General features: G+C 43.0%; 1 protein-coding gene across 1 annotated transcript; it reads right to left on the reverse strand.

The window, feature by feature from the left end:
• Positions 1-7,068: 7,068 nt before the first annotated feature.
• On the reverse strand, positions 7,069-37,827 carry LOC139155148 (ferredoxin-fold anticodon-binding domain-containing protein 1-like). Its single transcript, XM_070730231.1, has 4 exons — positions 36,471-37,827; positions 35,290-35,446; positions 31,290-31,493; positions 7,069-7,902 (listed from the first exon to the last, which is right to left on the reverse strand). Exons 1-4 carry the CDS (start codon positions 36,646-36,648, stop codon positions 7,851-7,853), a joined length of 591 nt encoding a protein of 196 aa, XP_070586332.1. The 5' UTR covers positions 36,649-37,827; the 3' UTR covers positions 7,069-7,850.
• Positions 37,828-53,914: the final 16,087 nt, after the last annotated feature.

Below are 53,914 nucleotides of genomic sequence, written 5' to 3' on the forward strand. Positions count from 1 at the left end.
TGCAACCATAATAAATGTTGATTTGAATTGAATTGAATTAAATTGAATGGCTCTTTGGACCTGATTCCTTCAGGACCCTTCCCTTAGTCCTGGAAACTCTTGGATGACCAGACTGTCCAACAATGGTTCATCTCTGTACTCTTGTCTGACCCCTTCACAAGTGTGCAGCAGAAGACCCCAAAGCAGTGGGATTGTTGTCATGGTAGGACAGGTCTGCTCCGACACTTTCCCCTCCCCACTCTGGATCCCCCTCCCCAGCCAGGACATCTACAGCAGTGAACAAACGCTCCTGAATTCCATAGAGAAGATACGGTTGGATGTGTCACTCATGTATCCACCTCCCCACTCAGTCTGCCAAATAAAGAAACACACACACAGGAACCTGGGGGACTTTGTAGGTGCCTCCTAAAATGGACATCTGGATAGAGATGTCCCTGTCAGCGTGCATCAAGAAGAGCCAAAGGAAGTGGTCCTTCCTCCCACCACTATCATTGAGAACATGGGCTTCTCCAGCAGAGAGCATCTCCAGCAAGGCCTCTGAAGAGCCAAGTGTATTCTCTTAGATGTCAGGGAGATTGTGGCCAAATGTGAGATTGTGCAGGGAGCTGGGGACTCTTACTGACCAATTGAATGAGGTGAAATACACCATAATATATTAAAGTCACTCATAGAGAAAGTCATTTACAAACATTGCTCATGTTATTAAAACATCATGAATAGAAACAAGAAAACCTTTTTTTCTCAATTTAATCCTCTTGTCTCCACCAGCTGACTGAGTCTCAAGCCAGCCCTGATCCAAAACCAGAGGCAAATGATAGTTACCCATCACCTTGACATTTTAATGAGTTATGAGAAAGTGGGATGAAGATAATTCTCCACTGGAGTTAAGAGTCACTAATGCACCATTATTTGTAAAAAGAGATTTTTTTTATCTGGCTGCTAAAGAGGTTTCAAAATAATTCCATCATAAAAATATAACTATCATAAAAGGAAGAAGATGTTTTTAATGTGAGAAACATTTACCAATTCTTTTTAAAAACCTCATTTGTTTCCATAAGGACCCGGAATTGTGTATCAATCAGCAGTTATAAAAACCTGTGGAACTGGGCTGTGGAGGGGCCACTACAACCTTTTCAACCACTACTTTAAACAAAAGTTAGCATTCAAGTGATGAACTCAAGTTTGGATGGAGAGAGGAAAAGGATCTGGAGTTGTTAAAGATTTTTATTCCATCCCATTTTTGGATTTCAGTGACTTCCACCAAATAAGACAAAGAGAGAGAAGCTTTGTTAATCCAGACCACTCAGGAAATTAGACAATTCTCCCTCAATAAAGAAACAAGTGAAATAAAGAGAAAAGAAGGAAAGTGGGAGGATTGCAAACATTCATTTGAGTTGAAAGGGACCTTGCAGATCATCTAGTCCAACCTGCTACTCAAGCAGGAGACCCTGCACCCCCTGAGCCATATGGCAATCCAATCTCCTCTTGAATGTGTTGAGTGTTAGGGCGTTCACAACGTCCACTGGCAGGCTGTTCCACTGGTTGATCGCTCTGACTGTCATATCCAGGTTGAATTTTTCTGCAAGTTCAAATCCCAGTGAGGGTATGGCTAATTGATGAGGCCACACCAAGGCTGAAATAGAGTTAATCTCCCTTCATTTTCAAATTCAACAAAAATATGTTACACATACAGAATATAGTTATGAAAAAAATAATAACTGCCTTGGAAATGGCCCTGGGTTGGACCAAGAGGGAAAAGGAAAGATTAAGCTCCTTCCCTATTTGGAAATACCAGGGTGATATTTTCGACAGAAAAAAAGATCATATATGTGGGGTGGCATTTGCTTTTTATTTTTCTTCTGTCAAAGTCTAAATATTCTGGTTTTTAAAATATATTTTTAACTGTTCCTTCATTTTTTTTGGATCCTTTTCTCCTCATTCTGGGCTGCATCTGAGTAGGATTTCTTAATAAAAGCAGATTTTGCACTCAAATCCTCCAGCCTGATGAGAAGAGGGTGAAGGAGCCATGTCAAAGGGGGGCGGTATCAAATAAAGGGCAAAATCCAGAGCTTTGGGGGTGATGAGAAAGAGGCAAAACCTCCTAGAATTGCAGAGGGTGTCCAGGGGCTTAAGCCCCTTCCCCAGAAAAGGCTGCAGTGAAGAGGTCTCCTCAGCCGGGGGCTCTGGAGGGGCCACGAGGACCCCCATCTTCCTCAGAGTCACGGAGGGTCCCCTCCAGAGTGAGGCTGGCTGGCCTTTTCCTCCAGGGCAACCTTGGATCCCCCTTGGAAGACCCAGCCCTGCATGGTTTCTCCCCAACAGGAGCCTCTTCTGGAAAGACACGGAGCCCAAAGGAAGCAGGAGAAACCCCAATTTCTGTGTTCCCTTTACACTCAATCCTGGGATCCATAAACCAGGTTAGACTCTTCCCAGGAATGCCCCAGATTCCCTCCTCCTTCCTGGTCCTCCTGGTCCTTCTCTATGGGTCTGGGCTTGGCTTTCCCCTGTCTGCCCCATGCGTGGAAAGAAGGGGCCTTGCAACATAAGATCAGCTTTTCATCTCCACCAAAATGCTCCTGAGCTCCCTTTCTCCCCTCCCTTCCTCACATGGGGGGAGAGGCAGCCAGGATTTCTCCACCTATTTTCATCTGGTGTTATCCCCCCCAACCTTTCTCTGTCTGTGTTTGTCTGTATGTTTCTGTGCAAGAGAGAAAGAAATATTTTTTTTTCTAAACTCTACAAAGTTCTGGTAACTAGTTTTTCACTAAAGTTGGATCAGCCCTTTTGTGTAGAGCCTTTGAGCTTTAACTTTGAAAATAAAGTTAAATACACGTTGGCTTTAAGTCAGCAGGCAACTATTTCAGATCTGTGAGATGCTCTGGCATTAACTGTCCCCTGGGATTTTGTCTTTATGCCAACAGATCTCAGATTTGTTTCTTCAGCCACAGTTTCCATGTATTCTCCCGGGAGTCAGTTCCAAGCATGGAGCTCCCAAACCTCTCAATTCTAGATGACCGATTTAATTCCATCTCTGCCCCTGCCATTATGAGCCATATGGGGATTATTTCCTTTTCATTTCTCTCTGGAAAATTCTGCAAAGTTGAATTATCCAGGGATCTCTCTTGGGAGGGAGAAGTATGATGAAAGTTTCAGCTCTGCTCTTTGGCTGAATCTTCCAGGGGAGACTTTGGGCAGCAGAGAAATATGGAGTTTGGGGACAGGCAGAGTCTGTGTTCTTGCATGTATATATCTCTCCTTTCCACCTGAAGCCGTGTTTCAATCAGGAAGGCAACTGAATCATATCCCACCTTTTGAAAATCCTCTGAATTCTTCTAATTCTTCTTTAGGAACAGGAAGGAGATTGATTGAGTCACCCCATGAATTATGGACCTCCTGCTTCTGCTTCTGATGCTGCTCTTGTCCCATCCAGTCCCTGGGAAGCTGAGAATGAAATGCCTGATGAATTTGGAGCATCAGGATGGAAAACAACCACAGAGCTTTTACAGCCCAGGAGACCATCTCATTGCTATAGTCACCAATGGAGAGGAAAAATTGCATACAAAGTTGCTTTTCAATGTGGCTCCTTCCCTTCAGTTTGTTTTCCATGATCCGTAAGTCATTCAGAGTGATGGAACTGCACTCCCTCTGTTCTAACACTCTCCTTATTTTCCATTCCCCCCCCCCATTTATTCCTATATTGGGGATGGGGAATATGTTTAATTTCCAGAATGATTTTTATTTCCACAGCTTCTCTCTTTTGTCTGATTTTGTGAAAGACTCAAATCCAAAAAGGCTGAAAAAACCTGAAAGGGCTGCAGATTATTTTCTTCTCTCTGTTCAATCTTTAATTTATCACTTGAATAATGAATTTTATTTAAACTAGTGGTGGAATCAGTTGTAGTTGCCGTACCTCAGCCAATTTCCATATTTGTGTAACTGATCATTGCTTTTGGTTCAATGCTGGCTTAAGGCTCAGTAGGCTTGTGGAGGATTATATATTAAAAGAAGTATTTGCTCTTGCTATCGGTTATAATCACACTTTTTTTTACAATAGGGATGGTCATAGTTTTTACGATCCCTTGCTATTAATTTTCAACATTCAACTGATCAACAAGAATTCCCAGTTCCTGCACAACCTCACACTTGGCTACAACTTCCATGACAACTATTGGAGCACTTTCCGCACTTCAGATGCCTTGCTGGACATTCTCTCCACTGGAGAAGTCAATGTCCCCAACTATGGCTGTGGAAGGATGGACAACCTTCTGGCTCTTCTTGATGGAGCTAGAAGGGAAATCTCCACCCAGGCATCAACATTAGGAGGCACCTACAAAGTCCCACAGGTTTGTATGTGTTTTTCTCCATCTAGTAAAGTGAGTGGTTGGTGAGCAATAGATGCAATCATGTTTTCTCCATGAAATTCGGGACCTGGTTTTCTCCATATTAGCCTAAATCTCAATATTTTATCCCATTATGTTCATGTTGAGATTAATCATGAAAGGTCTGAAATGCAAGCCGTACAATCCCAGCAGAAGACATTCTACCAACTATTTAATTCATCAAAATTCATCACTGGTTGTTGGGGCTTCTATTGACATCTTCATATTCACATACAAATAAGATTCGCCCTATCCACTTGGATTGAAGTTGGCAATGGTAGATTTTATCTATCTAAAATGAGGAATAAAAAGAACTCTAGCAATTATAGACCAAATGGACTAGCAGATATTGTTTGTTTGTTTATTAGATTTCTATGCTGCCCTTCTCCTTGGAGTCAGGGCAGTTCACAGCAAATTGTGGCTAAAATTTATGCCATGATCCTCTTTGTTAAACTCAAGAGAAATGCATTTGTTGCAGAAGAACCAGAATGTTACAAGTAGAGTTAAAGCTACATAGATTTTATAATAAATAATGCATGTTATTAATCATATATTGGCTGAAATAGCTGCCGGGTGTGGCCAGGGCTATACCTGAGGCTTTAGTCGTTGTTCCTTGTTTGCTTTTAATAAAGAGAGTTGCCTGTTCCCTTGCATCAGCTTCCTTATTGAGAGGACGAAACAGTTACTGGGAGGGGCAGTTGTATGAGAGGGAAAGTTACTAGCCACAACAAATTCCTTTCTTGGAGTCCAAGGTCATCCTTTCTTCTGCACCGGTGGATGTAAGGAGGAGGTTGGTGGAATCCCTGCAACCAAACTGGTCCTCGTGATGAACTTGGTGGGGGGATGGGGACGAGGGGTGAACCTTAACCTGAATGGGTACTGGAAGGAAGTTAGTGTCATGATGGCTACAATGTAACTAACATGGCTCTGTTAATAAATCGAACCTTGGATGAGAGAACTGGACTGGAATCTGACTTATTTCTCAGATGCTATTTGGGGCACTGACGTCAAGGAGAAAAGCAACTTAGAACTAAGGAGACCTTTAGAACAATTAATTGGTGGAATAACTTGTCTCCAGAAGTTGTGAGTGCTCCAACCCTGGAGCATTTTAAAAAAGACACTGGAGATTTTAAAAAAGAGACTAGACAGCTACTTGTCTGGAATACAATACAGTGGTGCCTCATCTTGCAAACGCCTCTTCAAACCAACTTTTCAAAATACGAACCCAGTGTTTAAGATTTTTTTGCCTCTTCTTCCAAACTATTTTCACCTTACGAACCCAAGCCGCTGCTGCTGGGATGAAGGGGTTTCTTTTTTCCCCCTTTATTGAAGAAAGAAAAGGGAGGGGCGGCTTGGAGGGGGAAAGACTTTGCATTAACAAAAGTAGGAGAACAGCATGCTTGCAAAGGCACTGAAAGGGTGTCTTTTGAAGAAAGAAAAGGGAGGGGCGCCCCCTTGTCTTTCTTCCTTCCCACTCACCCTTTAGCCTAGCCTTGCTTCTTCCACCCGCCCTCTTTAGCTGCTCCTCCCTGCCCTCTGTTCGCTTCCCTTCTAAAGTTTGGGATTTTCCTGAAGGATTTGTATGCATTATTTGCTTTTACATTGATTCCTATGGGAAACATTGTTTCATCTTACGAACTTTTCACCTTACGAACCTCCTCCTGGAACCAATTAAGTTCGTATCATGAGGTACCACTGTATTTATTTATTTATTTATTTAGTTAGTTATTTAGTTAGTTAGTTAATCAATTTTTTTTAATGCCGCCCTTCTCCTTAGACTCAGGGCAGCTTACAACATGTTAGCAATAGTATCGTATCGTATTGTATTGTATACTATAGTATAGTGTCCCCTGATTGAGGAGGTGGTTAGACTGGAAGACCTCCAAGGTCCCTTCCAATTCTTTTATCCGGTTTTAAGTTCTTTTATAGGTACATATTTCAACGATCTAAATACCTATTGGAACACACTAAATTTACACTAACAAAATGGTATTATCATACTTACACATTGGATTGTATATCCTGTGAATAAGACTTGGATTCCTTTGGCATAATTATCTGATAATTAATCAATCAAATGGAAAAGTTATAGTCTTTGGAAAATGACATGGTAGCCGCAGTTGCTCAGCCAATAGAGTGTGTAACACCTTTCCTTACCTGGGGTTGTTTTCTCTGAGACTGAATCTAGGACCCTCATCATCAAAGGAGCTCAGTGAGAGAAAGGGCCTGAGTGAAAGTGGTGCTTAAATGAAAACCTCCCCCTTCCTCAGCCCCAATTATCAAATTTGAAGAGGCCAAGGTTTCCCCCATGTTCTTACATCCATCTGATGTTTGGGGCTTGAGAGAGAAATCACTAGCAGAACCAACCCAATCACAGCCTCTGAGGAGGATCTTGGGGTGAGTAAAATGACTCCAGCTGCTGCCCTGACAGTTGTATTTGGAATTTACACAATTTCTGCTTTCTCTAAATTCAGAAAATATGGATATTGGCATAAAATTTAATCTATGGAAACTGACAGTTTCCGAAAAGAGACAAAAGTTCAACTAAAGAGAAATCTTATATTATATAACTGACAAATTGTATTAGGAACTGAGGTCTGCCTATTCTTGTATAACTGGAGAAGAAACTAAAAAGAATCCTCCAGAAAAAATCTGGGATACAGAAACAGAAAAAGATGCACCAATCCTCAAAAATTATAATAGGCCCTTTATTGGAATATAATGCTTCATTCAGTATTTCAATGCGTTAATCTAATTATGGTAAATTGTAGAGGTGATACGGTAGTATTATTCACATTGTTTACAATTTTTAAATTTATTATTTTTCATTTTTATTATACAATCTTGCTAATATTCTGTCTTTAATATTCTAAACACTGTCTAACTACAAATTGTTCTAATACATTCATGAGAAGCAGGCTGGATTTATTAAAATCTAATATTTTGGATTGGATCAGACCCCAAATATAACATAGCATTTTCATTGCTTTTTCAGATCAATTATTTCAATGCTCCAGAGGCTCTGAGTGATAAAAGCAAATTCCCCTTTTCCCACCAGATGAAGCCCAAAGAAGGGATCCACTACCCAGCCATTGTCCAACTGCTCCTCCATTTCAGATGGACCTTGATTGGCCTCTTTGCTTCAGAAACAGAGCAGGGAGAGAATTTCATGAGGACTTTCCCTCCTGTGCTTGTCAGGAATGGAATTTGTGTGGTTATAACACAACAATTCTCAACAACTGAACCTACAGCTTCCCTCAGGGATGCCCTCTCTAAGTGGAGACAAGTCAATGTCTTTGTTCACTTCATGGAATATGATTCCCTTTGGAGCAGAATTCTTCTTTTCCATTTAACATTCAGGCGATTGTCGAGATTCATTGAAGAGAAAGTCTGGATCCTCACACCTTTTGCAATGTATATAATATACAAGCACAGTCTTCTCAGATACATCCACAGCATTTTGACGTTTTCTTATTTGCTCAAAAGAAGGCCAAATGACGAAGCCTTTGAACCCGATTTCTTTCTGGAAGAAAAGTTTCAAGATGATTATTTTTTCTGTTCTCTTTCAAAGAACATCTTTTCTGTCAAAGGTCGCAGAAGATGCACCCAGACAGCCCCACTGGAGACCAAGGACAAATGGAACAAAACAGGGTTCAGAAATGAATATGACTATTACAGCCTCACGAAGACTCTGGCCCATGTCTTGAATGCTGCCTATTCCCCCAGATTGAGGAGGAGAAGGAAGGAGGGAGAAAAGAGGTTGGGGTCTCCAGGGCTGCAGCCATGGCAGGTAGGGGGTCCTGATCTGGATCCATGAATCTTAGATCCTTTGGAGAAGGAATCCAGAAGAGAAGGGGAACCACCTCAACAGATCTGCCCAATTTAATTACTCAGGGAATAATGGTTCCAAAGCCAGAGGGGGGTTCCTAATTTTTTTAATACCACTCGGTGGGCGTGGCTTATTTTGTGGATGTGGCTTGATGATCATGTGACTGTGTGAGTGGCTTACCAGGCATGTGACTGGATGGGGGTGGCTTGGCAATGGTGACTGGGGGGGAGTGGCTTCATGGTCATGTGATTCAGCAGGTGAAGCTTGGTGGTCATGTGACTGGGTGGATGTGGCCAACTCAATGTCACTCACGTCAAGGAGTGCCTCGCCTGGCCCCTCCCCTCCCAGCCATTCCTTGTCACACTCAGCCTCAATGAATCTATAGTTCTGCAAACATGTCGTTCACCTTTTTTCCAACTTTCCATACTCAAGATGTCCTTTCATGGACCCCCGAAAGGAGGAAATGGCCCCCATGCTTTGCCCAAGAATGTGAGAGGCAACAGGCTCTTAAGGGGCTGCCAGAAAGAAGGGGGGGGGGCAATGTATTTTCCAAAGCACAGAAGGCAAAACAAGAAGCAATGGATGGAAACTGAAGAAAGAGAGAAGCCACTTAAAACCAAGGAAAATATTCCTGACAGTGAGAAGCAATAGAGGTCAATCATCATTTCACATATAAAATTGCCATTTGTGGAATCCAACCTGCATATTGTTCAAAGCAGTTTTTACTGTTATGGCTGATGTGGCTGAACATGGAATGGAATAACGTATTAAGCTGGACTTATGCAACCTGATGTACAGAATAAAGAAACCCATATTTATGCTCTGGACTATAAACACTGAATGCACGTAAATCCCTGGAAAATATGTGGTAGCCTTGAGAAAAAGAAAGGCAGTAAAACCACTCTCTCTTCTACTTTTTTTCTTTCTTTCTCTTTTCCATCTCTCCCTTCCTTCCTTCCTTTTCCTCCCCCCTCCCTCCCCCCTCTTCTTTTCTTTCTCCCTCCCTCACTCTCTCCCTCCCACCAACCCACCCTTCCTGCCTCTCTCCCTTCCTGCCTGTCTCCCTTCCTTCCTTCCTTTATTTGCTTTGTTTATTTGTTTCTCTCCCTTTTTCTTTTGTTCGCTTTCCTTCTTTATTTCCTTCCTTCCTTCTTTCTTTCTTTCTTCATTTTCCCCTCCTTCCCTCCCCCATTAAACTTTCCTTCCTTCCTTCCTTCCTTAATTCCTTTTCCTCCATCACTGCCTCCCTCCCTCCATTCCCCCTTTCTTTCTTTCTTTCTCCCTCCCTGCCACCCAATCTTCCTCCCTCCCTCCCCCTGCCACCATCTCCCTCTATCCCATCCTTCCTTCCCCTTTTGTTTTTTCTTTCTCCCCCTCTCTTTATTCTTCATATTCCACACACACACACATCCTTCCATCCTGTTCCTGCCTCCCTTTCTTGCTTTGTTTGTTTATTTGTTTGTTTATTCCCTCCCTCCCATCCTTCCTTCTTTCCTTTTCCTCCCTCTTCTTTCTTTCTCTTCCTCTTTCTTTCTTTCTCCCCCTCTTTATTCTTCATATTCCACACACACCCATCCTTCCATCTTATTCCTCCCTCCCTCCCTCCCAACCTACCTTCCTTCCTTTTCCTCCCTTCCTCTTCTTTCTTTCTTTCTTTGTTTCTTACTTTCTTTTTCATTTTTCCTCCCTCCCTCTCTCCCTAACCTCCAATCCAACCTCCCTCCGTTCCTTCCTTCCTTTTCCTTCTACCTCCCACCCTCTCTCCTTCCCTCCCTATTTATTTATTTATTCATTCATTCATTCATTTATTTCCCCCCTCCCTCCTCCTCCCTTCCTCCCTCCCTTTTTTCTTTTTTTTCTTTCTATTTTATTTATTTTATTTTATTTATTTTGTCAAACAATTATAGGGTGGTAATTTGTATAAATTAAACATTAGCTAAGTAATGATAAAAAGTAACAAAAGAAGACAATAGGACAGGGACGGTAGGCACAGTGGTGCACTTATGCACGCCCAGACCTCTTAGAAAGTGGGAGAGGTCAATTGTAGATAGTCTAAGGCTAAAGGTTTTGGGGTTAGGAATAGAAACCACAGAATCTGGTAGTGCATTCCAGGCATTGATTACTCTGTTGCTGAAGTCATATTTTTGCAGTCAAGTTTGGAGTGGTTGACATTTAGTTTAAATCGATTTCGTGCTCGTGTGTTGTTGCACTTGAAGGTGAAGTGGTCGTTAACAGGTAGGATATTTTGCTACATGATTTTATGAACTATAATTAAGTCAGAACGAAGACGGAGTTTTAAGTTGTCTATACCAAGAATTTCAAGTCTGGCAGAGTAAGATATTTTGTTGTGAGAAGAGGAGCGAAGGACACTTCTTGTGAAATATTTCTGGACTCTCTCAATTGTGTTGATGTCAGATATGCAATGTGGGTTCCATACAGGTTAGTTGTATTCTAGGATTGATCTGACAAATGTTTTGTAAGCTCTTATTAGCAGTTCAAAATTACCAAAGAAGTAGCGGCGAAGGATTAGGTTACCAACTCTTAAGACTATAAGATGTACATGTGCATAAGACACATCAAGATTTCAAAAAGGTAAATAAGAAAAAAAAGGTTTTGTCCTCCCTCCGCCCCCAGGATCCCTTTGCAGACCTTCCAAACCCTCTGCACACCCGTTTTCACATGGAGCTGGCCTTAGGGAGGTCAAAAATGGCTGTATTCAGTGTATAAGATGCACCACCATTTCCACCCTCTTTTTGGGGGGAGAGGAAGTGTGTCTTATACTCCAAAAATATGGTATTTAGGAAGTGTAATGGTATCTGAGAATGACTTTAGTGATGGGGAGAAGAGAGGCTGTCTATGGAAGGATCAGATCAGAGGGGAGAATCCTGCAGCTGCTTAATGGGAAAAAACAAAACTCAGAAAGGATCTTTGCTAACTTTTCAGGCTGAGAAAAGAGTTGGTGAGAGATTTATTCTTTCAGATTTGCAAAATTTGGTTAATGTTGCATTACAATCAAGTAGCATTAGCATATCTGGAGGTGTTTTCCATCAGGATGACAAGGGAGATGATGATCCTGACACCTTTCTTCTTGATAAACCCCCATGCTTTCTGGGAATCTACGTGTGGTTTCTAAAGAGTTTATGAATCATCTTTTTTTCCTCTGTTCATTTTATTTCTCATCTGCTCTAGAGTGTTCCCTATAATTGACCAATTGTGTCAATTATATTTTCTCTATATTTTGTCAATATATGATTGACAAATTTTTCTCAAACTTTTTCACTCACTTTTGAAGATAATGGCAGTATTATTTAACCATATCTGGAGATTAGACAATTGTAGAAGAAATACTTAATGTGGGATAAGAAACAATGTTTTCATTCATGGATGTTCCCATTCTAGTTTCATCCCTTTCTAGAGAAGAATGAATATTGTAACATTTCCCAATTCAAACTGTACTTGGACCAAAATGGAGAGATAAAAGCAGATCTTTTCATTAGAAGTGACTTGGCTCTCCCCAAGGAGGATCCCAAGGAAGAGACTCTGGCATTTTTTGAAAGGCAGGGACTTTCTATCGACCAAGATGCTCTTTCACGGCTAGAGTTGCTCAATAAGGTGGGAGAAATTTTGCTGCCTTTTCTGTTTTCCAAAGCCTGAGGTCCCATTTCAAGTGGGGAAAGCATAGAGTCTCCAGGGTGGTTGGCCTTCCATGCCAGTTGGTGTTATCTAATGGACGTTCTTCAACAGACAGGACCTAAGTGGAGCAGCTTTGCCATGTTTTATGGAAATCTTTCAAGATCTTACTGGTCAGAGGTTTCTTTCTTCATCAGAGTTTTATTCTACATTAAAAAAACCTGAATGAAATAAAAGTTCCCTGAAACCTTTTACTTTATTCATATTAAAACCTTATTCTCACTTTTAATATGAATATATCATCACGCTTAAATATTTTTTCTGCAATTCCATCCCTCCAGACTTTATTGAATAAAAAAGTACTTTATTGTAATGTTAAATTCAAGCAAAATGGATGAATTTAAATGAAAAATCTGCCAATAGTTATACCTCCAGTATCTGTTCAGAAGAAGTCAGATTCATATTAACCTCTGTGAAGACCAGAGGCTAATTGTCTCCATCCATTTCTACCTCCATTTTACATGGATGGAGAATCCTAACGTATTTCCTAACAATTTATCTTTTTTCTGCTCAGTCTCTGCCTGAGTCCAAATGTGTGGAAAGTTGTCATCCTGGATTTGTCAAGAGGGCTCGAGAAGGAGAGCCAGTTTGCTGCTACGACTGCGTTCCTTGTCCGGAGGGGACCTTCTCCATTCAGGAAGGTGGGTGACACTGAGGAAAATGGGAGGCTTTGTGGAACTGGATCCATCCAGAACATTTTCGTGAAAGTGCAAGTTAAAAGGCAGATTGGAGCAAACCTGTTTTTTTTTTAACCTGCAGAATTTCTTACCTAAAAGGAAGTATATCAAGAAGACTTTGAAGGAGGGCTGGGAAGATACGGGAGGAGGGGGTGGAAGACTGGGGAAGCTTTACTAACAGGAGAGTAAATATCTCTTCTGCTTTTTAGTTTAGAGAAGTGCTGCTAAGTTTACCTTTCTGGGAACATCTGAGATCTTTGAAACTTGATGAATTCTTTCAGGTCCACCTTCTGAAAGACCTGGCAATTCACTGTATATTGGCCTCCCCTTGAGGATCACTGAGAAGGTCCATCATGTGGTGTTGTGGATAGTTTTGGGGGGAACTCATTACAAATATATACTGCCTTTCATATCAATCCATCAATCAATGAAAATAAAGCTGGAAGGGACCTTGGAGGTCTTCTAGTCCAGTCCCCTGCTCAAATAGGAGAACCTATACCTTTGATGGCAAACCTTTTTGGCACCGAGTGCCCAAATCAGAGCATGCAGATACACATGCTGCAGCATTGGAAACTCAAAGACTAGCTAGCCAGAGTGAACATGCCTGTTTTGGCCATTTTTGGAGCAATTTTCTGGCTATTTCTGGCTGTTTTTCAGGTCATTTTTGGTCCGAAAAATGGTGTCAAAACTGTCTTTATTTTGGCTGTTTTCTGGACCATTTTCCAGGCTGTTTTCAGGCTGTTTCTCGGTGCTCCACTGCCTGCACTGGAAATCAGAAGATCAGCTGGCAATGGCACAGATTCCCAGAGTGAGGGCTCTGCGTGCCACCTCTGACACCCGTGCTGTAGTTTGCCATCATGGATCTATTATCATTTCAGACAAGTGACTCTCCAATATCTTCTTTAAAACCTCCAATATTGAAGGACACAAAACCTCTGGAGGCCAGCTGTTCCACTGGTTAATTGTTCTCACTGTTAGGAAGTTTTTCCTTAACTGCATATTGCTTCCAGATGTTATAGGATACTGTAGGCATTCTCCAAGTCCCTTTAACTTCCATGGGGCAGGACTCAGGATGTTTGTCTAAAAGATTATATGATTCATCATTAACCTCTAATAATGTAGGTTCCTATGAAGATTCTACACACTACACAGAAAATAATTAACATCCGATGACTCCCCTCCACTTCATATACCCAACTTTTTAAAAATATCCTTCTAAGCTCTTTTGAATGGAATTGTTTAAAAATATGTCTTGGAAAATGTTCCTGCAATTAGTGTTGTCCAAAAAAGATATTTCTTCTAATGTAAAAAATATATAAAAGAAATATTGCTTTTTATTTTTTAGATACTGAAAAATGCACCAAGTGTTCAGATGATAAATATCCTAATGAGCACAGAGTCCAATGTATCCCCAAAGTTATAACCTTCCTGTCTTATGAAGACTTTCTGGGCATCATTCTGGTCTCTTTTGCCCTACTGTTGTTCTTAATCACAGACCTTGTTTTAATCATCTTCATTAAATATCGAGAAACCCCCATTGTCAAAGCCAACAACCGGGACCTCTCCTACATCCTCCTCGTCTCTCTCCTGCTTTGCTTCTTGTCTTCTTCTCTCTTCATTGGTCAACCAAGGAAAGCCACCTGCCTTCTCCGACAGACAGTTTTCAGCATAATCTTCTCAATTGCCGTTTCTTCTCTCTTGGCCAAAACCATCACAGTGCTGCTGGCTTTTCTGGCCACAAAGCCAGGAAACCAAATGAAGAGATGGTTGGGGAAGAGCTTGACCAACTCCATCATCCTCTCCTCTTCTGCTGTCCAAATTGTCATTTGCTCCATCTGGCTGGGAGTTTCTCCCCCCTTCCCTGAATCTGACCTCCACTCCCAGCGTGGAGAGATCATCCTGCAATGCAACGAAGGGGCTGTTGTCATGTTCTACGTCACCCTTAGCTACATGGGCTTCCTGGCTGCCATCTGCTTCACGGTGGCTTTCCTGGCCAGGAATCTGCCTGGGGCCTTCAATGAAGCCAAGCTGATCACCTTCAGCATGCTGGTCTTCTGCAGTGTCTGGGTGACTTTTGTGCCCACCTACCTGAGCACCAAAGGGAAATACATGGTGGCTGTGCAGGTCTTCTCCATCCTGGCCTCCAGTGCTGGGCTGCTGGGCTGCATCTTCATCCCCAAGTGCTACATTATCCTTCTGAGGCCAGACCTGAACACAAAGGAGCATCTCACAGCCAGAACAAATGTAAAAACATGATATATTACACTATTGTGATATTGAAAATAATGTTAATGTGACTTTTATTTTATTTCCATTTAGATAGTATGCAAGATTCAAATCAAACCTTGTCTATATGTGTCAAAATGTGAAATTGTTGAACAATGGGAATTCTTGCAGCTCAATAAATCTTGCAAAAGAAATCTTTGAAAAATTCAGAGGAATTCAGCTGTTCAGCAACAGGTACTGAATGTGAATGCTTATAGATAATAATGTGGGCACTAATAACAGCAGCTAAAAGTGTTTGTGAGAGAGAATGAGCAGGAAAAGAGGTCAGGATAAAGCTGTTGGGACCAAGTATCAGTCTGGTTGCCTGATCCTCTCCGTGAGAATGCCAGAATGATGTGAAATGCCAGGTTTGATCAATTCTCAGTTTGGAAGGGAAATCTTCATCCCTCTTATATAATTCTTTCTTTCTTTAGGATTTCAATTTGGGATTATTATTTTTTGTTCCTGTACTTCACACCAAAATTTAAAAAAATAAATTTAAAAAATAAAGTTTCTAATGAAATTTCCACTGTGTTTTTTTCTTTCAAGCAGAGAAATTAAAAAAGCTGTTTTCCGGTGTTTTAATTTTCCACTCTACAATTTCTGCCTAGAGCATTTACTCTGCTCCTCTTCCAAGCCTGTCTTGTCTGTGAAGGGCTGGAGAAGATGTGCAGAGAAAGGAGACCTCCAGACTCTTCCCAGGAGGAGCTTGAAGGGATCCTCTCTAAAGACATGTCACAAAAGTTCAGTCCTGCATAATATTCATCCAAGTCCAAAAAGGGGGTGAATAAGGGTGGGAACCAGCGAGCCAATGGGAGCCCGGGAATTGGTGCTGCCTGGAGGGGGACGTGGGGAGCTGGAAACAGGGGACACCCCAATAGCGTGGAGGAATGAAGGGCCTTCGGAAGATGCAGGGAGCCCCAGAGGATGAAGAAGGGAGGGAAGAAATATCAGTGCCCAGAACGTGAGAAGTCCTCTAGTAGATAATCCAATCTCCACAGGCATCTAAGGATCCACTCAGGAGAGTAATTGAATAAATGCCTGGAGTGTGGAAAGACATTCAGTCACACGGGAAGCCTTTATATACACCAAAGAATCCACATGGGAGGAGCTGCAGCGCAGTTGTGATGGAGTCCAATCCAGTCAAGTTCAGTCCAGTCCACACTGCAGAACACTTATAAAAATGCCTGCAGGATAGGATAGAAGAGAACAGAATGGGATAGGAATATTTAGGAAAGGTAGATAGGTGGGTGGGTGGATAGGATAGGATAGAATAAAATAGAACAGAATGGAATAGGAAAGAAAGGTAAGTAGGTAGATGGATGGATGGATAGAGGATAGGATAGGTATGGCATGGCTTAACATAGTATAGTGAAAAATAGAATGGAATAGGAATAGCATAGCATAGGATATTGGATAGCATAGGATATAGGATATAGGATAGGATAGAATAAACAATGGAATGGAGTAGAAATTGGAAAGGTAGGTAGGTAGGTGGGTGGGTGGGGGATAGAATAGGACTGGCATGCCATGGCATGGTTTGGTATAGGATAGTATAGCATAGAAAGAATGGAATAGCATAGCATGGGATAGGATGTTGGATAAGATGGGATCTGGAGTGTGGAAAGGGCTGCAAGATAGGATAGAATAGAACAGAGCAGAAGAGGAATATTTAGGAAAGTAAGCAGGTAGATGGATGGGTGGGTGGGTGGATAGGATGGGAATGGCATGGCTTGGCATATTATAGCATAGCATAGAAAGAATGGGAATAGCATAGCATAGGATATTGGATAGGGTAGCATATAGGACAGGAAAGAATAAAACAACAGAACACAATATGAAAGAAAGGTAGGAAGGTAGGTAAATGGATGCATGGATGGATAGAGAGATAGATCCAATAGGTGGGTGGGTGGGAGTTGCGGTTGGCTCTGGCCCAGCTCCTGCCCCAAGGAATGTCTAGGTGGATGTGGGGAAAACATCCACATGCCACAGGCCTGTTTTGCTCCCGATAGAATCTGCCAATGAAGTCTCCTCTGACCAAGGAAGCGTGAGTGACAGGGAAGAGGGGAGTTTGGCAGACAGCCCAGGAGGAGATCAATGTTTCTTATCATCCCTGGATTCTGAACAAGAACCTATGACAGACCCACACATGTGGAGAGTGATGCATAGAAGAGAACAACTGAAGGATTATTACAGGAGATAGGTGGGGCCACCTGTGGTTGGGTGGGGCTGCTGTAATTAGTGCTACAGATAAAAAGAGCAGCGTGCTGGTTTAGCCTTGTGGAAGTTTATCTGATTCATAGTTTCATCAAGATTGTGGTTTTGCTGTTTCCCTGTTCAAGACTGTATGTGGACTTTCTGGAGTTTGGAATTGGACTCAATTTCCCAGTTACTGGGTGAGAAATTGGACTGCGTTTAACCTGTACCAGAAAATCCCTTTGACATTGAAAAAGGGATTTTTTTTCTGCTTTTCTGTTGATAAATACTTTTGGTTTTCCTTCTATTGTGTGGTGTGTTTCTTTCTGGACTAACTACCCTGTAATTACGGGCGGTTGGGACACGCTGGCAGAACAGTGGGTAGGTAGGTAGGTAGGTAGGTAGGCATGGCTTAGCAAAGCATTGCATAGAAAGAATAGAATGGAATAGGAATAGCATAGGATAGAATAAAACTGAACAGAACGCAATAGGAAAGAAAGGTAGGTAGATAAATAGATGGATGCATGGATGGGTAGAGAGATGGATAGATTAATAGACGGATAGGTAGACAGACAGAAAGACAGATAGATAGGCATGGCTTAGCATAGCATAGACAGAATAGAATGAAATTGAATAAGAATAGCATAGGATATTGGATAGGATATAGAATAGGATAGGATAGGATAGTAATGGCATAGCAAGGCATAGCATAGCATAGCAAGAATAGAATGGAGTAGAATGGGAACAACATAGCATAGGATATTCCCTTTTTCGTTCCCTTTCCTTTTCCTTTCTTTTTTTCTTTCCTTTCTTTCTTTTTTTGTCTTCTTTATTCCCCCCTTTTCCTCCCCCCCCCTTTCCTCCTTTCTTCAGTACCTTTATTTTATATTTTTGGCCAGGATAATAAAAATACTAAAAGGGAGCCACGGTTGGAATATCCAAATTACCCTGGTTGCACATCCAATTGGAAGAGTGTTTCAAGTGGAATACCACAAGGGTCTGTCCTAGGCCCAGTGCTATTTAGCACATTTATAAATGATCCAGATAAAGGAATTGAAGGAAAACATATCAAATTTGCTGGTGACACAAAGCTAGGCGGTGTTACTAATACTAAACAAGATAGAGATAGGATTCAGAAAGATCTAGACAAGCTTGAACCATGGGCTGAAATTAACAGAATGGTATTTCGCAGAGAGAAATGCAAGATCCCACATCTGGGCAAAAATAATGAAAACAGCACATATAGAATGGGAGGAATAGGTCTGAGCACAGGTGAGAAGGACCTGGGTGTATTGGTAGATCACAGATTAAACCTGAGTCGACAGTGTGAAGCAGCTGCAAAAAAGGCAAAGACAATCCTGGGATGCATCAAGAGGAGCATAGAATCTCGCTCACGTGGAGTAATTATTCCTCTCTACAGGACTTTGGTACGACCACACTTGGAATACTGTGTTCAGTTCTGGGGGCCCCAATTTAAAAAGGACATTGATAAACTAGAGCAAGTTGAAAGGAGAGTTACAAGGATGGTGAGCGGTCTGGAAACAATGTCCTGTGAGGAATGGTTAAAGGCTCTAGAGATGTTTAGTCTGCAAAGGAGAAGACTGAGAGGAGACGATAGCTGTCTACAAATATCTGAAGGGTCATCACAGGGCAGAGGGATCAGCATTGTTCTCATTAGCACATGGAAGGACTAGAAACAATGGAGTGAAACTGCAAGGGAGTAGATTTAGATGACATATCAAAAAAACCTTTCTAACGGTAAGGGTGATAAACCAGTGTAACAGTTTGCCACAGGAGGTGGTGGGCTCGCCTTCACTTGAGGTCTTCAAACAGACTGGACAGTCACGTTTCTGGGATGTTTAATGAATCCTGCATTGAGCAGGGGGTTGGACCCGATGACCCTGGAGGTCCCTTCCAACTCTATGATTCTATGAAACATCTGTGTAATGAAATGTCTCTGTGTGTATGCATGTGTTAGTGAGTGTCCATCCAACCAGATGCTTCCAGCCCCAGAGGAAGAATCCGCGGTTCTGCATGGCGGGAGGGTGGTTCACGAAGAAGTGTTTGTCTCTAATTTGGAGGTGGGAGGGGCCAGAACGAGGGACATCACCAATCACAATTCTCCCTGCTTGAGGGTCACCGGTTTCTGAGCAGAGTCATTTGTGGCTTCACCTGAAGGAAGAGAGAGAGAAGCGGAGAGAGTAGGAGAAGGGATCTTGGCCTGAAGAACCAACTGGGGCTTCTTCTCTGGGCGGAACTCTCCCCTCCAGTGGGTGAACTCAAGGGAGAGTCTGCCCGGAGACCGATGACGCTGCAGAAGGGAGAATTCTCATTGGTCCACTTCTGGATGCTCCCAATTACTTGAGACAGGTCGTTTTCTTGAGGGGGGAGGGCCAGGCAAGGGAGGCCAGAAGGAGGGGCCAGGGCCAGGTAATTCATCCGGTTCAGTTGAATACATCAACAGAGTTGGAAGGGACCTTGCAGGTCATCTAGTCCAAGCAACGGAACCTACATCTGCCTCTACATAGGATGGAAATCCCAAACTCCTAAACCAGGGAGAACTGGCTAAATCCCACCACTCCTCCCTTCCCTGTATTTTCTCTTCCCTTCCCACTTTCCTTCTTCCTCTTCCTCCTCTCTCTCTCCTTCTCTCTTCTTTCCCAAGTCATTTAGCCCAAGATCTTTCCAAGGCCTTTCACTCCGTTTTTTCTTTTCATTTCACACTTTTTTTAAAATAAAAAATAATTTAGATTGAACAGTTTTAAAAACATATAAATACATATGTATACAAAACTAACTTATACAAGACACCACATAACATAACAAGACATAACATAACATGAAATCAGTTTTTTCTCCCCTAAAGTGAAGCTGTGCCTTTCCTGAGAGAGTTGAGTGGAGGAGAGCGTCCAGTTGGGCTAAGAGGTGTTGTGGTTAGCTCCGGCCCAGCTCCTGCCCCAAGGAATGTGGAGGTGGATGTGGAGGAAACATCCACATGCCACAGGCATGTTTTGCTCCCAATGGAATCTGCTAGCGAATTATCCTCTGACGAAAGAAGTGTGGGTGACATGGAAGAGGGGGGTTTGGCAGACAACTCAGGAGGAGATCAATCATCATTATCTTTGCTGGATTCAGATCAGGAATGTATGACAGAGCCACGTGTGCGTAGAGTTATGCATAGGAGAGAACAACTTAAGAAATATTACAGGAGACAAGAGAGGCCACCTGTGTTTGGGTGGGGCTCCAGTAATTAGAGCTGCTGATAAAAATAGTAGCATGCTGGCTTGGCCGTTGTGGAAGATTATCTGATCGTAGTTCGTGAAGGTAAATTGTTGTTTCCTGATTGTATTCAAGACTGTGTTTGGATTCCTGGATTCCTGGACTTTGGATTATACTTCATTGTGAGTGTTTATCACTGTTTGGACGACAGTAGCTGTGACCCAGTTTCATAGTTACTGAGTTAATAATTGAACTTTGTTCTTGTATTGTATTCCAACTGTGCTTTGTTGCTACAAGAAATCCCTTTGAAGTTTAAAAGGGAGTTTTTTCTTCTCTTCTGTTGATAAAGAACATTTATTTGCCTTCTATCATGTGTGTGTGTCTGCTTGGACTAATTAACCTGTAATTAAGGGCAGTTGGCCCACGCTGGCAGAACAGGAGGGATCCCTGCAGATCCTCTCCGCCTCTTCCTGATTTAGCTTCCCTTCAGATTGGGGGCTGTCTGTGACCCACCCACCCCCAACTCCTCACTGGCTGAGGGGCTTCCCCTCCCCACTTGTCAGAGCAGACAATTCTGTCAAATGAAACAGGGTTTTTTTAAATAAAAAGTTCTTTTTTCACCAAACATACATAAATATACATACATATATCATATCATCAAAACACCCAGTGATATATTTCTATCCAAAATATCATAATATAACTTCCTTAATTGCTCCTCTTATCTCTAGTCTGCTTTCCTCCTATTTTTCACTCTATCCCCTCCCTCTATCTCCCTCTCCCTTCTTCCTCCATCTTTCCTCCTTCCCTCCTCCTCCTCTCCCCTTCCTATCCACTTCCTCCCTCTTCTCTTTTCCTGAGTACCTCTAATCATGATCCATTCTATGGTTAACAGACTAGTAATTAAAAAAACGTAACTTCATTCTATGTTCGGAGCTATTTCTTAACCTTGTATCTTTCCCTTTATCTATACTTAGTGTTGTGGTTGGCTCTGGCCCAAGGAATGTGGAGGTGGATACAGGGGAAATGTCAACATGTCATAGGCCTCTTTCATTGCCGACAGAGTCAGGTAGTGCAGTTTCCTTGGATGAAGAAGGTGGGAGTGACTTGAAAGAGGGGGGCTTGGCACACAGCCCAGGAAGCCAATCTCCATTATCTTCGGTCGATTTGGATGAGGAAGTCTTGGACCCACGCAGGCGCAGAGTTATGCGTAGAAGAGACCAATTGAGGACATATTATAGGAGATAAGATAGGCCACCTGTGTTTTGGTGGGGCTCCAGTAATTAGAGCTGCTGATACAAATAGCAGCATGTTTGGTTTGGCCATTGTGGAAGATTATCTGATCACAGTTCTTAAGGACCGTGTCTTGCTGTTTCCGGACTTTGTTTGTTGATTTTTCACGCCTTTGAAACCAAAGCAGAGCAAAGTGTGTGTGTTTCACTTCATTAGAAGAAGGAGGACTGTGACGTTTCTTCACAGCTGCTAGCTAAGTACTTCAGGACTGATTAAGGGGATTGTACAGCCTACAAGGTTGTTTTGGGACGAGTGCTCTTTGCAATACAAAAAGGGTGCTTTGTTTCTTTTGAATTTTGTGATAAAGAACATTGTTTTGAATTTTCAAACATGTGTGTGTGTTTGAAATTTGTACCCATGAATTTTACAGAAACTAAAAATAATAATCCCAAATTGAAATCCCAAACATCTTTTCCACTGAACACTTTCTGCAAAGGAGGTTTTATTGTGAAATCAAGAAAGAATTATATAAAAATTTAAAAAAAATTAAAAAGAAAGAATTCTATAAGAGGGGTGAAGATTTCTCTTCCAGGCTAAGAACTGATCAAACCTGGCATTTCACATCATTCTGGCATTCTCACGGAGAGGACCAGGCAACCAGTCTGGTGCTTGGTCCCAACAGCTTCGTCCTGACCTCTTGCTAAATTATTCTGGGCAAAAAAGGTATAATATATATTATTAATTACTGGACCCACCTAGAAATTAAACAGGGGCATTGAGGTTTTCATTCTGGTTCTAAGAACCATTGCCAGAGCTAAATAATGCCAGGCAAAAAAGGTATAAAATCTAATATCAATTACTAGCCACACCTAGCATTATAAAGGGCCATTGAGTTTTTCATTTTGGTTCTAAGAACCATTGCCAGGGCTATATTATGCCTGGCACAAATTTATCAAATGTATTTAAAAAAATTAATAATAAAATAATAAAATAAAATAAAAATAAATAAAAATAAATAAAAATAAATAAAAATAAATAAAAATAAATAAAAATAAATAAAAATAAATAAAATAAAACAAAATAATAATAATAAAAAAATAAAAAATAAAATAAAATAAAATAAAATAATAAAGTAAAACAAAACAAACAAAACAGCCACACCTAGCATTATAAAGGGCCATTGAGGTTTTATCATTTTAATTAACACCAGACCAACAATCAAGAAATACAGAATTTCCCAACAAGGAACTGCCAAAGAAGCTAACAACACAGAATCTCCAAGACCACAGATCTTCTATGATTTGTGGACTTCAACTCCCAGACTTCCTGTGACAATTATGCTAGCTCAGGAATTCTGGGAGTTAAAGTCCAGATGTCATAGAAGAGCCAACCTTGCCTCCCCCTGTCCAAGACCATTTACACCAACACTGAAAGAAGCCAGTAAAACCATAAATTGAGAGCAAACTGCACTCCCTTCCAGCACTGAAGATATTCCCTAGCTTCCTAACAAAACCTCTACAAGGAAGCCACTGAGCTCAGACACCACCAAGGACGCCTCATTTCAATGGTGAGCCACAAATATTATCCTCTGTCAATATACCTCGTATCCAATTGCATCACTTTCGGTTTTAAGAAGTCTGGCTGGTACTGGCATTATTTCTAAGATGGGAGGGAGGTTATCCCAAAGGATTCACTTCCGCTTTTAGCTGAGCGCTGTTGTCTCTTCCAGTGTGATTCGCCCTCAATGCTTACTCAGGGACTGAAAGGGCATCCCCAGAGGTGGAACGCAAAAAGTGCGTTCATCGCCACAGCTCGTAAGGTTCTTGCGGGACCTGTGCAATTTTGCTGCTGCACCTGTGGAGGTAGGAGCCACAGGTAGAACCAGCTAAAAAATCATGCACGGAGCCATAGGTAAAACCACGCTGAAACCCAGGCGCAATTTTGCTACCTCCAGAGGTTCAACAGCAAAATCGCGCTGGTCCTACAAGAACTTACGAGCTGCAGTGGCAAGTGCAATTTAGCCTTCCGGCTCGCTGCCATTGATACATTTTAATATTGGTTTTTTAATAAACAACTTTGTCAAAGCAAGTAAACTTTAGCGAGGTCTAAACATTTTTTTAGCAACATGTCGCAAACAGTACCTGCCTTCAATACAGCTCAATACAGTTCCTCGCTTTCAATACACTGAAGAGTAAATGAAACCATCTGTCTTACTGTTGATGTCTTCTTCTTCGTCTATTGGATTCATGCCTTTGGGGGGGGGGGGATCAATATCACCAAATAACCAAAAGATGTTCAGAAACTAGAATACTAATCCTGTATATACTAATATACTAAAATACTGTATATACTGTATATACTAAACCAGTGATTTTCAACCTTTTTTGAGCCAGGGCACATTTTTTACATTTATAAAACCATGGGGCACATGGGGGGGGGGGGGGGGGGCTAAAAAAAGTTTGGACAAAAAAGTATCTCTTCCTCCCTTTTGCTCTATTTCTCTCTCCCTCCCTCTTTCTCTCCCTCTTTTTTCTCTCTCTCCATCCCTCTTTCTTCCTTCTTTCCTCTTTTTTTCTCTCTTTCTCCCTCCCTCCCTCCCTCTATGTCTTTCTCTCTCCCACCTTCCCTCCCACCCTCCCTCTCTTTCTCTCTCTCTTTCTTTCTTTCTCTCTTGCTCTCTCTCTTGCTTGCTTTCTCTCTCATTCTTTTTCTCTCTCTTGCTTTCTCTTTCTCTCTCTTGCTTTCTCTCTCTCTTGTTTTCTTTCTCTCTCTCTTGCTTGCTTGCTCTCCCTCTTGCTCTTGCTCTCTCTCTCTTGTTTTCTTTCTCTCTCTGAGCTTCGCGGCACACCTGACCATGTCTCACGGCACACTAGTGTGCCACGGCACACTGGTTGAAAAACACTGTACTAAACTATATACTAATACTAATACTAGACAACACAGTATCAACAGTAGAGACCTTCAAATTTCTAGGTTCTACCATATCTCAAGACCTAAAATGGTCACCTAACATCAAAAACATCATCAAAAAAGCACAACAAAGAATGTTCTTTCTGCGCCAGCTCAGGAAGCTCAAACTGCCCAAGGAGCTGCTGATTCAGTTCTACAGAGGAATCATTGAGTCTGTCATCTGCACCTCTATCACTGTCTGGTTTGGTGCTGCAACCCAACAGGACCGACACAGACTTCAGAGGATAATCAGAATTGCAGAAAAAACAATTGCTGCCAATCTGCCTTCCATTGAGGACCTGTATACTGCACGAGTCAAAAAGAGGGCGGGTAAAATATTTACTGACCCCTCACATCCTGGACACAAATTGTTTCAACTCCTACCCTCAAAACGTTGCTACAGAGCACTGCACACCAAGACAACTAGACACAAGAATAGTTTTTTCCCGAACGCCATCACTCTACTAAACACATAATTCCCTCAACACTCTCAGATTTTCTACTAAATCTGCACTTCTATTCTAATAGTTTTTCTCATCATTCCTATCACCCATTTCCTCCCATGTTGACTGTATGACTGTAACTTGTTGCGTATATCCTAAGATTTTTATTAATATTGCTTCTTCATTGCTTATTTGACCCCTATGACAATCATTAAGTGTTGTACCACATGATTCTTGACAAATGTATATTTTATTTTATGTACGTTGAGAGCATATGCACCAAGACAAATTCCTTGTGTGTCCAATCACACTTGGCCAGTAAAAATTATATTCTATTCTATTCTGTAATTTTATGTGCTTTTAGCCTGCAAGGGCATGGCTATAATTACCTCAGGCTTTACTGGGAAGCAAATTTTAATTCTCATTCACCAGTGGTGGTTTGGTCTTTTTACAAGGAGATGATTGAGATTTCCTCAAGTTCCACCAAAATTGTATTCTAATAAATTGGCCAAACCTCAAGAATTTATTTAATTCCTAGAAAATAAGATCAACTCCTGGACCTGAAGTAATATTACTTAACTTTTGACCAGTTATTTGAAGTAGATACTTTCTGCATATTTTGCTTCTTTAACCTTGGTGTGCTGCTCAATAACACACCCTAATCTGCAAATTGTTCATTTTAGGTATTTACATTTAGTCTTTTTGAAAGCTTTTTTAACTTGGAAACAAGTTTGAACATTTCTGCACGAAATGAAAATTGAAATGAAAGAATTAATGCTTATTGGTGTAGTATTACTTCAGGTCCAGGAGCTGACTTTCCTCACTATATAAAGCTGAGGTAATTTTAGCTAGTTAAAAGCAGGGAAATTACCACAGGTGAACAAGCATTAAAATTAGCTTCAAGGCAAAATACAGAAGCTTCAGTATCTGGAGTTGCCCTTCATTTCTTGAAGAAAGTGATTTGTTGGGACCTGAGGAAATTTTAGTCAAAGCCCAAGCCCAAGCCCAAAGACGCAAAATATATAAGAAAACTAGTTGCCTCAAGGAACTACAGGCAAAAGTTAAGGAAAAATAGTTCAAGTCCAGGGGTTTGACCTTACTTTCTTGAAATAAAGCCAGTTCTTAAGGCAATTCTGAGATTATGTTAGCCAAGGCTCATATTTTTAGTAAAATAGATGGAATATTAGGTAATCTCAGCCATGTCCTGTTAACCAAACCACCACAGGCAGAACAAAATCAGAAACAGAGAAATAGAGATTGATGGCAGAAAAGACCTCACGGTCCATCTACTCTGCCCTAATGCTATTTCCTGTATTTTCAAATTAAAATTAACAGTTTTAATGGTAAAGATAAAATTGCCACAGGAGGTGACCTTGCTCTCAGAAATAAAGTGACATTTTAGTCAAGGCTCAAATCCTTAAATAATCCACCTTTGAGATATTACTTCAGCTGTCCCTGGTATTTTACTCCTTACACCCCAGGGTTAAAATTACTACAGGTGCTATCTAACACTAGGCTATTAAGCGGCTAAAGAACTCATGCTCCCCTCCCCTCCCTATCCGGCAAGTTTAAAAAAGCCTGAGGAAAAAAAGCCTTACCTCAAAAGCTCAAAAGGCCCTGCCCAGCCTCGAGCTCGAGGACTTGGGCTGCGGAGGCGCCGGGGCGACTGTTTTTGGGGCTCTCCGGCACCCCGCAGCATCGAACGAGAGACCCTCCAGCCACAGAGTCTGCTCCTTCGGGCAACGCGCTTGCTAATTTTCCACACAGCTGAGGAAAATCACCGGCTTTTTAAGTGCTCCCCGCCCCTCGAGCGAGAAGAGGCATCCCGACCAATCCAAGGGAAGGGTTTTCAAGAGCAGCCAATAAACGGGCGAGAGGGGCAGGGAGAAAGACCCCCGGGGTGCCTCTGAGAGGGTTTGGGCGGGAAAGGCTCGGATTATTATTGTATACAGTATTGTCTATGATTGCTGTTAGCCGCCCCGAGTTTTCGGAGAGGGGCGGCATATAAATCCAATAAAACTTGAAACTTGCACTCGATTCCTGTGCGGGACCCTCAGCACGGGGTTCGGCACCTGGAGGGATTGCCATGGAGACAGCTCATTGTGGCCAGGTGAGGAAGATTGGAGGCTTGAGACAGGTGAATTCAATGAATCTTAAATGACAACGAACTGTAAATGACTCATACAAACTACTTTTGCAGAATACCCTATGTGTTGTGTTGGACAAATCCAGCTACTGAAACAAATTGGCTCTTTTCTACTTTGGAGTTGTTTAGAGTGAGTGGCATATAAATACAATAAATAAATAACAATGTTTTAAAATAAAGTTGGAATGGAGAAACTGTGGTCTTTTGGATATTGTATTACACCAGTATTACACCAAATATCTTCAAGTTGCCAAGGTTGGGAAACACTGTAATACACAGACACCTGATTAGGGACACCTGGCTTAGGAGATCTAGGTAGAAACATAGAAGATTGACAGCAGAAAAAGACCTCATGGTCCATCTAGTCTGCCCTTATACTATTTCCTGTATTTTATCTTAGGATGGATCTATGTTTATCCCAGGCATGTTTCAATTCAGTTACTGTGGATTTACCAACCACGTCTGCTGGGAGTTTGTTCCAAGCATCTACTACTCTTTGAGTCAAATAATATTTTCTCAGGTTGCTTCTGATCTTTCCCCCCAACTAACCTCAGACTGTGCCCCCTTGTTCTTGGGTTCACTTTCCTATTAAAAACACTTCCCTCCTGAACCTTTCAGATATTGAAATGTTTCAATCAGGTCCCTCCTTTCCCTTCTGTCCTCCAGACTATACAGATGGAGTCCATGAAGTCTTTCATGCTAAGTTTTATGCTTAAGACCAGGGGTCCCCAAACGTTTTTCACAGGGGGCCAGTTCACTGTCCCTCAGACTGTTGGAGGGCCGGGAAGGAGGAGGAGGCGAAGTGGAGCAAATCCCCAATTCCTTACCAAGTTTTCTCTTTCTCTCTCTCTTTCTTCCTCTCCTTTTCTTTCTCCATTTCTTTTACTTTCTCTCTCTCTCTGTTGCTTTCTTTCTCTCCCTCTTTCTATTTCTCCCTCTTCCTGTCTCTCTTCATCTCTCTCTTTCTCTCTGTCCCTCTCTCTTTCTCTCTCTTGCTTTCTTTCTCTCTCGCTCACTCTCTTTTTATCACTCCCTCTTCCTTTCTCTCTCCATCTCTCTCTCCCTCTTTCTTTATCTCTGTTCCTCTTTCTCTCATGCTTTCTTTCTTTCTCTCTCCTTCCTTTTTCCCTCTCTATCTCTCCCTTTCTTTCTCTCTCTTTCTCTCTCGCTCACTCACTCTTTCTATATCTCCCTCTTCCTTTCTCTCTCCATCTCTCTCTCCCTCTTTCTTTCTCTCTGTCCCTGTCTTTTTCTCTTGCTTTCTTTCTTTCTCTTGCTTTCTTTCTCTCTCTCACTCACTCTCTCTCCCTCTTCCTTTCTGTCTCCCTCTCTATCTCTTTCTTTCTCTCTCTTGCTTTTTCTCTGTCCCTCTCTCTTGTTTTCTCTCTCTTTTGCTATCGCTCTTTCTCTCCTTTTCTTTCTCCCTCTTTCTTTCTCTCTCTCTCTCTCGCTTTATTTCTCTCAATCACTGTCTTTCTATCTCTCCCTCTTACCAAGCCTTGGTTTAGTTAATGATACTGAAAGCTTTGCTATGCAAAATAGATGCTTTCCTATTGAGTATGCATTTTCCCCACAAGAAGGAGGGGGTTTAAATAAATACAGACATAATGAAGATAAAAACGGAGAAGGGCAGAGGTATGGATGAAGATCTTCTTCTTCCTACTGTACTCCGGCAGGGTACAAGGTCTGGTTTTCGGATCTGACTCCGTTAGTAGTTGTTCACTAAAAGGGGGCATTTACTCAAGGCTGTTGAGTCAGCATGATGTCATGGAACACTCTTACTTGGTACTTGGTACTTGGTACTCTTGGTACTTCTTTATCTACTCATATTTGCATGCTATCAAACTGCAAGGTTGACAGGAGCTAAGGCAAGAACAGGAGCTCATTCTATTATGTAGCGCTTGGGATTCAAACCTGGGCTGCTGGCATTCAGTTTCAGGTGTCAATTCAAAATGTTGGTTATGACCTATAAAGCCCTTCATGGCATCATATCAGAATATCTCCAGGACCGCCTTCTGCCACATGAATCCCAGCGACCGATTCAGTCACAGAGTTGGCCTTCTAAGTGTCCTGTCGATGAGACAATGTCGTCTGGTGGGACTCGGGGAAGAGTCTTCTCTGTGGTGGCCCTGACCTCTGGAATCAAGTCCCCCCGGAGATTAGGACTGCCTCCACCCTCCTTGCTTTTCGCAAACTCCTCAAAACCCACCTCTGTCGTCAGGCATGGGGAAATTGATTCCCCTGGGCCGTTTCCGTTTTATGTATGGTCTGTATGAGATGTATGATTGTTTTTATATTAAGGGTTTTAAATTGTTATAAGTATTGGATTTGTACTGTTTCTTGTTGTGAGCCACTACGAGTCCTTGGAGAGGGGTGGCATACAAATCTAATTAATAATAATAATAATAATAATAATAATAATAATAATAATAATAATAATAATTCCAGCCAACAAGCCCAGGGCTTTAACCACTGAGCACCATGCCGTTGCATTTAAGAGTTACAATTCCAAAATCCTAGTGAATCTCAGAAATTTGACTCTCGGAACGCATCCCTGAGAAAATCGAGGGAACACTATATTTATTTTTAAATTTATTAATTTATTTCTTTTGCCTACTTTTCCCTGGCTGGGCTGATTCCTATAGCTACCCTGCATAAAGAGCGCCTTCCCTGTCTCTAGCGTTGGCAAATTTTATGCAACGTGGGTTTTTTTTCAGCTGTAGCTTTTTCTACTCTGGGCATGGAGAGGGAGAGAGAGAGAGAGGCGCATTTGTTGGCATCTCTGCCAACTTGGGGAAGGGAAAACCTCGGGTGCTTCCAGGAGGTATTTATTGATTTATTATTTTATTTATAGAATGTACGTAGCCAGCTGACTTCATTATTGCAACTCTGGGTAGCAGTAAATTAAAAGGAAAAGAAAAGAGAAGACAAAGCAGTGTAACAATCCCAGTTCAAATCTAACAAACCTTAAGAGACAATTAAGTAACACCTCCTTCGCTTCCTCTCGATGGAAACTCTGATTATTGATTTACTTATTGGATTTCTATGCTGCCCCTCTCCGAAGACTCGGGGCGGCTTACAACATAGAAGAAAACAGTGGTTACAATAAAATTGAATCCAATTAAATTAAAAATTGCATAGCTATCTAAAATCCCTGGTAATATTAATCAATCACACTCATTCGTACAGCAACCATATAATAATAATAATAATAATAATAATAATAATAATAATAATAATAATAATAATAATAATAAATATTTTATTAGATTTGTATAACACCCCTCTCTGAAGACTCGCGATGGCTCACAACAATAAAACAGTATGACAATGTAAACAAATCTAATATTAAAAAAGCATCTAAAAACCCATCATTTAAAAACCATGCAACACACGCATACCATACATAAAACTATAAAAGCCTAGGGGAGATGTCTAAATTTCCCCATGCCTGGTGATATAGGTGGGTCTTAAGTAATTTGTGAAAGACAAGGACGGTGGGGGCAGTTCTGATCTCTGGGGGGAGTTGATTCCAAAGGGTCGGGGCCACCACAGAGAAGGCCCTTCTTGATCATGGCAAAAATATTATTTGTTAACACAAATTCAGGCAAATTCAGGCTAATGAGCGGAGATAAATAACCTCAGACTGCAAGCCAATAATCATTAATCTCAGCCCTTGAAATGATTTCTGGCAGTTTGACCAAAGTTACAGTTCAATGAAACTCAACAGCATATGAAACTGGCATGAATAAAATGTCAGTGAAAGCAGAAAATTATCTCAGCTTCGATTCACCAACCACCATGATAATAAACATTGTTCACCACTCCCCATTTTCCCCAGACTGTCCCTTATATATTGGCAGGGCGTGGCCAAGTGTCCTATAGATCTACTAACACCAAAAACCCCTTCTTTTCAGATACTCATGTCTAGAACACGGCCTCCTGACCCTTGCATATAACAGAGGGTCCTGCTCCTCTGATTCCCCATCACTCAATCCCATAACTGGGGGTGCTACAGTCTCTGGTGGTTCCTCAGTCCCTAACTCCCCTTCACTCTTATTCTCGGACTCAGAAGAACACTGGCCTGTGATGCCAGTACTCATCCATCTCTTATCCTCAAAATCCACGACCAGAGCTGAGCTAGACATAGACCACTCGCAACAGAAGATCTCCAGCTTTTCATCCTCGTTTATTTCACTGAATAAGGCCCTGTCTTGTTCAACATCCAAGACGGCAGCTGGCGTAGAATCAGCCACAACCTACCTGTAGCCTGTGCATTTATATCCCCCGACATCTTTGATATTAAACGGCTCGACGCTGCTCAAGGTAAATCCTGCTCCCGCTGCCATCTCTGCAACTTGCCAGCTGTTGTGCCACTCACGCGCCGATTGGTCTGCAGGGGTGCCCCCTTGTCCTTTGCAAAGTGCCACGTGGATGTCACCTTTCTCTGCAAGAACATTTGCACAGCTGGAACAAAGAAAAGAAGAGGGGTAGAGGGGTAACATTGCTGCCCTTCTCAGAAGAAGGAAAAGGCCTCTTGGCCTTTCACAAGGTTTTAAAAACTCCCCTTTGCCGGATCTTACTCCAGCCAATGATGTGAATGTGTATATTATGATAGGATCAATGTGGATGAGTGTTTTTTAAGTATTTTATTTATTTATTTTATTTTATTTATTATTAGAGTTGAAAGGGACCTTACAAGTCATCAAGTTCAACCCACTGCTTGAGCAGGAAATCCTACAGCACCCCAGCCAAAAGCAGTCCAATCTCCTCTTGAAAGTGTCCAAAGTTGGGGAGTTCACAACCTCCACTGGCAGGCTGTTCCACTGGTTGATCGCTCTCACCATCAGGAAATTCTCCCTTATCTCCAGGTTGAATCTTTCCTTGGTCAGCTTCCATCCGTTGTTCCTCGTCCGGCCCTCTGGGGCCCTGGAAAACAGTGTGTCCCCCTCCTCTCCGTGGCAACCCGTTAAGTACCTGTATTATTATTATTATTATTATTTATTCGATTTGTATGCCGCCCCTCTCCGAAGACTCGGGGCAGCTCACAACATGTAACAACAAATCATAAATAATCCAACAATTTTTAAAAAGTTTAAAGATTTAAAAGACCCCATATACTAACAGACATACACACACGCATACCATATATAAATTAAACATGCCCAGGGGGAGATGTTTCAAGTCCCCCATGCCTGACGACAAAGGTGGGTTTTAAGGAGTTTACGGAAGGCAGGAAGAGTAGGGGCAATCCTAATCTCTGGGGGGAGTTGGTTCCAGAGGGCCGGTGCCGCCACAGAGAAGGCTCTTCCCCTGGGGCCCGCCAACCGACATTGTTTAGTTGACGGGACCCGGATAAGGCCCACTCTGTGGGACCTAATCGGTCGCTGGGATTCGTGCGGCAGTAGGCGGTCTCGGAGATATTCTGGTCCAGTGCCATGAAGGGCTTTAAAGGTCATAACCAACACTTTGAATTGTGACCGGAAATTGATCGGCAGCCAATGCAGACTGCGGAGTGATGGAGAAACATGGGCATACCTAGGTAAGCCCATGACTGCTCTCGCAGCTGCATTCTGCACGATCTGAAGTTTCCGAACACTTTTCAAGGGTAGCCCCATGTAGAGAGCATTACAGTAGTCGAACCTCGAGGTGATGAGGGCATGAGTGACTGTGAGCAGTGAGTCCCGGTCCAGATAGGGCCGCAACTGGTGCACCAGGCGAACCTGGGCAAACGCCCCCCTCGCCACAGCTGAGAGATGTTTTTCTAATGTGAGCTGTGGATCGAGGAGGACGCCCAAGTTGCGGACCCTCTCTGAGGGGGTCAATAATGCCCCCCCCCAGGGTAATGGACGGACAGATGGAATTGTCCTTGGGAGGCAAAACCCACAGCCACTCCGTCTTATCCGGGTTGAGCTTGAGTCTGTTGACACCCATCCAGGCCCCAACAACCTCCAGGCACCGGCACATCACTTCCGCCGCTTCGTTGACTGGGCATGGGGTGGAGATGTAGAGCTGGGTATCATCCGCATATTGATGATACCTCACCCCATGTCCTTGGATGATCTCGCCCAGCGGTTTCATGTAGATGTTGAATAGCAGGGAGGAGAGGACCGACCCCTGAGGCACCCCACAAGGGAGAAACCTAGGAGTCGACCTCTGACCCCCCACTAACACCGACTGCGACCGGCCAGAGAGGTAGGAGGAGAACCACTGAAGAACAGTGCCTCCCACCCCCAACCCCTCCAGCCAGCGCAGAAGGATACCATGGTCGATGGTATCGAAAGCCGCTGAGAGGTCAAGGAGCACCAGGACAGAGGATAAACCCCTGTCCCGGGCCCGCCAGAGATCATCCATCAACGCGACCAAAGCGGTTTCCGTGCTGTAACCGGGCCTGAAACCCGACTGCTGGGGACCTAGATAATCGGCTTCTTCCAAGGACCGCTGGAGCTGGAGCGCCACCACCTTCTCGACAACCTTCCCCATAAAGGGAAGGTTGGAGACTGGACGATAGTTGTTAAGCACAGCTGGGTCCAGGGAGGGCTTCTTGAGGAGGGGGCGCACGAGCGCTTCTTTATAGAGAGATGGAAAAACTCCCCTCCCCAAGGAAGCGTTGGTAATCTCCTGGGACCAGCTCCGCGTCACCTCCCTGCTGGCCGAAACCAACCAGGAGGGACACGGATCCAGTAAACAGATGGCGGAACTCACAGCTCCAATGGCCTTGTCCACTTCATCAGGTGTCACCAGATCAAACTCTTCCCAGACAGGTGGACAAGTACGTGCCCCAGTCACCTCGACTGACTCATTGTCAGTCGACTCTGTTATACAATTGGAGTCGAGATCGGCCCGGATCCGAGTGACTTTATCAGCGAAAAACGTGTTAAAATCCTCGGCACTACTCTGTAAGGGCTCCCCAACTCCCCCCTGGTTGAGAAGGGAGCGGGTCACCCTAAACAGAGCGGCCGGGCGGGATTCCGCTGATGCAATCAAGGCGGCATGGTACGCACATCTTGCCGCCTTGAGCGCCACTTTGTAAGTCTTAATAAAAGCTCTTACAAGTGTTCGATCGGATTCAGACCTACTCTTCCTCCATCGCTTCTCTAGACGTCTCTTTTGGCGTTTCAACTCCCGGAGCTCCTCGTTGAACCATGGGGCTCTACGGGGTCTAGCGCCACGGAGAGGTCGCAAAGGCGCAATCCGGTCAAGAGCCCCCGCCGCAGCCCTGTTCCAGGCCTCCGCGAGAGACTCCGCCGAACTGTGAACGAGTGCCTCTGGAATAACCCCAAGCGCCGTCTGAAAGCCCTCTGGGTCCATCAGGCGCCTGGGGCGGAACATCTTCATTGGTTCCGCCTCCCTGCGGGGGAGGATTGGAGCCAGGAAGTCAAGCCGTAGTAGAACAGCTATCATGTCCCCCCTGGCCCTTCTTTTTACTAGACTATCCATTCCCAGTTCCAGCAACCTTTCCTCATATGGCCTGGTCTCTAGTCCCCTTATCATTTTAGTTGCTCTTTTCTGCACCCTTTCCAGAGTCTCTATATCTCTTTTGAAGTGTGGTGACCAGAACTGGGTCCAATACTCCAAGTATCAAGATTTTAAATTCATTTTGGATTTCTGACATGCTTATTTTTGTATTTATCTTCTTGTGAGCTGCCCTGAGTCTCCGGAGGAGGACAGTGTAGAAGGCAAATTAATAAATAATAAATAAAAACTGCTCCGAAGGTATCGTTTTCAGCAGATTTTTGAAACACTGTTTTGCATAAAAATATTTGCTGTTGGAGGTGCTTACAGGTTAGCAACACCAAACTCAAAGCCATAGAAATCCCCAATTTATTTAATTTATTTAATTTAATTTCTTTGTTTTTTTATTTATTTATTGGACTTTTATGCCTCCCTTCTCCTATATAACGTCCTAAATCCAATTAATTTGAATTAACAGTCTAAAAAACCCAAAATCCACAAAAAACAGTCATTCCCATTCAATTGACTTGCTCAGAAACACATTCGTCGGCCAGGGGGCTAGAGTCTAGTAACCCCAAACCTGAGTCTTGAGACTCTTGCGGAAGGTGAGGAGGGTGGGGGCAGTGTGAATTTCTGGGGGGAGCTAATTATATTTCCTCTGGCCATACCGTGTCCTACCCAGCAGCTCTTTGCAAAGCTCTTAAGAGTAGCAAACAGGCCTCTTTCGAATTTCAAAAGGTAGCTCTCTTTTCCTGACATTTATATTTTAAGGTTCAGAAAAAACATACGCAGCCTTGCTTTGTCTCACCTGCAGAAAAACCTGCCAAGAAGCTCCCTGTTCTTTTTTATTCCAGCCTTTTTCCCACAATGGGGGAAACTGAAATAAATACGGTCAAAATTCCTCATAGCCGGCAGGAAATATTCCTTCAGCTTTGTGCAGTTGATAGAAAAATAGACTTCAGCACCTGGATTGTTAAAAGAATAATAACACAAAGTTTAACGGTTGGGGTTTTTTTTCAGGTAAACTAAGGATAGCAAAAATGCAATAACAACAACAACTAAAGCACTACTTGAAAGGCAATAAAAACAACAACTGAAGCACCATGTTAGGCACTGATAAATTTGCCACCAGTCAGTTGCAGAAGATGGCTTAACTTGGAACAGCTTCCATCCTGCGACAATATCTGTAACACCATCAAACATCGAATACAGAGACAGATCATCATTTGGAACACAATTCGCCAGATATCATGGTATCAGAAAATGCCAGTCGCAAAAAAACCCCAAAAAAAACCCTGAAAAAAATTACAAAATATTGCAACCAGGCCATTGAAACTACACAGCTGTGGATGAAACATGTGATACTCATTGTTCTTAGGGCCCTTGGTACCATGTCCAAGAATTTCAAAAAACACATCAAGAAATTGCAGCTTCCTGCAATAACGTTGAGAGCATATGCACCAAGACAAATTCCTTGTGTGTCCAATCACACTTGGCCAATAAAATTCTATTCTATTCTATTCTATTCTATTCTATAACACCAGCAGAACTGCAAAAAACTGCTACTCGGAACATCACATATTTTAAGAAGATATCTGGCTGGTACCTAGGACGCTGGCAGCAACCCATATCAACCATTAGCACCAATCAATGGTATTTGGGACACATTTTTAAATGTTCAGTTGACTGAGTTTCATGTTTAATGAATAAAAGAGATGATAAGAGGCTGGCAGCAACTGGTATCAACCATCAGAGGCAATCAATATTTGTGATACATTTTTAAATGTTCAGTCGACTAGAGTTTCATGTTGAATTAATAAAAGTTTATAATAATAATAATAATAATAATAATAATAATAATAATAATAATAAGTACCGAGGTATTGGGTGGCATAGAAGGAAGAAAGGAAGGAAGGAAGGAAGGAAGGAAGAAAGAAAGAAAGAAAGAAAGAAAGAAAGAAAGAAAATCTTCCCCCAGACTTCATTTACCTTTCTGTCTCAGAAACTGCACATTGGATTTGGTGAAAGCTTGTTCAGATATAGATTCTTCACTACTGTAGCAGGTTGCAATAATATGAGTGTCACAGCCTCTTTCTTTGTATAGATGGACTGAGAAGGAAAAGTTTCCTTCCCCAACGAGGAGGAAATGTGCTTTTTGATGCTGCATGGAGGAAAACGGTCACTGTCAAAAGCCAGAGTTTGGACTGAAGACTTCGTGGCATTCTGCTCCTTTAGTCTGTTGCTCCTGAGGCAATTGGCTGAATCGTTTTTGGAAGAGAAAGCAAGGAGAGGCAAGTTGCCAAATTCACCAGATCCCTTGTCCTATAGCAGAGAAATAACCCAGCATCACTTGGCGCCAGCCAGCATGGCCAAATAGCTTGCAAACTGGGGAGCTGTGCCCCCAAACTTACAGGAAAGCACCTCAGGGCTCCTGCTGGATTAAAGAAAGATCCTGGTTCTCTTGTCAAGATTGTTCTGTCCGGCCCAGTTAATTATCAGTAATTAATCCCCAATGAAGATTTGAAAGTAAAGTCACTATGTATAGTTGTCTATTTACAAAAGAAATGTGCTGGAAACAGCAATGAAATCATAAGAATGTCAGTCCAATGCCAAAAGTCCAGCATTATCAGCACAGTTCATAAGAAGCATCCGGCCATAAGGTAATAAATTCAAGTCATTAGTTCTCGGCGTTGACAGGTACTTACAAATGCTTTCAAAAACCAGGATTTCAGGATTGCAGAGAGACTCTTCGGCTGCTAGTTCTCTCTCTCTCTCTCTCTCTCTCTCTCTCTCAAGGTTGAACTTCTGCACCAAGATTTCCCATCATCCCCCTCTTTTATACTATCAGTAATGACAAGCTGTGCATAGAATTATTTAATGCCTAGATCTACGTCACTGGAGATATTCTTGTCTCCCTCACATTCTTCTAACCCTAGCGTCTAATATTGGGTCCACAATATCCCCCTACTCATCTGATTCCATCATTACCACAGCTGGGGGTTCTGAAGTCCCTGGAGGTTCCCCAGGCACTAACTCTCCCTCACTCCTCGATTCCTCTGGTAAACACCCTGGCCTCTGATACCCAGATGGACCCAATTCATTCTCCTCAAAGTCCACAATCAAAGGAGCTGGATACAAGCCAACCACAAGAAAGACTACCTCCAAGGATGCTGAAGAAGTGAAATATCCATCCTAAGATAAAATACAGGAAATGGTATAAGGGCAGACTAGATGGACCACAAGGTCTTTTTCTGCAATCAATCTTCTATGTTCCTAACCAAGGAGATAAACTATCACAGTTTCCAGACTGCTTTTGCAACAAGGAGAAAGAGGTAGAAGCTGTTGATCAAAATGAAATCCAGCCTGGAACTACAATGAATCAAGGGAACAGCTTACCTCCCCTGGTTGTCACTGTTCCATCGCTGAAGGTTTTCAAGAAGGGGGGGAAAAAAACCTGGACAATTATTGATCCAGAATATATGAGGTCTCCTCCTGCCTTGGGCAGGCTGGTTCGACTAGATGACCCCCAAGGTCCCTTCCAGCCCTACGATGTCATTCCACTGCTTTCTTTCAATTCACACCCCGGGGAGGCAATATTGTGGTAATATATTACATTAACATAATGTAATATATTCTATATTCTGGATTCTTTGGGAGAGGAAATGACAGGACAGGCTGCCAGCTGGCTGGGGATGATGGGTGAGGCAAGGCTGCCACAGCGCCCAGCCAGCCAGCAGGGGGCAAAAGAGCAGCGCATCTATTTTTTTATCCCAAATTTCCCTTCTGATCAACTTATATAAAATAAATTCACGGAAAGGGAAGGAAAAAATAATAATGCAAAACTCTCCCAAACTTCCCCGCTCGCTTCCACCCACCTCTCCTCCTCCTTCCCAGCCACGCCCCACCCAAAGGGCTCCCCCGGGCGAGCGTTTTTCGCGTCACTTCCGGCGCCAGCAACCACCCTTTCCTCCCGCGCGGCTTCCGCGGTTACCATAGAAACGGCTCCCTCGCCCCGCTGTCGCCCCGCCCCTTTCGGGTTTTCCGAGGCTTTCTGAGCGGCGGGGGCGTTTTTTAGCCGGTAGGAAGGGGGGGGGGCGGTCGAGGGGGGATTATTTCTTTTATTGTAGCTGTTTAGGGCTGTTTTCGTGGTCGGTTGGGAGGGGGGAGAGGGGTCACTTCTCGCGAAGGGTAGTTTTGTGGGTGGAGCCTCCATGTTCAGGAGCAGTCTATCGTCTCTTTCTTTTTCTCTCACTTTTTTGGGGGGGGAGTGGGGTGTGTGGACACAATGCATTTCGAGGGCTGCCTGGCTGGAGAGGAGTATCCAAAGCCCATTGAGCTCAAGTTGCGCCACCCGTGGAAGAAAAAAATCTGTCATAAAAAATAAACAAATGAAGGAGTGGGAAAGGACTAAGTAAAAAATGAATAAAGAAAAGAATAGGGGAGAGAGGGAGGGAAGAAAAGAGAAGAGAGGGAGGAAGAGAGGGAAAGAAAAAGAAACAGAGAAGGAAGGAGGGAGATAGGAAGGAAGGAAGGAAGGAAGGAAAAGGTAGAAAGAGAAGTAACGAAATAAGGAAGGAGGAAACAAGGGAGGGAGGGAAAGAAGGAAAGATAGAAAAAGAAAAGGAAGGCAGGAAATAAGGAAGGAGGAAACAAGGGAGGGAGGAAAGAAGGAAAGATAGAAAAAGAAAAGGAAGGAAGGCAATAAGGAAGGAGGGAACAAGGGAGGGAGGGAAGAAAAGAAGAGACGGAACGAGAGGGAAAGAAAAAGAAACAGAAGGAAGGAGGGAAAGAAATGAAAGAAAAGGAAGGAAGGTGATGAGGGAACGAGGGAGAGAAGGAAGGAAAGAAAGAAAGAACTGAGGGAGGGAGGAAAGCAAAAACAGGAAGGGAGAGGATAGAGAGCATTTAGTCCACCATTTTCTTAGAAATGGAGCGTGAGATGTTGGCTTCTTCTAAGTTGGTGCTTTTTAAAGTAGGGCCCAAGGATCCCTGAGGAGTTGTGGCATCCGGTTTACCACCCTTCGCCTCTTTCCGCAAGGCGGATGGACGCCCACCTTCCCAGGTCAGTTGGCCCCATAGACAGTTGGGAGCGAGTGGGGGGAGGGGTGGAACGTTCAGGAGATTGGGGGGAGGGCTGGCATGGAAGCCTTGCATTCCCCTCGCCTTTAGGGGGGGGGTTGTCTCTGCTCAAACCTGAGAGTGGGCCCCCGCTTAACTTTGAGGAGGGAGAGGGGATTCGTGGGAAGGCGCCCTCTCTTCTCCGTCACTCCTTTGTGAGGTAAATTTTTGTGACATGTTCAAAAGTAATCAAAAGCAATCAAGGCTATAATTTGAGTCTCATGTTTAGTTTATTTGATAGCTATTTTGGTAGCACTCTCAAAACTCTTCCAAATGTAGATACAACTGTGCCAGCAGTAAACCTGTGGGCGGTTTTGCTTGGTTTTTTATTTTATTTTAAAATTTTAGAACGTAAACAACTGCTTTTCAGTAATTATGGATTGTTAATGCACAATCTTTTCAATGTGCCCTCAAATGCTTGGAGGCAGGATAATTAAGTCATAAAAATACACCTTTAAAACAAGTCCCAATTTTTAGAGCTCATAGATTTTAATCTGTTTTTTAACTGGATGTTAGTTAACCAAAGTTGTATAACTAGTGGATGGCCACACAAATCAAACTGAATAAATAAGATATTATAATATTGATTGATTGATTGAGTGAGTGAGTGATTGATTTGATTTGATTTGTATGCCGCCCCTCTCCGTAGACTCGGGGTGGCTCACAACAACAATAAAACAATATACAACAAATCTAATAATTTAAAAGTCACTAAAACCCCTTATTTAAAAACAAAAACATACACAGAAACATACCATGCATAAACTGGAAATGTCTCAATTCGCCCATGTCTGACTGCAGAAGTGGGTTTTAAGGAGTTTACGAAAGGCAAGGAGGGTGGGGGCAATTCTAACCTCCGGAGGGGAGCTGGTTCCAGAGGGTCGGGGCCGCCACAGAGAAGGCTCTTCCCCTGGGTCCCACCAAAGAACATTGTATACATTATACAATGCTTCAAGTTCTAGTATTAGAAGAAAGTGCAATATTTATGGACTTTTCTCAGAATTCTCTAAGCCTTCAATTTGCCCTCCTTTTATATATGTTTTCCCCAAAATAAGTCATCTCCTGATAATAAGGCCAATTGGGCTTTTGAGTGCATGGCAATAAGGCCAAGTGCATATTTTAGAGTTCAAAAAATATAAGACAAGGTCCTATTTTCAGGGAAATACAATATGTATGTATGTAGTATGCATGCATGTTGATCTATTGGAGAACCCCATCTGATTCGGGAAAAATAAACATTCCCTTTAAAAAATGAAGGGAAAGAAATAATTCCATATTGAAAAAAAGAAGAAAAAAATATTTTCACCGGTCATCTTTTCATTTTTCTAAAAACTATACTTTTTATTACTACCTATAAAAACTGTGGATGAGCCAGGTCATATTTCCCTAATGTTATTTACATTCCTTAATATAAAATAGCCTATACTAGTATAGGAATTTTTGGTTTTTAGCTTACACAACTATTTGCAGTAGATCTGGCTAGGGATTAGTATGAAAGCTAATGTTATTTGGATAATTCCTGTTTATGCAAACAAAGTGTTAATACACTAAATTTTGCATGCTGTGTGCAAATATGATCTTTTTGATAATGAGCTGAGAGAATGGAGGAAAACTTGAAAACTAAAACTAAGGACATAAAAGATTACAAATATTTTAAAAATTGTTTATTAAAGCAAACCTATGATGAATGAAAAGTCAGAAAACTTGGATCATACATATAAAAGTCAAGCATTTAAAAAGCAGAGATCCAGAGGAATTGAAAACTATTTATTAAGGATCTTAATAAAACAAATTCTTCAAGGGACAGAGGAGAAATAGTGGACGGGGATGAAATATAGAGAGATAAAGAAAAATCGCAAAAGGAAGTAGGGGTATCTTTAAAAAATATTAAAAGGAAGAAAGAAGGGGGGGGAATCTTAGGGTTAGGGTTTTGTCCAAATAGGGCCTAAAAATGTCTGGACAGAATAAAAGTGGCTAATATTTTTCCTCTTATTTCTACTTAAGAGAAGGGAGCTTCAACTAGTCAGAAGAGCAAAATTCCAGAAGCCTTCAAGACTCCCTATTTGCATTCTTTCTCAGATGTGTTTGTCTTTGCCAGATTAGGGCTCTTTTCTTCTAAATGTAGCTAAATTTAGAGATATCTTATAAGGAGCAATAACCAACAGGGCAGCAGCAGCAACAGGGTTTCACTGATTTCTCTCTTCACTGGTTCCTTGGAAAATTGTCTTTTAATTGGCCTGAAGTTCCTGTCTTAAAAAGAACCTCAGATTAACAGAGCATCAAATCCTGAACTATGTCCCTTGGTCATTTCTGCAGCCATTATTTTCCTCCTATTTCTTGCCTTTGTTGAGCATTTGCCTGAAAGGGGGCTGGCAGGATATAGGGACGAAAAGCACCCGAGGGTCCAGATGGGGAAGACATTTCGAAAGGAGCTGTAGCTGATAGCACAAGTCTTGTTGAATACACCCTCAGTATTATCCTGTAAGCAAAAGAAGGAATACAATGTAAAGCCTCCTTCTCTTCTTTCCTGTGCATTTCATAGCACAAAAGATCCCGCAGGAAAGGAAAATAAAACACATCTGAGTCACCTGCCATCTAACATACATGACCACATATTTTAGGAAGCTTCTAACAAGTTTATTCATTTTATTTATTTATTTTATTTATTTGTCATACAAATATAGTATAGTATTGTAGTATGTTTAACATAATATAAGGTAGAGATAGAAAAGATAAAAAGACATTAGGACAGGAAACGTAGGCACAATGGTGCACTTATGCACGCCCCCTACAGACCTCTTAGAAAAGGGGAGAGGTCTATTGTAGATAATGTAAGGTTCAAGATTTTGGGATTGGAGGAAGAAACAAAAGAGTCTGGTAGTGAATTCCAGGCGTTGACCACTCTATTGCTGAAATCGTATTTTCTGCAGTCTAGTTTGGAGTGATTTACATTTAGTTTGTATCTATTGTGTGCTCTTGTGTTGTTGTTGTTAAAGGTGAAGTAGTCACTAACAGGGAGTACATTGTGATGTATGATTTTATGAAGAACAGTTAAATCACTTCGGAGGTGGCGTAGCTGTAAATTTTCTAAACATAATAATTGAAGTCTGGAGGAGTAAGGTAATTTGTTGTGTGAGGAGGAGTGGAGGACTCTTCTTTTGAAGTACAGTATTTCTGGACTCCTTCAATTGTATTAATGTCAGTTATGCAGTGTGGATTCCATACAGATGAGCTGTATTCAAGAATTGGTCTGACAAATGTTTTGTATGCTCTGGTTAGTAGATAAGTGTTTCTAGAGAAGAAGCTGCATAGAATTAAGTTTGTGACTCTTAGTGCTTTTTTGGCAATGCTGTTGCAGTGGGCTCTGGCACTTAGGTCATTGGAAATGAGTACTCCAAGGTCTTTGACTGAGTGAGGGTCTTCTGCGAGTTCAGTTTGTCCAAGCTGAGTTGTCTTGTATATCAAAAGACTAAAAAGTCTATACACTTTAAGGATAATGTAGGAGTTCAAAAGGGAGGGACTTGCTGCTGTTGAAATGGATTTAACCAAGAAGGGTATCAGAATAAATAAAAACTGAACCCCTGATACTCTTGCAAAGTAAAAGGCAGTAATGGCAGGTGCTTTTTGTTCTCCATACACATTTAAGCATGATGCCAGCAACTTCATGAGAGTTTAGGGATAACCCACTGTATTTTAATTCATATATTATTATTTAGCATATGGCAATAGCTTTGGGGACTGAGCTGCTTTGTTAGGCAGGTATAGTAGCCATTGATGGAAGCCCCACCATCTGCCTTCCTGCTGAAGAATGGTTGTCTATTAAGGTGATGGACAAGATCCAGGTACCAAGTTCTCAGGAATGCTTTGAGTGTAGAAATATTATTGATAAGATAAAAGTCTTAGCAAACCTTGTAAGCTTTAGTTGAACTATGTTACTACTGAAATGTATGCATTACCAGTATTAATTTTTACTGTTTAGGTCTTCTTGTGTTATGTAAAGTCATGTGGTGTCTTTTGAAAGTTGGTTTTGTACATATGTATATTTGTATTTATATGTCTTTATTTATTTATTTCATTTATTCATTTGTCCAATACACAAATACATAGGAAGAAAAATAGACATGTGATAATATAAAAGAGGGTGAAAGTGAACTTAGAGGATAGGATATATGAAAGGAAGAGAATATATAAGACAGGTGAAAGAAAGGAAAGACAATTGGACAGGTGACGAAAGGCACTCCAGTGCACTTATGTACGCCCCTTTTTAAAACTGTTCACTGGAGGGGAAACGTCTCTGTGTGCGTGTGTGCGTGTGTGCAGCCAGATGTTTCCAGCTCCATAGGAAGCATCTGCGGTTCTGCATGGGGCGGGCGGGTGGTGGGTGTCGCGAGGAAGTGTTTATCTCTGCCGTTGGAGGCGGGGGGGGGGGGGCAAGAACGAGGGACAGCACCAATGGGAATTCTTCCTTCCGCAGCGTCCTCTGTCTCCGGGCAGACTCTCCCTTAACTTCACCCACTGGAGGAGAGAGTTCCGCCCTGAGAAGAAGCCCCAGTTGGTTCTTCGGGCCAAGATCCCCCCTCCCACTTTCCTTGCTTCTCTCTCTCCTCCTTCAGGTGAAGCCACAGAGGACTCTGCTCAGAAGCCGATGACGCTCAAGCAGGCAGAATTCCCATTGGTGCTGCCCCTCGTTCTTGCTCCTCCCACCTCCAACGGCAGAGATAGATGCTTCCTCGCGACACCCCTCCCACCCACTGCGGATTCTTCCTCTGGGGCTGGAAGCATCTGGCTACACACACACACACACACACACACACACACACAGAGAGAGAGAGAGAGACGCGCCCCCCCCCGTGAAATTTGCATAATCCAACCTAAAACAAAAGGTTCCTTTTTATTATTTTTATTATCATGGCATAAAATAGAAAATAAAAATAGTAAAGATACGAGGAAACGGGGAAAGAAGGGGAGGAAAAGTGTGGGATAAAGATGAAAAGAAAGAGAAAGGGAAGGAAATAGAAGGGGGAGGAAAGGAAAAGAAAGGAAAGGGGAGAGGAAAGGAAAGAAGATAGAAGAAGGAGAGAATATGAAAAAAGAAAGGGAAGAAAAGGAAGATAGAAGGACAGAAAGGGAAAGGAGTGGGATGGAAGGGAAGGGCTGAAAAAACAAATCTCAGGATCTCCCGGATCCCTTTATCTCAGGCAGTGGGATTCCCCGCCAGTTCCCCCTCTGCGCAAAGCGAAGGGGTCGCGGAGAGGCTGCCCAGCCCAGAATGAGGCTCCAGGCGACGCCCGGCCGGAGAAACGCCGGAGGGGCCGAGAAAGGCCGCCTACCCCCAGCCAGGCCCGTTGTGCGAGGAAGCCCCGAACCCCCCGCGGCTCTTTCGGAAGGGGTGGAGATGAGGCGGCCGCTCAGCCCCAGAGACGGAGGGGATGCGTTTGGGGGGGGGAGCATTTGCCTGCAATTTCGGAAGACGGAGGGCCCAGAAAAGCGGAAGGACCAATGGGAACCCTCCTTTCTCTAACGTCATCGGTCTCCCTGGTCTTCACCCGAGGGAGGCGAGTTCAGGGGCAGAGAGAGAAGCTGAAGAAGACAGGATCTTCAGAGAGGGGGAGGGAGGGGGGACAATTTCAGTCTTGGGGGGCCGCAGCTCAAGGGGCAGTCATGGCAGCCCTGGAGGGGAGGGTGGACTTCCTTCTCTCCCCCCCATCCATCCATCATGCAGGGGGGCTGGCTGCAGTGGGGTCCGTTTCCCAGAGAAGATTTCTGCCGCAGAGGTGCTGCGCTGAAGAAGAGGGGAGAGACGCCTCACAGCCAGGGCAGACTTGGGGGGGGGTCACAGAAACCCCTCCGACCCAAAGGGGAACTATGGAAAGCCCTTAGCTGAACCAGGGAGAGGCTGAGAGGATCTGCAGCGATCTAATCCTGCGGGATCCTCTCCCCAGATCCTCCCCACCTTCCCGGGGGAATCGTCCGCTGGGCTCTCTCGGGAAAGGCGATTTTCTTCCCCCAAACACACGAGTCTCTCGCTCGGAACGTCTGGACGAAGCAGCCCCTTCAGATTACCCACCCCTCGACCCCGATTGTGTCGGAATCTCCCTCTTTCTTTCTGTGGGTCAGGATCCCCTTTTCCTCGCCAAGCAGCCTCTCTTTCAGCAGAGAAAAATAGAGAAAGAAACAGTTGGGAGGGGGGTGGGAATGAAATATAAGAGTGCAGACATATTGTGGACCCTGAAGAGTTTTCTCCGAAGGAATTTGCATATTTGGGCTGTGAAACAGGAAGCACCCCTAAAACAAATGCTCTTCTTTTATTATTTTTATGAAGGTTAACCGGGTACAAAATAGGAAATGAAGGTAGCCAAAGTGAGCCACGGGATCTTGAGACAGATTGTTTTCCAGGGGCGGGGGGGACCCTCAGGAGGGGAGGGGTGAGGCAGGGCCGGGTCAGGGAAGGGAGGCCAGAAGGAGGGGCCAGGGCCAGGCAATTCAGCTGGTTCAGATGAACACATCAACAGAGTTGGAAGGGACCTTGAAGGTCACCTAGACCAGAGGTCCCCAACCTTTTTTGCACCAGGGACCGGCTTTAAGCTAGACCAGTTTTCCATGGCCCGGTGGGGGGGGGGGAGCTAGCTGTCAGCGGCGCCGTAAAAGGGGCGATCAAGAGAGGAATGGGTGAATGAATGGACGGAGGGTGGGAAGGAAGGAAGGAAAGAGGGAAGGGACAGGAACAGAAGAAGGGTGCAAAGGAAGCAAGGAAAGGTGTGAAAGGGGAGAGTAAGAGAGGAAGGAGTGAAAGAAGGGAATGAGGGAGGAAAGAAGGGAGGAAGGAAAAGGAAAGCAAGAAATGGAGGGAGGAAAGGAAGGAAGGAAGGAAAGAAAGAAGGGGGGAAGGGACAGGAACAGAGGAAGGAAGCAAGGAAACTTATGAAAGGGGAGAGTAAGGGAAGAAGGTAGGAAGGAGAAAGAAAAGAAGAAATAGAGGAAGGGAAGGTAAAAGAGAGAAAGAAAAAGAGCAAGAAAGAAAGCAAGAAAGAGAAAGAAAGAAAGAAAGAAAGAAAGAAAGGCAACTTCAAAGAAAGGCTCACTGAGCATCTCTCACTCTCTCTCTCTTTCTATCCCTCTTTCTTTCTTTCTCTTCCTTTCTCTCTCCTCTTCCTTTATCTCCTCTCTCTCTCCCGCTCTCTTTCTCTCCCCCCTCTCCCCTTTCCCTCTCTCTCTCTCTCTCCCTCTCTTGCTATCTCTCCCCTCTCCCTCTCTCTTTCTCTCCCCCCTCTCCCCCCTTTCCCTCTCTCTTTCTCTCTCTCCCTCTCTTGCTATCTCTCCCCCCTCTCCCTCTCTCTTTCTCCCTCTCCCTCTCTTTCTCTCTCTCTCCCCCTCTTTCTCTCTCTTCTTCTCACTTTCTCTCTCTTGTTTTCTTTCTGTCTCTTTTGCTTTCTCTCTCTCTCACTCTTTCTTGTTTTCTTTCTCACGCTCTTTCTCTCTCTTGTTCTCTCTCTTGCTATCTCTTTCTCCCCCCCTTTCTCTCACTCTCTCTTTCTCACTTTCTCTCTATCTTGCTGTCTGTTGCTATCACTCACTCTCGTTCTCCGTTCTTCTCAGCGGTGACGCGCGCACGCCCTGCCCGCCTCACCTTTGCGAGAGCACTTTCGCCCCGGGCTCTCAGCAAGGGGGTTTGCAGGAGAGGTGGGGCCGGCGAAGGTGATATTCAATGTCGGGGGCACACAGGCGGTTGCACGCGCTCCCTATCTCCCTGCTAGCCCACTCGGAATATTCAAAATAAGAAAAGCCTTCGCTGGCAAAGGTTTTTCTTATTTTGAATACTCCGAGTCGGCTAGCAGGGAGATAGGGAGCGCGTGCAACCGCCTGTGTGCCCCCGACATTGAAGACCTCCGCTTGACGCCGGCATTTCCTCTCGGCGTCAAGGAGGCGCAGCGGCGGGCAGAGAGAGGGAAGGGGGGGGGCAGCGGCATCCCTCCTGGCCTTGGCGGGCCGCCCGACCCTCCCCACCTCCTGCAAACGCGGCGGGCGGCGGGGGGAGAGCGAGGAGCCGGTTCCGGCGGGCGCGGGGCTTGGCTGGCTGGCGGGGGGAGCGCCGCTGGTGGTGCGGAAAGGCTGAGGGGGCCCTGGCGCCGCGGACCGGCTGAAAACCCCCAACGGCCTGGTGCCGGTCCGCGGACCGGCGGTTGGGGACCTCTGACCTAGACCAACCCTCCACCCAAGCAATCTTCTCCTGCCATTCACAAACAAGGCAAGCGTGGAAGAGGAACAGAGAAAATGCTTTACGCATAAATTTTAGTGGAAAATTAAAGGGCCTGAAAACTGCTATATTATTTCTCTGCTTGAAAGAAAAAAACACAGTGGAAATTTCATTACAAACTTTATTTTTTAATTTACTTTATTTATTTTTATTTTGATGCGATGTACAGAAAGAAAAAATAATAATCTCAAATTGAAATCCCAAACAGCTGTTCTGCTGAACACTTTCTGCAATGGAGGTTTTATCAGGAATTATATAAAAATGAAAAACTTTAAAAATAAATAATTATATAAGAGGGATGAAGATTTCCCTTCCAAGCTGAGAACCGACCAAACCTGGCATTTCTCATAATTCTGGAATTCTCATGGAAAGGATCAGAGAACCAGGTTGGTACTTGGTCCCAACAGCTTCATCCTGACCTCTTTTTCAACTCATTCTCTCTCACAAACACTTTTAGCTGCTAATAAGTGCCCACATTATTATCTATAAGCGTTCACATTCAGTAGCTGTTGCTGAACAGCTGAATTCCTCTGAAGTTTACAAATATCTCTTTAGCAACATTTATTGAAAGATGGAGCTGCAAGAATACCCATTGGTCAACAATTTCCAACTTTGAAACACATAGATATGGTTTTCTTTGACTCTTGCATATTATCTAAAAGGAAATCAAATAAAAGTCATGTTAACAATTTTTCCAATATCACAATGGTGTTTTATATCATGTTTTTACATTTGTTCTGGCTGTGAGATGCTCCTTTGTGTTGAGATCTGCTCTCAGAAGGATAATGTAGCACTTGGGAATGAAGATGCAACCCAGCAGACCAGCACTGGAGGCCAGGATGGAAAACACCTGAACAGTCACCATGTATTTCCCTTTGGTGCTCAGGTAGGTGGGCACAAAAGTCACCCAGACACTGCAGAAGACCAGCATGCTGAAGGTGATCAGCTTGGCTTCGTTGAAGGCCCCAGGCAGATTCCTGGCCAGGAAAGCCACTGTGAAGCAGATGGCAGCCAGGAAGCCCATGTAGCTGAGGGTGACATAGAACATGACAACAGCCCCTTCGTTGCATTGCAGGATGATCTCTCCATGCTGGGAGTGGGGGTCAGAGTCAGGGAAGGGGGGAGAAACCCCCAGCCAGATAGTGCAGATGATAATTTGGACAGCAGAAGAAGAGAGGATGATGGAGTTGGCCAAGCTCTTTCCCAACCATCTGTTCATTTGGTTTCCTGGTTTTGTGGCCAGAAAAGCCAGCACCACTGTGATGGTTTTGGCCAAGAGAGAAGAAACAGCAACTGAGAAGATGATGCTGAAAACCGTTTGTCGGAGAAGGCAGGTGGCTTTTCTTGGTTGACCAATGAAGAGAGAAGAAGACAAGAAGCAAAGCAGGAGGGAGACCAGGAGGATGTAGGAGAGGTCCCGGTTGTTGGCTTTGACAATGGGGGTTTCTCGATATTTAATGAAGATGATTAAAACAAGGTCTGTGATTAAGAACAACAGTAGGGCAAAAGAGACGAGAATGATGCCCAGAAATTCTTCATAAGACAGAAAGGTTATAACTTTGGGGATACATTGGACTCTGTGCTCATTTGGATATTTATCATCTGGACACTTGGTGCATTTTTTAGTATCTAAAAAATAAAAAGCAATATTTCTTCTATATATATTTTTACATTACAAGAAATATCTTTTTTGGACAACACCTAATTCCAGGAACATTTTCCAAGAAGTATTTCTAAACTATTCCATTCAAAGGAGCTAAGAAGGATATTTTTTAAAATGTAGCTAGATATGTGAAGTTGAGGGGAGTCATAGGATGTTAATTATTTCCTGTGTAATATGTAGAATCTTCATAGGAACCTATTTTATTAGAGGTTAATAGAGAATCATATCATGTTTTCAGGCAAAACCATGGCAGTTAATATATGGGACTTTGAGGATGCCTTCAGTATCCTATAGAGTCGTGGTGGCACAGCAGGTAGAGTGCTGTACTGAAGGCCACTGAAGCTGACTTGTAGATCTGAAGGTCAGCGGTTCAAATCTCATCACCGGCCTTCCATCCTTCCAAGGTGGGTCAAATGAGGACCCAGATTGTGGGAGCAATATGCTGGCTCTGTTAAAAAGTGCTATTGCTAACATGTTGCAAACCGCCCTGAGTCTAAGGAGAAGGGCAGCATTAAAAATTGAATTAATAATAATAATAATAATAATAATAATAATAATAATAATAATAACAACAACAACAACAACATCTGGAAGCAATATGGAATTAAGGAGAAACTTCCTAACACTGGGAACAATTAACCAGTGGAACAGCTGGCCTCCAGAGGTTTTGGGTTCTTCAATGTTGGGGGTTTTAAAGAAGAGACTGGAGGGTCACTTGTCTGAAATGGTATCGGTCCTTGATGGCAAACTATGGCACAGGTGGAAGAGATGGCAGGCAGATCACTGCCAGCTGATCTTCTGATTTCCAGTGCACATGTCAGTCTTTGCAGGCACTGGAGCACTAGAAACAGCCTGAAAATGCGTGGAAAATGGTCCAGAAAAGAGCCAAAAAAAGAGAGTTTTCAGATGATTTTTCTGGACCAAAAATGACCTGAAAACCAGCCAGAAATTTCTGGCTGGATTTCTGGTGCTCCATCACTTCCACCTGCATGCACATGTATGTGTGTTCTGGTTTGGGCACTCAATGCTGAAAAGGTTTGCTGGTATAGGTCCTGCTTTTTGAGCAGGGGGCTGGACTAGAAGACCTCCAAGGTCCCTTCCAGCTCTATTTTGATTGATATGACTGGTAGAGTATATGTGCAATGAGTTCCTCCATTACTATCCACAGCACCACATTATGGACCTTCTCAGTGATCCTCAAGGGGAGGCCAATATACAGTAAATTGCAAGGTCCTTCAGAAGGTGGACCTGAAAGATTTCATCAAGTTTCAAAGATCTCAGACGTTCATAGAAAGGTAAATTTAGCAGCAGAAAACTAAAAAGCAGAAAAGATATTTCCTCTGCTGTTAGTAAAGCTTGCCCAGTTTGCCATCCCCCGTCCTGTCTCTTCCCAGCCCTCCTTCTAAGTCTTTTTGATTTACTTCCTTTTAGATAAGAAACTTGCAGCTTAAAAATATAAAAACAGGTTTGCTCCAATCTGTCTTTTAACTTGCACTTTGATGAAAAGGTTCTGGATGGATCTAGTTCCACAAAGCCTCCCATTTTCCTCAGTGTCTCCCACCTTCCTGAGTGGAGAAGGTCCCCTCCGGACAAGGAACGCAGTCGTAGCAGCAAACTGGCTCTCCTTCTCGAGCCCTCTTGACAAATCCAGGATGACAACTTTTCCCACATTTGGACTCAGGCATGGACTAAGCAAAGAAAAGAGAATGTGTTAGGAAATATGTCAGGACTCTCCATCCATGGAAAACATAGGTAGAAATGGATGGAGACTATTAGCCTCTGGTCTTCACTGAGGTAAACATGAAATCTCTGACTACTTCTGAACAGATACAGGTGGTATATCAACAGGCAGATTCTTCATTTAATTCCTCCCTTTTGCTTTTGGAATTTAACATTACAATAAAGTACTTTTCTATTTAATAAAGTCTGATGGGATGGAATTGCAGATAAGAGATTTAAGTATGATAATATATTCATATTATAATTGTGAATAAAGTTTACTGTAAAAGATTTAGGAAACTTTTATTTCATTTAGTTTTTTTTAATGTAGAATAAAACTGATGAGGAAAGAAACCTCTGATCTGTAAGATCTTGAAAGATTTCCATAAAACACGGCAAAGCTACTCCACTTAGGTCCTGTTTGTTGAAGAACCTCCATTAGATGACACTAACTGGCATGGAAGGCCAACCACCCTGGAGACTCCAGGCTTTCCCCATTTGAAATGGGACTTCAGGCTTTAGAAAACAGAAAAGGCAGCAAAATTTCTCCCACCTTATTGAGCAACTTTAGCCGTGAAAGAGCATCTTGGTTGAAAGAAAGTCTCTGCCTTATAAAAGACGCCAGATTCCTTCTCCTGGGATCCTTCTTGGGGAGAACCAAGTAGTAGCCAATGCCCAGATCTGCTTTTATCTCTCCATTTTGGTCCACGTACAGTTCACATTCTGAAATATTCCAATGTTCATTCTTCTCCAGAAAGGAATGAAACTAAAATGGGAACATCCAGGAATTTGAAATACAGAAAACATTGTTTATTATGCCACATTCAGTCTTTCTTCTACAACTGTCTAATCTCCAAATATGGTTAAGTACTACTGCCATTATCTTTTGTCATATACTGACAAAATATAGAGAAAATATAATTGACACAATTGGTCATTTATAGGGAACGTTCTAGAGCAGATGAGAAATAAAATGAATAGAGAGGGGGAAAAGATGATTCATAAACTCTTTAGAAACCACAGGTAGATTCCCAGAAAGCATGGATTTATCAAGAAGAATGGTGTTAGGCTAATCTCCCTGGTCATCCTGATGGAAAATACCTCCAGATCACTGTTACCTCTAAGGTGCGTGGCCACACGGCCAAAAACAACCCACCGTGCACCCTTTTCAGGGCCGCACAAGGAGCTGGGGGTTGGGGGCGGGGAGTGACGAAAGTGACCCCCCAATGCCTCCTGCCCCCTCGCGCCCCTGGCTTCTCGACGCTGCCGCCCACCTGCCCAATCCGGCCCTCTCTCCGGCTTTCTCCTCCTCTGCCTCCTGCCTTGGGGCGCGGCTCTTCCTGCAACAGTGGCTGCAGTGATGGCGGCGATGGTGGTGCGCGCTCAGAGAAAACCTTCCCACAGCAGAGGCCGGCAAAGGTTCTTTGGAATGTGCACGCTCCCCATCCCCCTACCAGCCCGCCTGGAACATTCAAAATAAGAAAAACCTTCGCCAGCCTCAGCCGAGAAGAAAGGAAGAGAGAGAAAGAGAGAACAAGAGAGAGAGAGCAACAGACAGAGCGAGATAGTGAGAAAGAGAGAGAGAAAGGGGGGGAGAGAAAGAGAGATAGCAAGAGAAAGAGTCTGCGGAGAGGGGCAGCATACAAATCTAATAAATAATAATAATAATGAGAGAGAACAAGAGAGAGAAAGCATGAGAGAGAGAAAGAAACGAGAGAGTGAGAGAGAAAGCAAGAGAGAGAGAGAAAACAAGAGAGAGAAAGCAACAAACAGAGCGAGATAGAAAGAAGATGGAGAGAGAAAGTGAGAAAAAGAGAGAGAGCAAGAGAGGGGAGAGAGAGAGAGAAGAGAGAAAGAAAGTAAGAGAGAGAGAGAAAGAAAGAGAGAGGAGAGAGGAAGGAAGAGAGAGAGTGAATGAGAGAGAGGAAGAAAGCAAGAGAAAGTGAGAGAGAAAGAAAGCAAGAGAGAGAACAGTGGAAGGAAAAGAGAAAGAAATGATAGAAAAAAGGGGAGAAGAAAAGAGAAATGAGAAAATGATTGAGGCAGAGAATGACAGGAAAGAGAAACAGAGAGAGAAATGACTGTTGGTTTAAAGCATATGGTAAAAAGCACCAAATAATAACAGAGAAAAAACCCCTCAGCCCTCACCTGTTTTTGGAAATGGTTCAAGAGTTCACACACACACACAAGGGAGAAAGAGGGAGAAATGAGAAACAAATGAGACAGAAAAGGAGGAGAGACAGGAGAGAGACCCAGAAATGAGAACAGTGGTAGAAATTTGAGGAGGGATGATTGATTATTAAATATAGATTGACTGTGCAATATTGGTAAAAGATATATTTAGCTGTTGTTTAATATTAAGATGTATTAATTTAAAAATTGGATTAGAATTTTAGAACTAAATGGAATTACATAGGTAAAATTAATGGAAGATACATATGATAAATAAGGGTTTTATTATATGTACTGTATGATTTCATGAGTTTGCATTATGAATTTAAAATATACAGTACTTGGAAATGTAGAAGATTGATGAAAATTAATAATAGTAAATACTAAGTTCCTGAAAATTAATTGAGCTTGGAAATATTGAATGAAATTATAGAAAAGTGTAATTTATGGAAATATATTAATTGATGCATTGGTGTTCTGCTGGATTTTCATAGTATTACTAGATTA

The sequence above is a fragment of the Erythrolamprus reginae genome (genome assembly GCF_031021105.1).
Source record: "Erythrolamprus reginae isolate rEryReg1 chromosome 13 unlocalized genomic scaffold, rEryReg1.hap1 SUPER_13_unloc_14, whole genome shotgun sequence".
NCBI lineage: Eukaryota > Metazoa > Chordata > Lepidosauria > Squamata > Dipsadidae > Erythrolamprus > Erythrolamprus reginae.

Excerpts from the sequence above, each read along its gene's own strand:
- LOC139155148 (XM_070730231.1), bottom strand. The coding sequence starts at position 36,648 with ATGCAGCATCAAAAAGCACATTTCCTCCTCGTTGGGGAAGGAAACTTT. Across the intron at positions 35,447-36,470 it reads GCAGTTTCTGAGACAGAAAG|GTGCTGAAGTCTATTTTTCT; the intron begins GTAAATGAAGTC and ends TTAACAATCCAG. Across the intron at positions 31,494-35,289 it reads CTTGGCAGGTTTTTCTGCAG|CTGTGCAAATGTTCTTGCAG; the intron begins GTGAGACAAAGC and ends TCTTTGTTCCAG.